We start from the raw sequence: 72,089 nt of genomic DNA on the forward strand, positions 1-72,089 counted from the left end.
TATTTTTTCCTATTCTGCTATGTTATAGAAATGCTTATTTTATTTCTTAAGGTCCGAATAAAATAAATAAAAATTTTGAAATAATGTATATATTATTATTTTACATGATTACAATTAAGTCATCTTTCTCCTATGAAAATAAAGCAAATTAAAAGAGCTAATAGTGAATTGATGTACTATATTTAAAACATTATATAATTTTAGGCAAGACTAAAAGAAATACAAACACTTATTTAAAAAAAAAAGATATAGGGGGCAGCTAGGTGGTGCAGTGAATAGAGCACCAGCCCTGAAGTCAGGAGGACCTGAGTTCAAATCCAGCCTCAGACCAAACACTTGACACTTACTAGCTGTGTGACCCTGGGCAAGTCACTTAACCCCAGTTGCCTGAAAAAGAAAAATTAGGATAAAAAAAAGATATAATATTGCTACTTTGTAGAAGGGGAAATAGTTGGATCACACCAACTCTACACAGAAGAGACCTGATCTACTATACAGGAAGCATGCTTCTGAGGTCTTTGATGGATCAGATTTCAATATAAATGAAAGAAGGAATGATGTTGAATGACTAGAGAGGGCAGGAGGATCACAGATGATACTCTTAAAATATTTTTAAATAAAAAATTAATAACTTCTTAATATGCCCTTTTTTATCCCTACCAAACCTTGATAGCATAATCTATACATTTAGAAAGACATTTGACTTAAATAAATAACAATAACTGGAAATTATTAAATAACAGTAAACAGCAAAGAATAAATAGCAATATTCTACAACAAATTCCAGTGTCACAGTCATTGAGAATTGTAGCAATTCCACAGTTTCTTTCTCAATGTGTGTGTGAGTGTGTGTGTGTGTGTGTGTGTGTGTGTATTTGATTCAGTAGACAGAATTTGGTTTTAGAAGTGCTCCTCCAATAAAGTGCTTTTTTTTTTAATGGATATGTCCTCCATATTGTGAGGGTTATGGGGCATGGCACCAACCTCTCCCCCAGTGATCTGGAAAATCCGTGTAAAACTTTTTGTCCCCCCTTTCACACCAGTGGTATTAAAAGATAAAATATGTTGATATTATACAAATGTTTTATTTATTTCTGAGTTAATAAACTTTTTCTATGTTATCTGCTGGCCTTTGTGTGTCATCTACAGACTCTGCAAAACTCCCAGAAGATTCCCATTTAATTTCTTATGCTAACCTAATATATATCGAAATTGTGATGGGGAAAGTCACAACGTGGAAGGGATAACTGCAGTATAGTAAGATAATACATGACTCCTTGGCAAACAATAGCAAAGATATTCTTCACAAATTAGTGACAATGAAGGCACAAAATAGGGAGATAAAAGCTTCCCAATAACACTTTCATTGATAATGTAGCATGCTTAAGTCAGGGTCTCAATAGAGGGTCAATTCCCTATAGACAGTGAGGTTCTTCAGGTGCTCTTGTTTGTGGATGACATTATGTGGATTGCGCCAAGCCCAAGAATACCAGATAGCCTCCTAAATGTGAATGGTGAACAATAATCAGCATTCAGCATCACTATTCACACAGGAACAATCAAGAGGATGACATACAAGTAAATGGAAAGGCCATTGTCTGTACATATACACTGGACAAATGCTACAGACGGACCATGAACAACTGCCTAAAATTAAACAGGTGAAAGAGAAAATGCATAATGCTTTCAGTGACTGTAATCTTCTCCAGTGATCCCAACCTTCTACCGGGAACAGACATACCTTCCCCCAGTCTCTATTTAACATCATTTTTTCCAGATCAAGAACATAGAATAATAATAGTAAGCTGACCTCAGAACCAGTAGGTACTGACATGTAATAACTATGTGACTATGGATTAGTGAATTAACTTTCTTTTTCACTTCCTTCCTTCCTTCCTTCCCTCCTTCCTTCCTTTCTTTTTTTCTGGAAAGCATTCTTCCTGATTTATTTTCTGGACTGGGACTTTATATTAGGGTCAGATTCTGCACACTTCTGAAGGGAAAGTCATGGCCTTATATGATGAATAGAGTGTTATATCTGGAGTCAGGAAAATCTGAGTTCAAATCTGGCATCAGACAATTACTAGCTGTGTGACCCTGGGCAAGTCACTTAAGCTCTGTTTACCTTACTTTCCTCATCTGCGAAATGGGAATCATAATAGCACCTACCTCCAAGTGTTGTTGTGAGGATCAAATGAGATAATAATTTTAAAGCATTTAGCACAATGCCTGGTATAAATTATATATATGTATGTATATTATACATACATATATATATATATTACTATATAATATTAAATAGTAAGTGCTACATAAATGTTAGCTTTTATCTTATTATTGTTGTTTTGGGTTGTTCTTATTGTCACAGTCTGCGTTATCTTCAGTTCTACTACTAAGGTCTCAATATTAAGAGCTGTGTTCTCAAGAAACCAGAAGGGAGGCTCAGACCAGGGAGCTGCAAAATTTCAGCAGACTCTAAGCAGTCACATTTAAGCTCTCCTTAAATTTCTAGTCTCCAGTGCTGCTGGATCACAAAGTGCATAAATAAGTAAGGAAGGGTATTAATCTATTAAAGAAATTATAAAGTCTACACCCTGCTGCCCTTTATGAAATCTGAAGATGTTTTTTCTGATAGAAAAGAAGTTACCCTGATGGGAATTTGTCATTGACTCTGTCACATCCCCAGTACATGACAAACCTAAGGACTGTCAAAGAAAGAGAGTTTTGTGAAGGTTGGTCCCTGAAAATCTAGAGGAAAAGCAGCTATGGAGGAATAATCCAGTTCTTGGGAGGAAATAACTCACTGCATTTCTTCTTGCCCCTCTACTAGAAGGCAGTAAGCTAGAGGAGGTGATTTATCTCCTCTTACCCTCACTATCCACCATGTGCTTTGAAATAGGGCTACTTACGCCACAGTTATATAGCATACTTAAGTCAGTAATGGGTCCCAAGAATCAAGAAGATAGTTGGTAGAGGCAGTGACTCTAGGCATCAGGGAAGAGAGTCGGCTATACATTCAATAGAATACTAGCCTTTTCAGTTAATAGTCAGGGCAGGGAAGAGCAATGTGAGGACAGGAAAAAAGAAAAGGCATTGGCCCTTGTAGTGCTAGAGGCATGAGTTGCCTCAGCCACATGCATTCGCCTCTTCTTTACTACCTGTATAATCTAAACGTGTGCTAGTCTTCCTTTTGATATTTTGTATATTTTGTGGAAGAGTATACCTCAGCTTTATAGAAAGGATATTTCATAGCTATTGTTCTTATCATGCCATCTTAGTATATGCCTTCTTTTTGAGTTAATTTCTCCTACTGGTTCATTATTAAAATTAAAAACTCCATTGGGACCTCATGAATTCTAATTTTAGGAATGTGGACCCAAACAGTATGTACAGACCTGAAGTAGTAGGCTCTTTCTGGGACATGCAGCCTAGATGTGTGAGGATAAGTGTGAATCAAAGTAGTAGCACCCAGAGGCAGCTCATAGGTACATTTCTATTGCTACCTATTCTATGGTTTAATAAATAAAGACTTTTCACTTCCAATGAACTATCCACATTGTTAGATGATTTAATCAATCTGCCTTTTCTTGTTGTGAAGTGTTATTCTCATGCATCTGCTCCTGGGCTACTAAACACAATACACCTGTTTTAGAATGTGTTACTCTTTATGTTTTCCCAACTGTTGGCAATCACCTGTCTTATTCAGGAGAGAATATGAAAAGCCCAAATGATCTCATTTCTTAGAGTGCTGCCTGAAGGTTATATAATATGCAAGTTGCAGCTCTGAGACCTCATTTCTCCTGGGTTCTTCATGCTGCTCAAGCATTTTGGTCCACTTCCAACTTTTCTCCTGGGGAACGATTCCAGCCCTTTACTAATAGTGCCCCATTGAAGACTTAGTCAATCTATGTATGACTTGGGAGCTGCAACCAATTGTTCAAAATTTGCTAGCAGCGTTGTTAAGGAATACCAATGATACCACCTATTTTTCAGCACTGATCTCCCCAGTTTTGTTTCACAGGGCTCATGCTCCTTGATCATGAAAACTACCTCCATTTTTATTCCCTCTCAGAGCCACAGAGTTTTGAACTATGTAGGGACAATAAGAGTTTCCCAGCAATCACCTATTATAACTCAAATGTTTGGGACCCAAGCTTCAGTGGCTGTTTGGCTGTACTAAGGTTTTTTCAGCAACCGGGAGATCTCATCTGGCACAGCTCTCTATGATGCCACATCTGAGCAGCGAGGGATCACCCTTATATGGAGGGAAGATCCTTGGAACATATGCCCCTCACCTTCCCCATAATAGAAATGGAATCAAGGTTTCAGAGATTCCCCAGGGGTGGAGATGGGCAGATGGATGTGGTGTTGAATGTCTCTCTGTCACCCAGTATTGAAAGTATTTGCTAACTATTTGAATGGCAATTGAGAGCAAACCACTGCCATTTTACATTAATTCACTATATAATTCAACTAACCAAACATCCTTTCTTATTAGAGGAGTCATTTAAATATAGCTCAATTTAAGAAGTTACATCTGGATCTTCAGAACAAAAAAAACAGCATCTATAGATCAGTTGCCTCTTAATATGTGCCAAAGATATTTTTTAAGGACTGATTCAGCCTTTGTGATTTAATTTTTGCAAACATGTGGTTTGCATTTGGGCTAATCTGCTCATCCATCTGCCCTTGAAAAATGGATACATTTTATAGTCAAGTTCCTGAATTTTACTTGGAAAGGTATCTTTATTCTGGAGCATCTCTAGTTAAAATGCAACAAGAAGTGTCCCACCATTAGTCAAAAGAAACTGCTGGGAAACAAAAGAACATAGACTATCAGACAGTGCCCATTAAAAATTACTTTCAACTCTACTTACCCTAGGCTTCTGTCTCCTCAAATTGGCTGCTGCATGACACCATCACTAGGGATAACAACCATGAAACTAACTGGTTTGACAGTAGAAAGATAAAGATTAGAAATTATCATCACCATTGCATGCAGGATCCTGTGCTAACTCTACCAAGTCAAATAGATATGATCCTTTCACTCAGAAGGTTCAAATTCAGGTTCAGATCCTTAAATGTGGCTAACACAGACATATATGCATACATACATACATCTATGTAGGAAATGTGTATTTATATGTATGTAAACATGCATATTGCACACATAGATCACATGCATAAGTCACTTGTGCTTATTCAATGCCATTTATCACATTATAATAAGGCATTAACCACACATGTGAAAAATCATTCATTGCACATGTGATGTTAATGCACATGTTATTTATTAGGTATTGTGAAAATGATACATGTTATTCGTAATTAATTTATTATGCATGTGCAATAAATGGCACATAGCACATGTGTAATAAGTCACTCAATGCATGCATTATATGCCATTTGTTACACATATATTGTTTGCATGTTGTATGATAGAATTATATAACATAGTAACTATATCAGCATAAACTATATGATATGATCATAACATAATCAATAATATTTTATATTGATAATATATCATATTGGTATGTAATATTATCACTTCTAGGTTCTCTCACAATGACTACCAATCAGTTACTACTTATTTTTTGAGGTTCATACAATCCATATCTACTACCTAATCAAAATCCTGGTAGCTGTCATTAATTTGCCTAGAGGGATACTTATGTGAGTGAGTGGATACTCACCCAGCCCTCTAGTTGGCCTCATACCAGCTAGACCATACTTCCCATCCCATCCAGATATCCATCCTGAACTGCTTACCATCTACCCTGCTGTAACCATCTACCTACTTTCCAATTTCTTCCCAGGATATAATGAATTACAGCCATATTTGCTTCTGGAAATGACATATAAAGTGGCTGTCCTGTGGATTAACTCACTATCCTTATTGACTCTTCTCATCAAAACTTTCTAAAGTAAGTTCCTTCAAAGCAGACCATCCCACTCTTGCTTCCATATTCCCAGATATTATAAGAGTTTTTAATGAATGGGTTTTTTTTCATTCATTCAAGTGTAAATGGTGTGATCTGAATCCAGGTCCTCTTGGCTGTAGGTTTGACATTCCATCCATTATGCCATGCTGCCTCCTACTTCAAATTCCTGTGACTTCCTTGGCATAAATAAGTCTTCTACCAGCAGAGATTTTACCAGCACCTATTCCCTTGCCTCCCTCCTCACTATTCTGTGTTTTGGTAGATGGTCTTTAGGAGTTGCTGAAGCCAAGTATGCATTGACCTATAGTCAACCTGGTAAGGATTCTCTCTGAAATGAGCAGGCTGATCATGTGGAAAAAAAAAGATAGAGTCCATCATTGGAGCTGGACTCAAAATCTTCCCAACTAATTGTATCTACTAGGAACTTGTGATCTACAGCCTTCAGAAGCCCAAGATCTCTTCCAAACAACAAGGAAGCATCAAAGTAGGACTGTACTGGAGGAATCAGTGACTTTAGAATTTCAAGGTGTCTTTGCTTAGTTTCCATACCAAGATTTAAGAGGTGTCACCATGGAAACCATGCATTTGCCAAAAAGAAGCAAAGGGCAAGGAAAAAAAAAGAATATTACCTGGAAGGTGAAAAAATACATATAGTGAAAATTTAACATTCCAAAAAAGTAACCTGGAAGGAGTGCACAGTATAAATTCCCAGGCTTGCAAATGATGTTCTGCTTTTTTGTGTAGTAAAATATTGTTAGAATAGCCAAGACATGATACACAAAGAATCTGTAATTGAATTTTGGTTGTAGGAACTGAATACTCAACTTATGACTTAGGGCTGTTGATATGTCCTAATGAGGCATCTGGGGTGCAGAGACACTAAAGGACTTGCCGAGGGTCATACTAATAGCAAGTATTAAAGGCAGAATATAAAACCAGGTCTTTCTCCTTTTAAGCCTAGCACAAGTGTGCCACTATATAAGACCATCTTTCAAGTAGTGCAACTAATTCCATTCCATTCAGCAGCAATTTATTAGGTGCCAACTAGATATAAGACACTGTGTCACTGGGAATACAAATACACAAAAAGGAAATGATTCCTGCCCTCATGGAGCTTACATTATGTCAGGAAAATTGACTTCATGCAGATAAATAAACACAAAATAATTTCAGGAAGGTGAGAGCACTAACAACCAAGCTGGTAGGTTAAAAATTGGGCTACCTAGCATGGCTATGTCAAATACCATTGAGAAGCCTTCTGTACCCTGGCATTCCTAAGCAGAGGTTTATTTAGGCTTCCTCAGTGATATTTGCTATAACCTGGCTTGCTTTATTTCTAAAATATGTTATTATCAGCATGCTATTGAAAGATCCTAGGGGAAGACAAAATGAGGAGATACAGGGTCCTTGGGGTTGAGACAGGCGATTCCCCAGGCACTAACAGGAAGGATCACAAGCACAAGAAGACCATAGGAATACAGATCAAGTGAAATGGATTCCAAGAAATCGACAGGATTGACCAAGTCATTGAGAAGCCAGCACAACAAGACCATTATCAGGATCACAAAGGAAAGCCCTTTTTCTCAGTTGGAGCTTAGACTGTACATATAGAGGATTATGGCAGGCATTAACCTGCCAATGAAGTAAACAACTATATGAGGTGATTGTCTAAGACTGATGCCGGAGTGACTTTTTGGAAAGTACAAGAGAGGAGCAAAGTTTTTCAGCCTCGTGAGTATGGAAAGAGAGTGGGATGTGGCTCACTAAATATGAAATTTTGTATCCAAAAAGAAAGTTGGACTCAGATCATTCTTGTACAAGTTCATTCTACGTACCTTTAGTTAGAACTATACAGGCTCCATAATGTACTTGGATAAATCCTCTGTATATTTTCCAGCCCAGGTGGCCATGAGCTAAAGAGGGTTGAAGCAACAAATACCACTGAGTGATCTGGCTTGCATCAATTTATTGGGAAACTTGTTGTGTATGGGGGAAAATAATAACTAGATAGCTAAAATTCAGTGTGAGAAAAAAGTAATCCAATCTCTGCTTATAGGATAGCAGACCACAGGCCAGCTATCTGGACTCACAGCAAGAGTCTAAGAATTACAGTAACTTTTCTCAAGAAGGCATGGTCTGAAATGCTGATATGGTAAAAAAAAATTATATCACACTATTATTATTATTATGTAATATTGCATATTATCAGAAAGGATGTTTAAAACAACAACAAAAAAAGGTATCAACCTTTGTGCAAAGCCTCAATGCATTCATATCTGGAATAAACCTTATACTTCTTAATTCTACACCTAAAAATCAAAACCAAGACAAACCAAACCAAGTAAACAAAAAAATAATAGAGCTTAAATGGGTCCATAGGAAGACAAGTAAAATTATCTGAGGTATGGAATCAGGCAGTGCTGTTGTGTGTTGTGTATTTAACCTCAATAGATTAGTAACTTTCAGTCTGGGAAATGAAGGTGAGGGGAACAAAATGTATAAAATCAGAGTGCAAAGCCATAGGACAAATACTGGGCCCCCAGATATCAGGGCAACTTTTAGAGCCTGAAAGAGTTCATGTTAGGGCTAAAACTACTTGACAAAGTGAGTAATAGATTTTTGCAACTTGTTATCCTAGATGATACATCATAGAGAGGAAGTTTTATAGATATGATATATATATGTATGTATGCACATATAGATACACACACATATATATAAGGGTTTATATATATACATACATGTGTATATGTATGTATGTATATAAAGGTTCAGATAAATTCATGGATGATCAATCTATAATGAAATTCTAAAAAAAGTTAAAGGTATATCCCTAACCTTTTGAGATTATGAAAGTTTAGGATAGTTGTTAACCTGCACATTGTCCCATGTTGCTGCATTAAGAGACAGAACACAGTGGGTCATTGATCCTTCCCACATATATAATTTCTTATGGTCTTATAGGCAGTGTTATATAGAGGAAACGGCATTGAAAAAGGAATGAGAAGGCTTTGTTCCATTTCTCATCTAACTGCATATATTACTTTTGAGATTTATCTGACTGACTTCTCCAAGATTCAGGAAGTTCACTATTGGGATAATCTCATCATCTTGTAAGTATTGGTATTCTACCTTATCACCACCTACTGGCTTTCTGATTAGAGGGTGGAGCTGGGAACTCCAAGCAACCCATCTCCCTCTGTAACACTGTATATGTTTCAAAAATTCAAAATTAATCCAGATAAAGATCTATGAAATCATGAAAAGCCCCCCTCATCCACTATTCTAAGATGATACAAAGATAATAATGTTCATAATATAATTTTGGCAAGATCACCTGGAACTAGGCATAGACAAGGTTGGAAGCTCATTAACATATAATTTAGGATAGCTGAATCAAGGGACACTTTTAAATATCACTCTATGAAAAAGTAAAATTTGATTAAAATATGCACATATTTATAACAACAAAAAACCCGATAGTTTCCATGTCAAGTATTTATTTTGTGATGTTTTTATCTGTGTTAGGATGAAGTGTCAAACCTTCACTGCACAGTAATACACAGAGGAGCAGGTTGGGAGGGAAAGACATACTTTTAAACTCTTACCTAAGAATCCCATATGTCACAGCAGTAGCTGTCAGTCTTGTATGTGAGACACTAAAACACACTACTTATATACTGCTGTTGCTGTACTTTGGGTTTGCATAACAATTGGAAAGTACTTGCAGTGTTGAAGAGGGCATCTGAAAAAAAAATTAAAACATCTTCGGTCTCTAAGGTCACCTCCTGCTCTAGATCTATGATCTTATGGACTTTCTCTATCCCTGAAAACTCATACGCTCTCACACTCCCACTGGTTTCAGGAGATGAATGTCTTTTTTTCCCTCTTCCATTTGTCATAGAATGAAAGAGTCCAGTAAGTCTCCTTTTTAGTGCAAGGTTTCAATCACTTAGGAGAAAGCACCACCCACAGCTGTAATATCCTTTCAATATCAGCAAACTCACAACATGTTGCTGTGTGAAACTAAAAAAAAAAATTACCATAAACTGAAACTTTATTAGTGTGTGTGTGTGTGTGTGTGTGTGTGTGTGTTGGTAAGAGAAATTTTGTGAGATGAATCACCAACTGAGTGGTAAGTTTCCTTTAGTATAGAAATACTGAAGATTCACATTGATTTTAAGATAATCTAGCATACTTTCAGACAACTAGGTGGCACAGTGAATAGAGCACCAGACCCAGAATCAGGAATATCTGAGTTCAAATCTGGCCTTAGATATTTATTAATTATGTGATGATGGACGAGTCACTTAACACTGTTTGCCTGACTTTCCTCTTCTGCAAAATAAATTGGAGAAGAAAATGGCAAACCACTCCAATATCTTTGCCAAGAAAACCTCAGATGGGTTCAGGAAGAGTCAGATACAACTGAGGAGACTGAACCACAACAAGGATACTTTCATTCCATTCCCACATAAATTGAATTAATCAACATCTGAAGCCAGGCATTACCTTTAGATAAACCTTCTTTATTTTATTTGGCCTTCCTCTTTTGTTTTTGTAATGTTTTCTCTTGCCGGTAAAAAGACATATTAAGAATAGGGAGATTTCCAGTCAAGAATTTCTAAGATCACTCTATAAGAATGGACTTAAAGACCCTAAAAATCTGATTGTTCACACACTTGTAATGAGGATGACTCATGCCTGTTAATGGTGCTTTGAAAATCCACAGATCTTTCTGTACTTAAAAAATTTAAATGACTTTTTTTGCCCATGGGGAGATTAATAAATTCACTAAGGTGAAAAAAATGCATATCTTTTTTTCCCCAGTAAGAAAATTGTTCAAAGATTAATTTAGCCTGTTTAATTTAGCTCTCACATGTTTCTCAAAGCTCTAAAATATTTTTCCACCTTTGGTGCACCTGGGGCACCAATTTGATTACTTTTACTCATGATTTTAATGTTTCTCTTTTTCAATATCAAGGTATTTTAATTTTCATTCACTTTATTTGCTCCTTAGTGTTTCTCTTTTGTAAAAAATTAAACCTTTACAGATTTTCTCCTCTTGCCCTAGTTTAGGTTCAAGGATCAGGCCACCCTAACACAAATCCTTCTTCCCATTCTTCCTTTCACCTTCTTGTTTTCACAGAATCACAAAATGTAAGAGTTGATAAGGACTTGATAGGGAGCACCTGGTAAAACTCGTAGTTGAAAAAGAATTCCAATTCCAAGGTCCTTGATAAGTGGTCATCTAGCTTCTGCTTACAGACCACCTCTACACACACACACACACACACACACACACACACACACACACACACACACACACACACACACACACACACAAACCAGAGAAATGCATCAGGACTTAAACTGACTAGTTTGGTCAATTTTTGACACTGTTTTTTCTGGCAGATAATCTAACATTCCAACCAAAAATAGCTAATTAACCACTTAATTAACGAAGATTTATTAAGAACCTGGCACTCCTTTAGGGGCTGAAAATAAAAAAGGAAAGAAAGAAAACAAGGAGGGAGGGAGGCAGGGAGGGAGGAAGAGAGGGAGGGAGAAAGGAAGGAAGGAAGAAAGAAAGGAAGAAAGGAGGGAGGAAGGAAAGAACATTGCCTGATGCAATGAAACTCCTCTGGAACCAATACCAAACCTGAGACAGTACAGTGGTGTGTTAAGACTCCTAGAGGAAAAATTATGTTGCCATGAACACAAAGAAAGTTACAAAACATACTTCAATGGTAATAAACACCTGTAGATGTTTCAAAATGTGAAAACAAGAAGCAAAATCCTAGAAATCTTTGTTAGCACATGTTCACTCTCCTTCCTTTTCACCACTCCCCTTCTCTCTCTCTGCTCCCTACTATCACCATTTAAAACAGAAACAATAAGTAGGTAAGAGTCTTACAGATTGACATTACACAGTGAAGAGTTGGAAGGGATCTCAAGAACCATCATTTTTCAACTCCTTAATTTTACAGAGGAGACACAGCTTAGCAAGGTTAGGTGACTCACCCACAGTCAGCTTTTATGAAACAGAGCCAGAAATCAAACCCAGGTTCCCTAATTCCAAATATAGTATTGTTTCCAGAATATCACCCCCTTCTTTATCCCCCTCCTCAAACTCATGAAGCTAAGGGAGAACTTTGTGGATACAATTGCCCTTCAGTTCTGGGCAACCAACTTCATTTTTAAGATACCAAGGAATTTTCTATGAGGCGAAGGCTGTCACCTCTCGAATCTTAGCCCAAGCCCAAACTGGTTATTTATATTACCACAAAATGTTATCCATGATTATGAGACCCTTCTTTACTTCCTGTCCTAAACAGTCTTCAGTGTTGCTATGCAGCTGTTATTGCATGGTTACTGTATTTCACCCCAGAGGTCACAGCTGGATGATTTATTTCTAATATAACCATCTCCACACTACAAAATGCAATGGGCTATATAAATGTAAGATGATACTGATATTATTTATTACTCTCTCTGTCCTTTTCCTGATATTACTGACCAGATTTTCTTATAAAATATCCCAGATTTCATAGTACACTTTATACTTTCCTGTCCCAATTCATTTCCTTTCTTTATGTCTTTCTTTATTACACTTATGCTTTATAAATTATGAATAATTTAATTTTAAAATAATTCAATTTTTTTAAACCACAAGAATGAGGCCTTTTTTTGCTTATACTGAATGAGTCTAATGAAAGATGTGCATTTTGCAGAGGCTTATGCTGCAACAAGCTTTTTTGATTAAGAAAAGGAGCAGAGTGACAGAGTGAAAGAAATATTGATTGGGCTTGGAGTCAGAAGGCCCAGCTTTGATCAACAACTCTGCCACTTACTAGTTATGTGATTCTAGGCAAGCCACTTCATCTCTGGGCCTGCCTCAGTTTCCTCACCTTGGAAATAGGGATAATAATATCTAATGTACCTATTTCATAGGGTTATCATGAAAATAATTCCATATTTTAAGGCTCTGTGACCTCCTACATAGGTGTTTCCCTACCAGTGCACAACACAATTCATTCATGCCTTCTGAGCTATCATGACTCTTGTCCTTGTCTTTTCACAAATTTTTTTTCGAGAATCAAAGTATTTTGCTGGAATCTTCACCTATTTCTTTAAATATGTCATAGATATCATTGTAGAACCCAGTCTCTCTAGCTAATTCCCTTTCTTTTTGTTATACACCCTCTAATTCTGGTCACAAATATTCATGATGCTGTCTTTAATGATCCCCAGGAGCAAAGATTTAGAAGAGATCATTTATATCATTTAAAGATCATTTAGTAAAACCCCTTCATTTTAAAGAGGTGAAAATGAGGCTCAGAGAAGTGAATTAACTTGTCCCAGGTCACAGAGTTAGTAAGTAGTAGAATTTTGTTGCAAAACCTGGCCTTCTGATTACAAGACTAAAACCTATTCTCTTTGTATTGTGCCATTCTGTTTCTTTTCTTAATAGCATATAGCAATGTCAAGATTCAAACTCAGATCCCCAGATTCTAAACAAGAGACTCTTGTCATTACGACTACCAGTTCACTGACAAAATCAGTTCATTTAATATGCTACAATTTACTTGGCATTTGTCATTTGTCAGTTCACTGCCTGTGGATTATCTGTAATTCAGCCCATGATTTTTCAGCAATATCATATGAAGAAATATCGGCATTAAAAATGGACTTTTGTAATAGGCTGCTCCTTGAGATCTTGGAAAATGCTGCATAATTTGCTAGTCACAATTCTGCTTGCTTTCTATTTATTAAATTGGCTCAACAATAAATAAAATGAGGTAAAGTATGAGGAAGTGCTTTGTAAACTATAATGTTTTATCTGAATATAATTTATAAGGTTTCCTAAAAGTCCCTCATAACTACCTATCCTAGAGTCTTGCTATTTTGTTTTCACTTATAGTGTCTAGATTTTTTTTCTTTTTAATTAAAAAAAATCCCACCTTGAATAGTTTAAATAACTGATTAAAAATAAATATCTAATCCAGTCTATTTGAGGTTAAAGATGCTTCATTTTACACCTCTGACTCTCTGCTCAGCATCCCACCCATTAAAATACATCCAATGAGGCATTTAGCATCATATTTGTGGGCTTGTCAAACACGCTGTCAAAAAGATACTGACCAAGTTATAGTCTAGGGGAAACATCACCTCTAGTTGTTGCTGCTCTGTGTATTTACATGCTTTATCAACTCCTTGGGGGGGTGGATAAGGAGTGGAATCAATGATGATTGTGATGGGCCATGCAAGGGAGGCATGGTAAACAGCGTCTTCACCTCTTTAATTGGTATACAACTGTTGCTTTGGTTCCATTCCCCAATTATTAGAGGTGATCCCTCAAAAAAGTCAGCATTGATGACAAGTCTTTAAGCCAGGTTCTGCCACTTATCAGGCATAAGATCTGCTTTTGCTTTTCCTAATGAAAAATGAATTCAAACAGCAAGAAGATATTGTTTCAATAAGGCTGGGGAAAAGATGTAACCTATAAGCTGTCTGCAGACTCAGGAATAAGTGAAATGTTATGACAGGGGAAAATATGTGTTGGCAACACTGCTTGACTCATATTTCAAGAGTAAAATTGAAACCATACTTTGAGACGGTACAGACACTGACAACTGGAGAGATGTTCTGAAATGCCTGCTATTTCTGAGGATGCCATCCAGTTCCCCTTATTCCTGATTTCTTTCATACATAGGACAAATATAATCTGAGGGGAATTTGGGGGTGAAAGTAGAGTTATGAATGGGGAGAGGGGGTTGGAGGGAAGGGGATTGTTAAAATGCAAGAACAAAACACAGCAAAACAAAAACAAAGCCCAGATTCTGTATCATTATAAATAGCCCAGCAGACAGGTGAAAAAAAAAAAAACAATGTAAAACTAAATTTATATAGCCAAAGTTAAATATGCCAGTGAAAATATGGGAATTGTGAAGGTCCTGCCATCAACCCACAGGTCATGATTGTTACTTTTCATTTTGATTTTAAATCTCAAAGTAACTTTTTAAAAGGAAAACATAATTGAAAATTGTATTTTAAAAGCTTCAATATGAAATATGTTGCTTTTTAAGCCACCTGGTTTTTAATATTGTTTTTAAAAAGGCAAATCATTTTCATATAATTCAATCCTATAGTCAAACCTTAACCTCCAGCTGAAATGAGCTTCCAAACATCCCCCCATCAAGCTTTCAGAACAAATCTTTGTTTAGATTGTTTGGCTGGGTTTATTTTTTTTTTTTCATTTTTAGATTCACCTTTTCATTTCTTATTTTTTATTAGAGTAAGAAGTGGTGCACTGATGGACAATGAGAATCATTTTTAGAGCCAAATAGTCTCATATAAATGGTTGCCATTTTTGATGAGAGAGTCTGCAAGACAAGAACTTTGGGATAAACATATGTCTATTTTCTTAGGTGATGAGTGAACTTCAAGAAGCTCAAGAATCCAGTTCCTATAATCACCCATGAATTTGATGTTTGTGCTAAGTGGGCATTAACAGCATCAAATAATTTTTTAAAGGAATACTGGAGATCTTCTGTTGTTTCAGATAAACCAGAAAATCTTAATATATACTTTGTTCTGAGTCAGTGGTGCTATGGGCCAAATGCTAAAGAACCTATATTAAACCTAAATCTAAAATTGGGAAGATATAAATTTAATATCTTGAATTACAATCATAACTTCATTAGGTAATGTCATCTTTACTTTTGTTTTCTCCCCCAAGTATTTAGCACAATTTATTGCACAAGTTGGGTTCTTAATTAATTTTGAATCAGTCAATAGGCATTTATTAAGCAGCTACTATGTATCTGGAGTTATGGTAGAGTCTGGGAAAATGAAGGGAAAAAAGTGAAAAAATATGTAAGTCAATGAATGGTGAGTTTAATATAACACTGGCAACCTTGTTCTGATCCTTTGTGACTTAAAAAAATCAGTGTTAAGATTTTTTAGAGGGGGAAACAATGAGGGAATGATGGTAAAATAGGGTGATAGATTTTAATTTTACTTTCTATCTTCAATGATTGTTTTCATGAAACTTTGTCCTTTGCTTTGGGTTTCAAATTTATGTGATGTTTGTCCCAATCTGAGCTGTCTAAGTTTCATTATGAAACCAGAGCACCATCTGCTCATATGAAAACCTCAGTTTAAAGCTCAGTGGTTTTATTGAAATGTCAAGTTTTGCATTTTTGGAATTTAGTGACAGTCAAAAGTTTTAACAGAAAATTGGGATAAAAGTCATTGAACTTGGAGAAATCAGTACTTGCCACAATTGAGTGACAGAATAAGCCCAAATGCACAAGTCTAAAAATAAACTTTGTTATGCTAGTTTGTATTTGAGATACATAATGATAATTACAGTGAGGTAGTCCACATAAATAGGGGGGCTGACCAAATTTTAAGGAAAAAGGGAAATGGACATGTATTAAGTGCCTACTATATGCCAAGTACTATGCTAAGCACTTTATATATATATTATCTCAATTGATACTAGCAACAACCGTGAAAAGTAGGTGCTATTATTATCTCTACAGCTGAGGAAACTGAGGTAGATAGAGGTTAAGTGACTTGTCCAGGGTCACATAGTTAGTAAATGTCTGAGGCTGGATTTCAAGTTGTGTTCCTGATTTCAGACCCAGCCTGCTAGCCACTTAGTCATCTAGCTGCCTAAAGAACCAGTTCCTTAAATCTCCTGTAGTCTTGATGCCAAATCCATGTAACATTCTCTTTTTCCCCTTTAACTCCAAAGTCTTATAATTTTTTCCTCTTAAAAAGAAATTCACATGAAATTATTTGAATTATATTTACTATGGATTTCTTAACTATAACAGGTACTTTAAAATAGTAAGAGGTAATAAGAAATACTAAAGAAGGAATAGAATATATGCTTGGGAAAAATGGGATGATCACTCAGTCCCGGATTTAGAACTGGAAGGGATCTTAGAGATCATCTAGTTAAACATGAGGCATCATTTTACAGTTGAAATTACAGTTGATGTTTGTGCTAAGTGGGCATTAATAGCATCAAACAATTTTTTAAAGGGATACTGGAGATCTTCTGTTGTTTTAGATAAACCAGAAAATCTTAATATATACTTTGTTCTGAGTCAGTGGTGCTATGGGCCAAATGCTAAAGAACCTATATTAAATCTAAATCTAAAATTGGGAAGATATAAATTACAATCATGACTTGGTTAAGTAATGTCATCTTTATTTTTGTTTTTTCCCCCAAGTATTTAGCACAATTTGTTGCACACGTTGGGTGCTTAATTAATTTGCTCAAGTTCACACAAGTAGTGACAGAGACAGGATTTAAACTTAGGTCCTATGGCTCCCAAGCATAGCATTTTCCCCACTGTTCCATGGGGTCCTTCAGAGTAATGAATAATGCAAAGATAGTTATACTAGACAACTCCTATTTTATTTCCATTTTTCCTTTGAAAAAAAATGATTATCAGACTGAAAAAGCATAGACCAAAAAGAGAGTTGAAGCCCCATGTAAGTGAAAAAATTCACTGTTGTTGCTGAATAGTTTTAAGCGCTTTGTGACTCCTTTGGGGTTTTCTTGGCAAAGATACTGAAGTGGTTTGTCATTTCCTTCTTCATCTTGATTTGTAGATACCCAAAAGGAGTTAAATGACTTGCCCAGGGTCATGTAACTAGTAAGTGTCTGAGTCTGGATTTGACCTTAGGTCGATCTTAACTCTAGGTCTGGAGCTCTACCTACTGTGCCACTCAGCTGCCCCTAATGTATTGAAGTCATCAGGCCCAAATAACACCTAAAGAGACTGAAGGGATTTGAAGAAATAATTGTTAAGTAACTGTTAGTGATCCTTGAAAAATAATGGAAAATGGGAGCAGTGATTTAGTTCTACTTTTCTTATCAGGGAAAACATAGTTTCTCTGAACTTCTTACACAAAAGGCAGTTTTATTTGACTTCTATTGCCTGGAAATTTTCTAGAATGCATTGGTGGGGTGAGCACTTAGTTTGTGAACATTTAAAAAGTGGCAATCAGTATGAGGCAGCATGGGTTTATCAAGTGGAAGGCATGCTAGGCTTTCCTTACTTCCTTTTCTGACAGGATTAAATAACAGGTAGATCAAAGCAGAGCTGCAGACGTAGCATCCCTGACTTTAAGAAAGGCATTTGCCGAAGAATGTCATGATATTTTGTGGACAAGATAGACAAGTACAGGCTGGATACAGAAAAGACTGACTGTTTGGGCTGACAGAGACATTACTCTTGATCTGCATGGTTCCAGAAAGTGGAGGACATATTGCATTTTTAGGTTCACCTTTTTTTCGTTACCTGAAAAAATACTAGATTTGGAATTTAAAAGCCTGGACTTGAATTCTGGCTGAGCTACTTATTGGCCATGTGACTTTGGGCAAATTCCTAAACATCTCTGGGCCTCAGTTTCCCCCCCTCATTTATAAACTAAAACATCTCTAAGTACTGAAACCAGCTCCATTCAGCTGCTTAAGCTGGATTGGAGATGAGCCCATTGTTAAATTTTCATTGTGAGTATTCATACCTCATAAATAAGCAAATGCTATAAATCTTGGATTGATTTTGTTGTTGATCTAGTTGATTGTTTAGCCTTAAGAAAGTGATGGAGATAAAACTCATAATGCAGATTAAACTCAAAAATGTGTGCTTGCAGCTCTACTTTTTTTTTTGGGGGGGAGCCAGTTATTAAACATTGACCAGTATACCTCTGCTCCTTCAAGTTCTAAATCATGTGGTTCAGTGACCAAGGAGTTAAGGGTGTGTGTGTGTGTGTGTGTATGTGTAATGTATATAGATGTATGTATATATGTAGGTATATATATGTATATGTATGTGTCTGTATATATATATATGTGTATATATATATATATATATATATATATATATATACACACACACAGACACACATATATTGAAGAAAGACAGATTTTGGTTCTATGTAAAAGGGGAAGAAAAAAAACCCCTTCCTAGCAATTACAGTTGTCCCCAAAATAGAATGGATTTCCTCAGGATGGATATGGTAAGTTTTGCCTTATTGAAGTACTTCAAATGTCAGCCAGTCAGTCGTTAAACATTTATTAATCATCTATTATGTGCCAGGCACTGTATTAAGCACTGATGATACAAAAAGAGGTGAAAGATAGCTCTGGCCCTCAAAGAAGTGACCTAAAAACCACTTATTTGGGATAGTGCGAAGTTTTCCTGTGCAGAGTGTGGAGAAGATGGCCAATGAAGTCCCTTCTGACTCAGAGATTTTACAAGCCTATATTTGCTGGGTGAATGAATGAATAAATGAATGAGCCTCTTGGTAGCTCACTTTTTCTTCTGTAAAACTGAAGGAAGAGAGTTTACTGTGCCTCAGGGGCCATTTTGTGGAGATTACTTTGTAAAGTGCATTGACTATGCAATGTAATCTATAAATGCTAAACACAATGTCTCTGTTCTATTCAAAACCTAAGGCTGGGAGGGTTTTGCTTCCCCCCCCCCCTTTATTTCATTGTGATTTTTTTTTTTTACTATGAAGTTCTTTGAGATCTATCTTTAGAAAATGACTGTAGGTCTTCTATTACTTGCAAAGCATCTGTTACCAGAAGTCATTAATTAACATTCAAGTGAAAAGACTTAAATGAAATTAATTTTCTCTTTTTGAGTGGTTCCAGCATATTCTATCATTTTGTTTCTTGTGCCCCCACCCTATCCCCTTTAACCTGTGGCAAGAGTGTACGATTTAATTTAAGGTCAATTTCCTCTAGGGATATGTTCTACAATCTTTTTGTAACATTAGCTGTTCTCATTTATTAACTTCCTGCCAACACCTGAAGCAGTGTTTGCAAGGCAGTTAACAGAAGAAAGAAGATGAAATCTGAATGCTTTGAAAGGGTTATTTAGTAGGTTATACATACACATCCAATCAGGAGCTTGGATGAAGCCATAAGTATTGAAGAAAGCCAAGAAGTGAGGAATCAACTAAACTGAATAAAGAAAGGAAAAGTACTTTCACTGAATGACAGTTTTATGGGGTTAAACCATGTTCTCTGTTGAAGAACTTTTCATGAGGGATCTGGGTGCTTGCCACACTACTTTATTTCTTAAAGGGGTACTGCTCTCAACTAACCAGACCCATCCAAGAGTAAGGCCACAATATCCCTGTCTGTGTGTATATGTGCCAATGCATGCATTCATATTCATAGAATAAATTCACATTATATATAATGTAAATTATATATCTCTGTATCTTTGATTATATATTATATATGTTATGGTTAATAGCTGCAGCTGCAAAGAATAATTAGTAAATCCATGAATTAGAATTCTGTTTAGACTTCTATTATGAAGTATAATCATGTGTCAGCTTAAATAAGAGCCCATGCCCTGATTACAGGTGTCACTAAGTGAAAGTATTGATTGAATCTGAGTTTCTACTTGGGAATGCAAAGTGCAGGAAATCCAAACATAATCACTTATTGACAAGCACTAATGACCTTAATGAGGGCAGAAGATCTTGTTTAAAACAAAGAAATGACCAGATTTGACAATAAAAGTTTAGTTATTCCTTGCTCCGGACTTTGGCCAATATTCAGTCCTCACTTGTTAAGGATATGTGAAATTGACTACTTGGGGGAGCAAGTGGGTGTGGCTGGGTTCAAAACAATGATTTCATTCCCATTGGAAAATCCCAGTTCAGAATTTTCCTTCACTAATGAGATTGACAACTCATCTGTATTTTTTACTTTTAGAAAATTGCTTGGGGCCACTGAGAGGTTAAAAGTCTCATCCCTCACCACAGAACTTGAGTCCAAGGCTTCTAGATTAAAAGATCTGACCACTATGCTCTTTACTACACTGCATCTTTATGGTTAATATTATAAATTCTTTGGAGTTTTTATAATAAAGTTCCCACCTTCTCTGATGGCATGGTTTAGGGTAGGAAAGAATTAACCATTAACAAGTCACTGAACATCTCTGAGCCTCAGTTTACTCATTCATAAAACTCAATTGCTTCATTCCTTGCAATTGTATTTTCAGTACCTTGGGCAATGTCTAATACAGAGTAAGCATTTAATAAGGGACTAACTGATTGCTCAGACTGAGTGGTTGCTGTGAGGACCAGAAGAAATAATGCATACAGGACTTAAATAGTTTTAAAGCACTATAGAAATATAAGGAATTACTATGTGAAAGATGGCATAGCCTAGTACAAAGACTATTTGAATTTGAGTCAGAAAGCTTGACTTTGAATCTTGGCTTTGCTAATTATTAGCTGTGAAACCTTGGGCAAGTCATTTCAACTCCATGAGCACCAATTTTCTCCTCTGTAAAAGAGGTATGATAATTACCCTGCTCTTTCCACTCCACAGAGTTATTGTGAGGAACACATTGAGTTATGTATTTTAAAAGACATGATGGCTGTGTGACCCTGGGCAAGTCACTTAACCCCATTGCCTAGCCAAAAAAAAAAAGACATGATAAATTATTTTAGAAAAAAAAAACCATACAGAGGTTTGCTAGGAGGAAGAGAAGGCCAAGGCCTAACAGAAAGGGAAAGAGGAAAGGAGGAGATAGATTAGATATTAACCAACCTTAAAGCTGACGGACTTTTGTTGTTGTTGTTGTTGCTGTTGTTCCAAAAAACCTACTCTTTATAAAGAGTCATGCCAGGACTTTACAAGTACAGGCACCCAAAGGAGGCACCAACCTACAGAAAAGCCCAAGGAATACAAATATTAATATTATATCGCAGAAGCTCCTATATACCAATGGTAGTAGCTACTGTAGAAGAATCTGGGCTATGAAATTAATTTTAAAGACGAAATCTTTCAAACAAACCTTAAAAAAATAACAATTGGCCTCCAGTTTTACTATCAACTTACCAATGAGTGTTAGGGAAGAGAATGAGATCCTGGTAGACATTCATGCCCACAGCTTATACATAATAAGCTCAATAGCACAATGCTCTGCATACAGTATATTTTAATAAATGCTTGTTGAAATGAATGAGAAAGATCAAAAAGGAAGGAGTGAGGAGTATGAAGTATTGAACTGAAAGAGAAGAGAAAATATAGCAAGTAACTGATCCAAATGGTGAGAAAAACAAGAAGAAGAAGAGTTTTGTAACCTTTCAGTTTTTAAAAGGTCACTTTTTTCCCCTTGTAGGTTTTTTCAAACATTTACACCAGCTGAGTTTCTAACTTTATTTTTTTTTCTTGTAAGAAGAAAGAAAAATGGAAATCCCTTGTTTAAAAAATGATACAACTAAAGAGAAAATAGAGTGAAAATTAAAAATTATCTTTGCCCCTCATCTTTCCATAAAAGGCTGCCATGAGGTTAGACATGCAAAGTGGAAAACTTTGACTTTCCATTTCTTTCTGGGTACAACTTTCAAAGACTGTTAGTACCATATTGAAAATCATTTCAGGTTCTCTGTGCTTTATTGAAGAATATTCCCTGAGGCCAAGTAAAACAAAAGTAGGTCTATAGGCTGTGATGTGAGAAGTCTACACCTGGTCCTGAATTTCTTGTATTCTGATCATGGTTAAAAGAAATGGATTTAAAATATTAGTGCTTTATGGCTAAAAGGCTTCCAAATAAATAAGCTTTTCTCCCTTCATTTTAATTAATCCTTAATGGGACTCAGAAACATGCACAATTCAATGCACCAAGAAGTCCCTACTGAGTATCCATGGGTCTACCTCCAAATAATATTGTCCCAAATAGTTTTGCAGTGATGACACTAATGCCATCTAATGTCATAAACCCTACTTTAACATGGAATATCAATAAATTAATATAGCATATAAGGTAGAAGTTAATAGAGATAAACATAAAATCTTAGAACTGGGTTAAAAAAACCTAACTTCCCAAGATCAAGATGGGTGAAGGATGGTTTTTCTGAAAATAATGATAGCTGCCATTTATATAGCACTTTAAGTTTTACAAAGAGTCTTACAAATTATTTCATTTTATTTTTACAGTAACCCTGGGATGTAGGTGCTATTGTCTCCATTTGACAGATGAGGAAACTGAAGAAGACATAGGTCAAGTGACTTGCCCAGCTTCACACAGCTCGTAAGTACCTAAGGCCAAATTTGAACTCAGATCTTTCTGACTGCAGGGCTAGTACTCTTTCTACTGTGCTACCTACCTGCCTAAAATACCAGGTTCTTGTATTGGAATTCAAGCTTGATATGGGTAAACGGTGTGTCATGGTAGCCAAAGAAAGCTAATGCTATCTGAAGTTAATAAAGAGGAGATAGCTTCTAGGAATAAGGAAGTGATTGTCCCATTTTGCTTTGTTGCTGTTCAGTAGCGTAAGATATCTTGTAACCAGGTTTTGGTTTTCTTGGCAAGGATACTGGAGTGATTTGCCATTTCCTTCTCCAGCTCATTTTACAGATAAGGAACTAAGGCAAAGAGGGTCAAGTGACTTGTCAAGGGTCATATAGTTAGTATCTGAGGCCAGACTTAAACTCATGAAGATGAGTCTGCTCTGTCCACTGCTGACCACACTTTGCTGTAGTTAAATCATTATCCTGAATATTGTGTTCAGTTCTGGGTGCCACAGTTTAGGAAGAACTACCCTCAAAGAGTACCAGGAGGACAATGGTAACACTTAAGGGCCTTTAGTTCATGTACCATTAAGATTACTGATAACATATTACTTGCCTTCTCATGCTCTCAATTCCAGTCAAACTGGTCAACTTGTTTGTAGAGTGCTGTACCTTCTCTGATGTGTAGCAAAGTTGGCTTAGTGATAAGAGTATGATCCAAGATCAATATGCCTTAGCACAAAGTGAATTCAGACTACCTAATATCTTCTCCCCAATATCTTGGATCAAAACAGCCCCAACTGGTGTCGTGGGAGCCTCTCCACTTCTGCCACTGTCTGCCAGTGGCCGGTAACAATTGGATTAGGTGGCTGCTGTGATCACTTCCAACTCTGACATCCTGTGACTCTGCTAAAGAGCAAGACACCCTAAAGGAAATATGAGAGGTGGCATGGGCCAGTAAATCAAACTGTTATCACTGTTTGAATCACTAACTCACATCTTGATGGCCCAGAACCATGAAACCAAGATCCCTGGAAATAGAAATGCCCCCTCCCCTCACCAAACAACCAGGCTTTTTTCCAGCCTGAGCACACAGTCATCACTGTGGGGAACACCACGGAGAAGGAGGCCCACCTTCCTCACCACCATCAAAACCAACTGCTGACCAACTTCCATTGACTTGAATGTAAACAGTCCTAGAGCCTAGTGAGTGACCACATCTCCCCCCTCCATTGGCTGTGCTTCCACTCCGGCCCCTGTAGCCATCATCCAGGAAAACCACCTCTGTAGAGATGTGGTCTGGCAACTGCTTTGTGGGTGCTTCAGCCACTCCTACTGAAGGCCCAGAAGAGAAAGTTCTTGACATCAAATCCTTGGCACTGTCACATAGTTCAACATCAGAAACTGATAAGATTTTTTGGTAGAAATTAAACTGAAGATATGTTACCATAGACTTTGCTGCTGAACCCTGAAGACCATGAGACTTCTCTATCAGATTTGAAGCTGATGTATTCTGTATGTTGTCTTCCCCATTAGTATGGGAGTTCCCTGAAAGCAGGGGCCATCTTGCTTTTCTATTTGTATCTCCAGTGCTTAGCCAGTGCTCTTTGTACATAATAAGCACTTAACAAACACTTTTTCATTCATTTTTTCATCCATCCATTCAGTATTAAGTAGATCACTCAAGAAACAAGTTTGATTATCAATTTACCTCACTACTGCACATAACATTAGTTCAATGTTTTCATATCACCAATTAATATCATTTGGTCAGATATGCATATACTTTGCAACCTACATTATTTGGGGTATTGTAGGAAATACAAATGAAATAAATGACAATCAAGGAACTTTAAAATTTGAGACAATTAGAGAAAACTAGGGGATAAATTACATGATTTTGACAATACAATCAGTAGTACATTGAGGGAGCTATCAGAATATGCTGGAGCAGTTCAAGAATGTTTTATAAAATATTTGGGTTCTGAAGGATAGGCATGTAGGCCTAAAGTGTTAAGAAGGGCAAAGGACATTCCAGAAGCAAAAGCAAGGAGGCAGAAATGGACATGACATTTTTAAGTAAAATAAAATGATACCTCCCTCATCAGAGTATGGGTTGTATGCCATGCTCAAAAAAGAAATATAATTTAAGGATTTGGATTAATTTGTGTTATAGAACAGCCTCAAAATCAAAGCAGAGGAGTTGAAATTTAAAATAACAGGCAATGAAGCGAGATAACATGGTAGATAGGGTGCTATCAGGAAGACTTGGGTTCCAATTTTGCATCTGACACTTAGTAGCTGTGTGACATGGTTGATATAGCTTCTCTGAGACTCAGTCAACTACCTCACATCCAGCTGACAAGTTATATACCCAGTACCACTGCAAAATCATAGATTTTTACAACAAGAAGAGACTTTAGAATGTATAGCTTAGTAGAGGCAGAAGATCTGGGTTCAGATTCTGATTCTTCTATTTATTACCTGTACTACTTTGGATGTTTAACTTAACAGATCTCAGTTTTTTCATCTGTAAAATTAGATAATTATTTTAAATTATTTCTAATGTCCCATTTAGCACCCTCATTTACATACATATACATCATATATTTTAATTTATAAAAGAAAACAAATATTTTCAAAACAGTAGAATTTTAAGATAATTGCACATGAAACTGCTTGTACATGCATGAAACAATTATGTTCAAATCACTATTCCTTTAAAGTATATAATAAAGTTATCATGTAACTTTTTTCCCTTTTATTTCTTCTCTCCCCACCCCAGATGGCTACAATTAGGCAAAAACATGTATATGTTCTATACATACCTCTATTTATCAATCCTTTCTCTGTATCCAGATAGCATCTTTCTTCATAGGTCCTCTGTAATTAATTTGGGTATTTATAGTAGTCAAAATGACTTCATTGCTCAAAGTTGTTCTTAAAACAATATTGCTGTTACTATATACAGCATTCTCCTGGTTCTTCTTGTTTCTCTCTTCAATATTTCATGTAAATATATCCTTGTTTTTTCTAAAACCATTGAGCTCATCATGTCTTATAGCATAGTAATATTCCATCATGATTATGTGCCACAATTTGTTCAGCAATTCCTGAGTTGATGGTCATCCCCACAATTTCCAATTCTTTGCCATTACAAGGAGAGCTGCTGTAAATATTTTTAGAACATATAGGTTCTTTTCCTTTTCCCTAATCATCTTGAGAAACAGACCTAGTAGTGCTATTGCTGGGTCAAAGGGTATATAGACAGTTTAATGACTCTTTGAGCATAATTCCAGATTGCTCTCCAAAATGGTTGGATCAGTTCACAGTTCCATGAACAGTGAATTAGTGTCCCAATTTTTCCACATCTCCTCCAACATTTGTCACTTTCCCCTTCAATCATTTTAGCCAATCTGATAGGTATAAAATGATATCTCAAGGTTGTTTTAATTTGCATTTCTCTAATCAATAATAATTCAGAGTGTTTTTATATATCTATAAATTGTTATGTTTCCTTCCCCAGAAAACTGCTTATTCATATCCTTTAATCATTTATCAATTGAGGAATGACTTGTATTCTTATGGATTTGACAATGTTCTTTATCTATTTGAGATATGAGACCTTTATCTGAGAAATCACCTATAAAAACGTTTTTCCAGTTTTCTGCTTTCCTTCCTTCTCATCTTGGCTACTTTTGTTTTATTTGTTCAGAACCTTTTTAATTTACTGTAATCAAAATTATCCATTTTACACCTCACACTGCTCTCTATCTCCTGTTTATTCATAAATTATTGGTCTATCCATAAGTGTGATAGTTAATCTGTTCGATGTTCTTCGAATTTTCTTGTAATATTTTTCTCTTTATATCTAGGTCATGTATCCATTTTGACCTTATCTTGGTAAACAGAGTAAAATATTGGTCTATGTCCAATTTCTGCCAGGTTCCTTTCCAGTTTACCCAAATTTTTTTTTTATCAAGTAATGAATTCTCATCCCCAAAATTTGTCTTTATACTTGTCAAATACAAGGTTATTATATGTATTTGCATCTGTAAATTTTGTATCTAATCTCTTTCACTGATCTGCCATCTGTTTCTTAGCCAGTACTAGATAGTTTTAATAATTACTGCCTTATAATATAATTTAAGATCTGGTACTTCTAAACCTCCTTTCTTTAACTTTTTTTTTATTAGTTCCTTTGATATTCTTGACTTTTTGTTTTTCTAAATATATTTTATTATTAGTTTTTCTAATTCAGTAAATTTTTTTGTAATTCAATTGGGATGGCATGGAATACATATGTTAATTTAAGCAAAATTATCCTTTTTATTATATTCATCCTGCTTATCCATGAACAATTAATATTTCTCCAATTATTTAAATCTGATTTTACTTGCATGAAAAAGGGTTTTTCAAAAATAATTTTGTTTATATTGTTTCTGGGTTTGTTTTGGCAGGTGTACTCCCAGGAATTTTATACTATCTGGAGTTATTTTAAATGGGGTATCTCTTACAATCTCTTCTTACAGAGTTTGTTGGTTATTTATAGAAATGCTGATGATTTATGTGGGTTTATTTTGTGTGCTGCTACTTTGCCAAAATTATTAATTGTTTCAACTAACTTTTTAGTTGAGTCTTTGGGATTTTATAAGTATTTTATGATATCATCTGCAAAAAGAGATAGTTTTATTACCTCATTCCCTATTCTGATTCCTTCTATTTCTTTTCTTCTCTTATTGCTGTTGCTAAGATTTCCAATTCAATATTGAATACTATTGTTGACAGTGGGCATCCTTGTTTCATGCCTGATCTTACTAGAAAGGCTTCTAACTTATCCCCATTACAAATAATGTTTGCTGAGCATTTTAAGTAAATGCTTTTTATGAATTTAAGATAAAACCCATTTGTACTTATACTTTTAAGTGTTTTTTTTTAATACCACCCTCATTTTAAGGATAAAGCTAAGTCCTAGAAAGGATAAATGACTTGATTAGGCCTCAGAATTAATGGCAGAGCTGGAACCAAAATCATAGACACAAATTCAGTGTTCTTTCCATGACCTCAAACCACCTTATTGATTCATTTGAAGTGAGATTTTTCTTACTTTCTTTATGCTTATGAGACACATATATGACTGTCTACTAAAATAGGTGAGAATTCATAATAGCTAAATCAGAAATAAAATCAACTTATGTTATTCTGTCCACTTTTGCAAATTATAGGGATTTAAGTTGATGTTAAAAAACAAGCAAACATGTATTTATTGTAGTTTCTAATCGGGTAGGTGTGAACATTTTCTGGAGAATCAAATTCCAAGAGTAGTAGGCAAAGACGTTAAGCTGAAGAGCACAGTCTTGGGCCAAGTGTTTTACATTTTTATCATTGATGTGTTTGATGGGGAAACAGTTAACTGAAAATGTTTGCCCTTGCTTAATTAAAGAAATGGTAAGAAACTAACAGGAGTAACAGAGTAAACTAACAGGTGCTTACTGCTGCACCAGGTAAACATGTCTGGGGAGAAAAAAATTTCACAAACATAAGATGGCTACATACCAAATGCCATGGAAAAAATATTTGCTACATTCTCCAGAAATGTTTATTATGTGTCTTATTGTTAAAGGGGAGGATTTCTTTCAAAAGTGATATGCAAAGTTGGTGACAGAATGCCGTGACTCTGAGAAATCAGGTAGGAGAGTGGGAGGAACAGTGTTCTGGGTTTTCTGTTTCTTTGTTTTTGTTCGTTTTTAACTCCCAGTTTGGGTTTGCAAAATTTATGTCTTCGGAAATAAAGGATTAAATTCTTCAAATTATGTAGAAAGAACTTTCTGAATAGTAGAAATAAGGTTTTATGTTTAGCTTTTTATCTCTAGTACCTATCACATAGTAGGCATGTTATAAATATCTCTTGAATTGAAATAAGGAACACAATAATAAGTAAAAAGTAGATAGGTGACAACAAAGAGCTAAGCACATGTCAGCCTGAGATAAGGATATTAAATTAGAGCTGGTAGACAGCATTTATTTGTTCCTCCACTGAAGCAATATGGATTTAATGCCCACTGTGTATAAAAAGAGTGGAGAGTGAAACAAAGATAACTAAGATACGAATCCTACCCTCAAGGAGTTTACAGTTTAGAGAGAGGTAAGGCAATAATACAATTGATACTCTGTTATCAATTGGAGAAGTCTAAACAAAGTGCTCTGAGAAAGTAATAAAGTGAACAACCATTTTTAACAAAATTTCACTTGGCAATGCACTTTGCCTTAATTCTGTGCAAGCTCTGATTGGAAAACATTAAGATAACCTAGAAGAAAGGAAATGACTCAAGGAATAGAAAATACAGTCAATCCTCCACATTTAACTTTCAGGACTTGAAGCAATCCTATGATTTTATCAGTAATCACGTCTGCAGCTCAGCACATTCAATGGCTATGCACAACAGAGATGGCCAATGTGCACTAGTTGGTGGTGTGGCTGGTGTCCTACTAGGCTCTTCTCTGGTCTTGTTCACCCTACCATTGTAAAGAGCTCCCAGTACATTCATCACATAGTTTCATTGTTTGCCTTTAAAACTCATGCTTTGTGCTGCAATTATGCTTCCAAAGCTTAGTGCAAGTGCTTTGGGCTCTAAGCCCAAGTGTACAAATCAATCATGTAGCTTAATGAGAAAATAAAGATGTTAAGTAAACTTTGTGCCAGAATGTCTGCAGTTGCTGTCAGCTAAGAGACCCTTAAGGATCTCAAATGGCTCAGGATGCAGCCCTGCTGACAATGTGTCCTCCACAATCTCCAACCCCATCCACCAGCTGGGAAGCATGGGGTGTCCAAGATAATGTTGAGATCTACTCTTGGTGACTTCTGAAATCAGCAACTAAAGTCCCAGCAACCTCTTCCTTGGTTTTCAGAGGATGCCCAAGGTAGACAATTTTACAATAGCATAGTATCCAGTATGACACCCTCAGACCACTCAGACCATCATCTGACACAGTGGAAGGTAAAATTCAGGTTAAAATATGTTTTCATTTTAATGCTTTTATTTTCTGTACAGTATTTATGGCACTGTAGATTTCATGTGTTATAAAAAGTGAACATTATCCAAAATATTAGCACAAAATATCACCGAATTCTAGGGAATTACTAGCAAGGAAACATGTTTAGTGTGTTACCAATTTGTATATGTGTGTGTGTACTGCATTTTATGGGTTATTTAATGGCTACTGTGTTAGGAAAAGTGCATATTATCAGCATTAATATTTTGTTATAAATAATTGTCTGTAGAAAACAGTATTTTCAACAGTCTCTAAGGGAAAAATTACAGCTTTTGGTGTAACCTAATATCCTATTTCCCATAGGTTCAGTATTATCACCATTGGGGTTTTTTACTTTCTTACCATTTTCTATGAACATCACCCCAGCAAAAGTTAAGGATTGACTGTACAAACTATTTCAAATTAAAGAAGCCAGTATTAGGCAAGCTGGAGGAGAGGTAGGAGAATTGGAGAGAAGAGTGGCAACAGAATTAACCCTCAGTGTCCTCCTTTCTAATGTCCCTCAAATGTTAGTGCCCAAATAGTGAGTTAACTATGTAACAGCAATGATAAACAATTTTAAAGGGAGGTGTTTAAAAATTTCAATTCTATTTTTCTATATAAACACACTTTAAATTAATCAGTCAACAAGCATTTATTAAGTGCCTACTATGTGACAGGCACAGACTATACAAATATAGAAACTAGAACAATCTCTACTTGCATTCTAATGGAGGATGCAATATATACACATATATAAATATATACAGTATAAATATGAAGAGAATAAAAACAAATATAAAGTAAATAAAAGATGGTTTGAAAGGGTAGACTAGTAAGATCAGGAAAGACTTCATATAGAAGGTGGTGCTTTTGCAGTTTAAGGTTCTTGGGAAACCCCAAAATGCCAGGGGAAAAGGACATGAGTCTGCCTTGAAAGAATTCCACCACTCAAACCTTCTTTCAGTCTGAGTAGTTTATTAGAACACTGGTTGGGGTAGGCAAGTTTCCCAGTGAGTCTGTGCTATTATGATGCCAATAAAAGTGGGCCAGATTTTAAGAATCTGAGCAATTTAATGGGGGGGGGAAAGATGGACACTTTTATACAGAAAGACTGTGGGAAGTTCTGGATGAGATCTAGGGGTGGTCCTGGTGAAGACAATGAGAGTCAAAATGAAAGGGCAGTTAAAAGGATTATTGACTGGGATGGATTATGCCTCAGGAAATACCAGGGACTGGGTCATGTGGGAAAGTCCAGAGCCTTTTAGGAGCCCATCATTAGCACTCCATCAGTGCCTGAGCTGAGATGGGAAAGTAGAGTTTCTATGAGACAGAGGTGAGGAGGGAGTATATCCTAGCCATAGAGGATGGTTGATGTGGAAGCACTACAGGTAAGAGTTGGAATGGTGTGTATGAGGAATGGAAAAGGTAAGTTTCTGTTTGTTTCTTTTCTGGATTACACAGTCATACAGGAAAAGTAAAACACAATGAAATCTGAAAGATAAGTTGAGACCAGATTTTGGAGGGCTTTAAAAAGGTATATATTTGGTCTTAAAGACAGTAGGCAGCCATTAGAGTTGAAAGAGCAGGAGACAAGTATGCTTCAATCTGTGATTAAGGAAAAATCACTTTGACAGCACTTTGTGGAGGATGTATATATTTGTGTGTGTATGTGTATAAAATATTTAATATACACATATAAGGATATATGTGTACATGTATATACATACATACAAATACATGCATTTGTATATATACTTAAATATATATATATATACATACACATACTGTGTGAGTATATATACATATATATGTACTCATAAATGTAAAAATGTACCTATTTGTGTGCATTTCTGCTGTTCATCCTGTTTTTGAAGAGAACTAATAAAATCACAGGGTGATGTCTTGATGTATATGAATTGGATTTAAGTGAGGCAGAGTTGGGCAAAGTCATCAGCCTCACTTTCTCTTCCAGAGCAATAAAGGTCTAGTGGCAAGAAAACAGCCAAGATGACTGGTAATGGCTCAGGATTCAGTGGATGACCTTGACATCTTTGATGCCTGACCAATCTTTAAATGCTTCACAGCACCTGCTTCAGCCATCTTCATGGTCATTGGAACAAATTGTTCTCATCTGCCCATTTTGCCAGGGAATTCTTCATACTCTTAGGGTGGATATCTCCCTAACTCACCAACAAGTTTGAGGCCTATTGGTTAACTTCCACCTGGTTTAGCCCACCTGCAGAGATGGCTTTACTGGGATGTGGCCTCTGCCCATGCTACAACTTCTTGGAGCCATAGGTGAGAGCTGGGTGAATCAGGTGGACACCAAAGGTAGATGAGCAGCCCTGAAAAGGGCTCAGTAAGCCCTCACATGAGAGGTGCTATAGTCCTCCCTGAACACTCCATAATATTTTAGTCAACAAATTGTAGTCCCTTTTCTCATATAAGAATTCAGCACACTTTTATGTTAAAGGAAATATCCATTAGCATGAATTTCTTAGAGAGGCTGTGCGATGCAGTTGACAGAAGGACTCAGGTAGTCTTGGGTTCCAGTCCTGCCTCTGAAATATGTTATCCATGGCAACTGGCAAGTCACAAAATATCAAAGTGCTTAAGGCAGTTCTCTAAGATTATGAGTCAGAGGAAGTTGCCCATGTATGTCAGTGAAGGGAGTTTCCTAAATGGATAAAATCATATGGTCAAATCAAAACAAAACAAAATAAAATATTTTAGTAGATGAAATTGCATGTCTGGTCCCGCCCTATTCCTTGCCTCTTCCCCCAGATAATAGTTACACTGAATACCATTTATGGGAAATGTGAAAACATGCCCAAGAATTGCACAATGATGATGAAGTGTGGATCAGTTGAAATCTTTATCAAAGGATGGGGGTCCCCACAGTGGTGAAAGCAAAGATCCAACAAATATCAAAATAAAAAATCATTATGTAATATATGCTTAATCCTTATTTACTTATTAACTGGCAGATTGATTAAATTCATCAAATTTTCCCAGAGGTAAATTGCAAATCACTTTATAGAATAAAGTAACATTGGCTAACGAAATTGTAGCTCTGTGACTTCAAGGGATACCAGAGGCTATCTATCTAGTCCAACTTTCCCATTTTGTAGATGAGAACAACCAGGCCTGAGAGGTTAAGGGACTTGCCCAAGGTCACACAAGTACTAAATGTCTGAGGAAGGATTTGAACTGAAATCTTCCATATTAAGTCAGTACTCTTTCTAATATACTACACTGCTTTCCTTTTTGTCACCTGCTTAAGATTTCAAAATCATTAATACTGGGAATTTGTCCAGGAATGCTACTCCATTATCCTTGCTATTAAAATCATACATCATTTTCACAATGTATAACTAAAAGATTAAACTGAATTTAAAATATTTAATAATTATACATGTATGTGTTTGTTTGTTGTAAAATGGTCCTACCCAATTATTAAGGAAGTGTGGGAGAATGATGAGGATATGTTATTGTGTGATTCATATTTGAAAGACTTTTGTAATTTGATAAAATTATTAGTCTCAGATCTATAGTAGAGGAGGAGTCTAGAAAAAGAGCCCAGCCTAAGGGCAGAATGAAGAGGCTAGACTTAAAGAAGAGGTAGGAGGGCTATGTTTGGGATCCAGGAGAGAGGGTGTCTATAGGAGATGGAAAGATTAATAAGATGTAGCCCCTGTCCTCAAAGAGCTTACTGATTAGAAGTTATATAAAAATAATGATCATATAAGGTAGAATAGGATAGACCTCAGAATTCCCATTAGCTTTAAAATCTATGATCTTATAATTCAGTGCTCTAAGAGAGGTATAGGACAAGATGCAGTGCTCCTCCAGAAGCAGAACACATTAAGAGAGTCTGTGTGGGCATGGCACACACAGGAACACACACACTGAAGCAACAGTGAGATGATTTCCCCAGCTGGAATGCCAGGAACTTGACTGCCTCACATTAACAGCTTACCTTCCTAAATATCAGATTAATGGATTGATCCTGGTGTTTATAATCTGTGTATTTCTCCTCTGGAAATCATTGCCTTATTCCTCTCTAGACTGCTCCAGATAATGCCTTTTGCTTTGAATGGGCCCTACACTCTTGCATCCTCCACCTAGTAAATTTGTGTGACAGCTACTCACTCTCTTGATTTAGATGAGTATGGAGTCTTCTCCTACCCCACTCAAATTGCTTTTTTTTTTTTACAGGACAGTCTGCCCTTACTATAATCCCCTTATTATCTAAGAGATAGTTCTGTAAACCTATCAATCATGTTTTCACTAGAGTTTAACTGTTGTAAGAGAGATGGTTATCATTGGCAAGAAGCATGAATGAATACCAAGAATCAAAGGGAAGAAAAGAGAATCTTTTTGTGCTTGAGCCCCCTTGATTATAAATTCCTCCAAAGTAAAGGCCATGTCTTTTTTTGTTGTTGTTCAGTACATAGAGCATAGTTGATACTCCATAAATATTGGATGAGTTTAATGTAATATATAATATCACCTCTCATGAGGGTAACTACCTCAGGATCCAGAGGCAACTGATTTTGGGGTTCAAGTTCACTTTTATATTGAAAATTTGCCATCTTCTCCTTCTTCATCTTCTCCTCTTCCTCCTCCTCCTCCTCCTCCCTCTTCTTCTTCTTCTATTTCTTCTCCTTATTCTCCTTCTCCCCCTCCTCTTCTCCTCCTCTTCCACCTCTTACTCCTCTTCTTTTTCCTTCTCTTCCTTTCTTCTTCCTCTTTCTATCTTATTAGGTAGAGAGGGATTCTGTTCAGTGCTGATCCAAACAACACCAACACTGTTAAATTTGTGGAGAATCATTTTTGTTTGTTTTTCTTTTCAACAGCCCTGTTAGGTAGATAAGGGTAGGCATTGTTATTTATTTTCTAAATGTGGGAAAACTTAAGGTTGGGGTAATTGGTTATTTAACCTATGTAACTAATTAGTGATACTGCTGAATTCCTGGCCCAATGTTCTTTATAATAGGTCACAAAAATCTTCACAACTAAAGACATGTTAGTGTAAATTCATTTTCTCCAGAAGTAATTTTGAAATGTCCTTAGAACATATTCTCTTCCATAATAATTATTGAACTTCTGTACCTTTGTTTTCCAGAGCTCATCTTACAAGCCAACCAAGGACAGGCTAGATATATTTGGCCTAGTATAGACTGAAGCTGACTGCTTCATACCTATGTCTGTCCTAGATCCCTATGTGCCCAAGGATGATTAAGCAATAGAACATTTTGGGATTGGTGGGAGAGAGTAATGTGCAACTGTCTAAATATACCTATCACCATGTTGTACCTTGCCTGGTTTTGGACAGAGCCAGTCATTCATCTTGGATTTTTGTGTAGCTGATTAGCTTAGTTTGAAATTTATCTGCAATTATCCCATCACAATGTTAGAGGGGGGAAAATGAAGTGATCAATACACAAAATATATGCAAGGAAATCTACTGAATCTTAAAAATTCTTTAAAATATTAAAGCAATTAAATTAAAAAATTTAAAAACTTAAAGTAATCCTAAAAGATAAGTTCTTGTTGTTGTTCAGTTGTTTCAATCATTTCTGACTCTTCATGACTCCATTTAGTGTTTTCTTCACAAATATACTGTTGAAGTTTAGGTTTTATGGGGTGCTGTGACCCCAAAATCACAACACACTGGTCCTGCCCAAAAGAGTTAGAACACAAGCCTTCTTTCAGCCAAAGACAAGGTTTATTAGAACATCTGTCATATTGAGCAGACTCTTAAGGAGTCTGAACATTAGTGAGCTATTGGCTAGATTGTAAGAATCTGAGCAGTGACTAGATTTTAAGAATCTGAGCTATGGCTAGATTGTGAGAATCTAAGCATTGGCTAGATTATAAGAATCTGAGCACCTTAATGGAGACAAGATGGACCTTATTTACAGAAAGACTGTGGGAGGGATCTAGGAGTGGCCAAGTAGTTTAGGGTAACTGAAGAAGGAGTCTAAGGAGGATCTGGATGGAAGTGGCCAGAAAGCTGGGGTGAACAGAACTCCTAGGACCTGGACCACAGTGGCCAAGGAGAATGGAGTCTAGCTAGGATTAAGGGTGGGAAATGGCCAGGGGGCCTTAGGTAGGTGAGACAATGCAGGGGTAGGCTAGGTTAAGGGTAACAGAGAATTGGAGATTGGGTGTAACCACAATGAAAGGCTAGTTAATGGGATTATAGCCTCAGGCGACTGCCAGAGACTTGGCCATCTAGGAAAGTCCAGGGTTTTTGCTTTCTGGGGTCCAGATCCCAACCACGTCAATATTGGAGTGATTTGTCATTTCCTTCTCTAGCTCATTTTACATATGACAAAACTGAGGCAAACAGAGTTAAGCGACTTGTTCGAGGTCCCATGGCTAGTAAGTGTTTGAGGTCCAATTAGAACTCAGAAAGATGAGTTTTCCTGCCTCCAGGCCCAGCATTCTAACCAATGTGCCACCTAGCTTCCCCATTCATTCAAGAGTTCATATTTGAAGTTATGGGAAAAATATATATGCTTATGTTAGAGATTATGGTTTTGCTGTATTTAATAATGTGTGTATGAGGGGAATAATTCTAAATCAGATGTATTTACCAAATGCCATTTCTACACAGCAAAAATTTTGACCGGAACTATGTGTTGCTTTTGAAGAACATTTACAATTTAGCTATCCTTTAAGTCTTCTAATTTATGACTTTCCTAATGATGGGGTTGGGATCTCCACCCCAAAAAGGAAAAACCCTGGGCTTTCCTACATGGCCAAATCTCTGGCTTTCACCAGAGGCTATATTAGCTGGCCTTTCATTGTGGCTATGCACAATCTCCCAATTCTTTGTTACACATAACATAGCCTTAATTACCTCCATATGGCCCCTCCAGGCCATTTCCTACCCTTAATCCTAGCTAGGCTCCATTCTCCCTTGGCCATGTGATCCAGGTCCCAGGAATTCTGTTCACCCCAGCTTACTGGCCACTCCTATCCAGTGGCCTTCCTTAGACCCTTCCTCCAATCACTCTAAACTACTTGGCCACTCCTAGATCCTTCCCACAGTCTTTCTGTATATAAGGTCCATCGTGTCCCTATTAACATGCTTAGATTCTTAAAATCTAGTCAGTGCTCAGATTCTTATAATCTAACCAATAGCTTGCTAGCGTTCAGACTCCTTAAGAGTCTGCCCCATATGACCGATGTTCTAATAAACCTTGTCTTTGGCTGAAAGAAGACTTGGGTCGAATTCTTTTGGGCAGGACCTGCATTTTGTGATTTTGGGTCCCCGCACCCCTATACTCCTAAACCTTATCACTAGGTTCAGCAGAAATTCTATAGTAAGAACTATTCATTGGTCATACTACTAATGAATGCTGTTAGTAATATGTTGCTCTAAGTATTATGAGGGCTAAGATGAAGAACAACAAATTACTATGTTATGAACTGGATTCACTCTAGGTGGTCCACTTATCTTAACTGTTCACATTGGTTTACATCTTTCTTAAACTTTCTGTTAACCTTTTGTTCATAGTTTTTGCTTAGTGTTATAGTGCATGCTTTGAGGTTAAGGGTTATGAATGAATCAGTTGTTGTCCTTTGTTCTTGAGGAAGACCAAAATGACATCAGTATTTTGGGATCAAAGCACAGTGTGTCACATTGTGGCCCAAAAGGCTCTATCACAGGTCAGGCACAAATAGTCCATATGAACTTTTGGAGCAGTGATAACGATGGGGTGTGGCCCAAGCCTAGGTCTTCGCCCCTTGCCCCAAAGGGAATCTGGCTCCGCTTTGTCTACAGCCCCTCATCTCCCTTTGAAAGCCTTAGCTTACCTTTTACTCTCATTCAGATGCCTTTCAGTTCCTTCATTATCTATTCTCATCGTCTATTCAATCTCTTAGACATTCCAATCTCTGGGAATTCTCACCCAGACCCTTTTCCCAGACTCTTTTCCCAGACCATTTTCCCAGACCCTTCCCTGGTCACCCAAAGTATATAAGATTTACCCTGGCCCTCAGTGAGGCAGAGAATCTCCTGCCCAAAAGGCTGAGACCTTCTCATGCCCGCTCATCCTTACGGGTGTCACCTGGCCTATGTGTTTTATCACTAATAAACTTTTCCTCTGCTTGAAGAAGATTTGAGTTGAATTCTTTCAGGCAGGGCCCGACACCATGATCTTGGGTTTCCAGCAGCACTCCAAAAGTCCTAGACCTCTTCATATGGTTCCCTGACCAGGAAATGACTGCCAAATCTCAAACTCTTCTTCAGCCACGACTGGTAAGCCTCCCCTTCCCCAATTCCACCTGATGTTCTCAGGCTCTCAGTCCAGTGCCTCTGATTGAGCACTTGGACCTGGATTTCTAAGCAGCTAGCTAGGCTTGCCTTGGAAGTTTTTTCAGGCCTGACCTCTCAGGTCCCTTTAGGTCAGACAGCTATGTGGCTATCTTGAACTCTGCCTGATGCTCTCATGCTTTTGGTCCAGTTCCTATGCTTGAGCACTTGGACCTGGGTATACCTTCCTTAGCATAGAGGATGTACTCCCTATCAGGAAGCTTGGGTTCAAACTTCTCAGTTCTCTCAGCGCTAGAGAATTGGGAAACTGTTGGATGTATATTTTTTTTCTTTCTTTTCTTTTTTTTCCTTTTCCCTAAGCCCACAATGGGTCAATCCTTTTCATTTCCCAAGAATTTGCCTTTGGGCTGTCTTTTACTAAATTGGAAAAATCTTAGCTTCCGTAAAGAACTTAAAAAGAAAAAGCTGGTGTATTTTTGTAACATCGTTCGGCCTCAGTATCACCTGGAAAATTATGAGGTATGGCCCCTTTTTGGGACGTTACGGGTAAAGATCCTCTCAGAGTTAGAAAAATGTTGTTGCAGAGAAAGAAAATGGGTGGAGATTTCTTACTTAATGGCTTTTGTTGAGCTTTCTAGAGATCCCATTCTCAGAAAGAATTGTAAGATGCTTGTAGCTACAGACACCCCACTAGTGGTAAGTGGGGACCAAAGGGACCTTTTGGACGATCCTCTCATGGTTCCTAGGGTTATGGCATCCCCCTGTTCCCAATCTCCATCAGCACCACCTCCCCAGCACTTATCATCACCCCATTCTCCTCTGGCCTCTCTGGCTGTCCTCCATTCTCCCCAGACCCCCCCCTTCTGCTCATCTGGTCCCTCCATTTCCTCCCCAGGCCCCTTCTCTAGAGGCTACTTTAACTCAGGCCTTGAGCAAGGGCCTCGCCCCAGCCTCTACTTCCAGAGAGACCCCAGCTCAAGCTCCGGACGGGGTTCTCAACTTGGTGCCTCCTTCCCAGACCTCTACTTCTATCCAGACCCCTACTCAGGTTCCAGACAAGGGTCTCACCATGGTGTCTTCTACCCTATCCCTTCCCCTCCTCCAGTGTCAGGTAATCTTCTCCCTTGCCTTTTGAAAGCAGGTAAATTTTCAGAAGATTAAAGAAATTACTCAGGGAGAAAAGGAAAACCCTGCCCAAGATAGGCTAGTAGAAGGCATTAAAAAGTATTTGAATTTAGATCCTGACTCTACAGAAGGGGCAGCTATCCTTAGCATGTATTTCATTAACCAATCTGCCTCAGATATCAGGAGGAAACTACAGAAATTGGAAATGGGACCCCAAACACCTCAGGCCCAGTTACTGGAGATTGTCTTCGGAGTCTTTAACAGCAGGGACCTAGCTGCAGCAGAGGAGAAAGAACTCAGGCAGAGGGCTAGAGACAAAGAACATGCTCAATTCCTGGCTGCTGCCACAGTCAGGAAAAGACCGAAGGGTATTCCTGGCAACTTGGGCAGTGGGAAAACCTGCTTTTGATGCCACTGTGAGGGTCACTGGTCCAAGGAGTTTCCCTCCAGGGCACCCTCTTGGAGGAAGCCCAGAGACTTGGGCAGGGGAGGCCAATGGGAGGCTCACTGGTCCAAGGAGTGCCCCCCCCAGGGTGCCCCCTTGGAGGAAGCCTCCAAGATGGACACCTCCAGGACCTTGCCCAAGATGTGACCAGGAGGGACAATGGAGGAAGGATTGTCCCCGAGGTAGGAGAAGTGGTAGAGCAGCACCCCAGTACCCTGTCCTCCAGTCTTCTCAAGACTGGGGAAGACAAAGGAACCTGGATCCAGGCAATGCTCCCACTTTCTTCATCTCTCTCACTAAGCCCTGGTTGAGGCTGAAGGCAAGGTTACCCTCTTTATCATGGCTATGTTCTTTGCTTTAACCAATTACTCTAGCCCTATTCACCCCCTGACCCATCCCTTTGAAAGCTTTAGCTTACCTTTTAATCTCATTCAGATGCTTTTCAGTTCCTTCATTATCTATTCCCATTGTCTATTCAATCTCTTAGACATTCCAATCTCTGGGAATTCTCACCCAGACCAACTTCCCAGACCCTTCCCTGGTCACCCAAAGTATATAAGATCTACACTGGCCCTCATTTGGGGCTGAGAATCTCATGCCCAAAAAGCTAAGACCTTCCCATGCCCGCTCATCCTTATAGGCATCACCTGGTCTATATGTTTTATCACTAATTAACTTTTCCTCTGGCTGAAAGAAGATTTGAGTTGAATTCTTTCAGGCAGGGCCCAATACCATTATCTTGGGATGTCCCCCAGGAGCACCCCAAAGTCCTAGATCTCTTCAATATCTCTAAATTTGTGTATCTCCTTTTTCTTTTGAATGAATCACTGAATGACTGAATGAATGTGAGAAAAAAGTGCTTATTAAGTTCTTACTATGTGCCAAGCAATGTGCTAAATGCAGGATACAAATACAAAAAAGAATGGGAGTAGGGGTAGGGAATAGCATATATAGGGGAATGGTAGCCTGGGAGGTATATTTTGGTTTGGAAAGTTACAGAGTAGTGGATAACAGTGCAGATAGTGAGTAGGGTTTGGGTATGCCATTAGAATTGCAGTAGAAATCATTTTATTTCTTTTTAGTTCATTTAAGAGCTGCTTGTTGCCACCCAATTTGCCACATAGCATATTCCCATTCTTGGTAAGAACCCTCAAAGGTTTTCTGTGACTTTAATCAGATTGCTATGATGCTGCTGCTGATAACCAATGCCATGCTTTCCCCCAACTAGCCACCTTTACCTTTTTCTACATTTTCCCATATTAGATTAATTTACTCATAGCAAATACACCTAAAACTACAAATTCTCCTGTAATAGAGACAGAGACAATCTGAGAGGCAGACAGACACAGAGACAGAATGAGAGAGAGTGAGTGTGAAAGAGAGAGTAAAAAGGAGAAGGAAGTACTTTAAATTTCTCATTAGTCATGAATCTCATTATACTTGCCTTAACTTCTTTTTAGGCCCTGGGGGACATGGGCTAATGCAAAAAACTACAGCTTCCTTAAAGTCATGTTCTTACTAAGTCCCTTCTTTCCTATTTTCTAAAGGAAAGATAACCTAGAGAACAAATATTTGAACCCTGGAGAAATTTACTAAAATGTTCAAAGAATCAGTTAACTTATTCCTGTGCTTGGGCTGGTTGCTTAGATATTCTCCCTGATATTACTTTTTTTTTTAATCACAGTCTCTCAGCAATAGCAAATTTTTATTCATGCCCATGATGACTGTGATTTTCTAGATAGAGTTTTGTGCTTTGGAATTTGAATTGAAATGCAATTATCTTTTCTTTTTTCCCTTTCTTTCTAGGGAGATAACCCTACAAATTTTGATTTTCCATACATAGCCTCGTCTTCTTTGAATTGCAAATTTTCTTTTCCTGTCTTTTTTTGGGGGCAAGATTTATATTTGTCAAAATTTATGATTTACTGATATAAAGCGTATCTCTAGATACATATATGTATATGTTCAAAACATACTGTATTTAATGTTACACCATTGTCTAAAGGCTAATATTATCCTAAAGACTTGTTTAATGTACAGTAATTAATATGCACCAAAACAGGAAAAAAAAAAGCCCAACAGCTATTGTGTTCACTTCCTGGCATCACATTTTAGGAAGGATAAGAACATACAGAGGAGATTGACCAAGGTGAAAGGCCTTGAGTTCATGCTATATGAAAACCTATCAAAAGAACCAGGAACATTTAGCATAGAGAGAACACAATGGCTTTGTTTAAGAATCTGAAATTCTGGTATGGGGAAGAGGGATTACTTGTTCTTTTGGGGAGAGGCAGCTGTGGCATAGTGTATAGAAAGCTGATCTTGAAAACAGGATACCCTGTCTCTGACACATGCTGTTCGTACAGCTCTGGACAAGTCATTTGACCTCTTAGTGTTTCTTCCTGTATTCTAGGCTAAATTCAAAGTTGCAGAGAGGGTGGCAACCTGCACTAGTAGAGAGAATGTCCTTACCTAGGAGTTCTCTTCATCAGTAAAACCAGAGTTCAATGCCTAACCTGTTTGATTTCAGAAGGAAGTACTAAGAAAAATGAACAGAGGACATTTCAAGGAGGAAAATTTAAGGCTTGATGTCAAAAAAGGAAAAAAAGTACTTCCTTTAGAAGCAGAATGAGTTGCCTTAAGATGCCTTCTCCTCTAAGGTCTTTAAGAGCAAGTTATATACCCATTTGCCTATATGGTAAAGGGGAATTCCTTTTTTTTTTTTAGAACTGTATTAGATTAGATGACCGCTGAAGTCCCTTTCAACTCTGAAATTTGGTAATTTTGGCAAAATTGCAACCACTTCCCTCTTTTCAGCTCCATTCTTTTTGAGATGTGATCAATAAATTCATCACGTCAAATAGGGTCTTTTGCAATCATGAAATTAAACATACCCACACTTCTTGTTAGTCTATTCTAGGCTTCTGGTTTATATTGAGCCTTGGATATTAGCTCTTCTGGCAGATTTTCAAGCATAGCCCTGTGTTGAACACTAGCTGGAAATACATAATTGTAGAATCTTTGCCTTACAAGGGACCTTTGAAGGCTAGCTTATCTCCCCTCCCTCTAATGATGGAATCTGTTCTAAGGCAGATAGTCATCTAGATTACTTTTGAACATTTCCATTGATGTACAGTACTTTGTGAGGCAAACTATTTCATTATAGAACACCTCTGATTGAACAGTTAAAAAAAATCTACAACCCACTGATTTCTACTTGGCCCTGATTCTGTCCTCTAGAACAAAGAGAATAAATCTAATGCTTCCATTTACCAGTTTTTCAAATATTTTAAGTCAGTGATAAAAGAATTCAAATTAATTAAACCAAAGGTATCAAAAGATAGAAAAACCTTATAAATTACAATAACTTTACTTCATCTTCTCTACATATTAAAATCAATGAAATTAGTATTAAACTGGAAAACTACTTGTCAGGTTTATTTTAAGGTAATTCTTGCTCAGGTATAGGTTGGGCTCTATATGGCCTCTGAAGTTTCTTTCAACTGTAAGCTTTTGTGATTTTGTAAAATAGTTAAAACATTGTCTCCTTGTCCAAAAATATACTACCATATTCTTCTGGAGAGATACGTCACAGGGAGACCAGCTCTGGCGATATGACCTTACTCAAGTATTAGAGTAAACAAGAATGTGTTGAAACCTCTATGCCAAATTGTTTTTTAACTTTAGAGATTGTAAAATATATGTGCTATTTGAACTCAATGAGACCAATTACTGACTACCCCAAAGGAGTTATGGATGAAGAGGTTATACATGAGAAATGAAATTTGTAGCATTACCTCCCTGGGAAGAAGAGATGGAAAGAGATGAAAATTTTATTTCAACTCATGTTCCAAAACACAGAACTTGATCTAGAACATCATAATAGATGGATGCCTATCTTTTGTAAAGAAAAAAATCCAATTTCTTTTGGCTTTAGGATATCTTTCAGTATTTGAAGGGTAGGTGCACATGGAGGGAAAGTTCAAATACTGAATTTAAGTTAATTTGGGGTAAGGTATCACATGGTTGAATTTTACCTTGATCTTGAAAGGCTGAAATGTCTTAAAGAATCTGCCATAGAAAATTTGATTTGGGAGATCAGCTAGAGGCTGAAAGTTTGGGAAAGACAAAAGAGAGACTATGGTTTCTAAAGAGGCCAGATAATGACCCCTTTAGGTAACAGACTGACCCCAAGGTGAATAGGAAATAGATTAGAGCTCCCAATAGGGAAGCTCCCTTCCTTTATTGGAGTTTATGGAGGAGGCCAGCAAGAGGTAATAATTATTCTGCACCTAACTATTATATCAAAATGATAGAGAGTAGGAAAAATTGTGTAGGAGCCCTAGACTCCTATACTACATAAATGAAGCAGATTCAGAAAAGTTGTGATGTTTTAAGATGTCTGATTAAACTGACAAGGGATTCAAAAATGATTGGTTTGGGGAGAAGGAAATTGTATAAGTAGGAAGAACATATGTGAACATAAATAGCAAAGCCAACATCTAAAAACTAAGATTTTGGTCCTACATTGAGTTTCGAAGATCATAAGAATCTTGGAAAGTTGGGAATTGGGGAGAGTTTGGGAGAAAGGAGCAATAAGTTCTGTTTCATACATTTTGAGTTAGAGATGCCTAAGTAACATCCCATTCTCAATGTCCTAAAGGTGGTGCAGAACAGTAGCTCAGAAGAGAGAGTAAGACATATATAGATGAAGTAATTGTTTGCAAAGTTGATAATTAAACTGGAGGGAGTTGATGAGGTCACTAACTAAGATAACATCAAGTGGAAAGCTAGTGCTGGATATAGCTCTGCATTGTATCCATGGTTAATAAATATGACAAAGATGAAGAATTAGTGAGGGATTTAAAGACATAAACAGGAGAACCAAGAAAGATCAGAGAAGTTAAGAAGGATTTGGCTTAAGAAAGCATTACTAGATTTATCAATTAAGAGATCATTGGTAATTCTGGAAAGATTAGTTTCAGCTGAATCAGAAAGTTAGGAATCAGAATATAGAGGATTTAGAAGTGAGTAAGAGGAAATGGAGGTACCAATTGTAGGTGTTTTTTTCAAGGACTTTAGCAAGAAGTGGAGATAAGGTATAGGCCAACAGCTAGCAGAGACTGTTGAATTAAGTGAGGATTTTTGTGTTCAGTTTTCGGTTCTTCATTTTTTTCATTTTTATTTTTTTACTAGGAGACATGGATGGGTTCATTGACAAGAGGGAAGGGAAGTCAACACATTGGGAGAGGCTGAAAGTAAGGAAAGTGAGTGTGATAGTGGTGGTAATCTGCTAAAGAAGACAGGAGACGATGTAATCAAGGCTATCCATAGAAGAGTGGGCCATTGCAATGAAAAAGTCTCCCTTCTTCATCCAGGACTGCAGTGAAAGAAAAGATATTGATGGAACATGACTGGGTAATATGAGATGAAGAAAGGAAATATGAGAACCCTTAACAAATAGTCTCGTTTTCTTTTTCAAGGAAGTATTAAGCAAAACCATCAGCTGGAAATGTGAGAGGAAGGTATTTTTGTGGAAGAGGATAAGAAGTTGTGAAACATAGAGTGAAATAATTGATCAGTTAGGGAGGAATGGAATAATTCTCTTGACAGGACCCATTTTGGATTAGATAATATAGATTAGTAGTAGACTCAATAGTTTCTTGATTTCCCCCTGCTCTTATCAGCATCTTGCAAATAGGAACAAAGGAGGAGCATGAAGGGAATAACACATGATTGGTGTTTGGCAAGGCATGATCAAGACACAATAAAGGGTCAAAGGATATAGATTTCAATTTGAAAGATTTCAGTTCATTATAAACACAAACTTAATAACAATCAGAGTTTTGTAGAAGTAAAATGGGTTGTCTTGGGGAAATGATTTTCTCCAGCACTGAAAATTTTCATGTAATGACTAGATAGTTGATTTCTGAGTATGTAGTAGAAGGGATTCAAGTTTAGACTGGATGATTGATCTCTAAGGTGACTTCTTATTTGAAAATTCTGTTTTTTAATTTTTTCTGTCATTACTTACATAATCCTTCTTTTGCACCAAATTTGGGACTAGAGGATAGTGGGATAGTATGTTTGACTCACTTCCAATAGATTAATAGAGCCAAGACGTGGATAGTCATAAAGTTGAGTAACAACCGTTGGGCAGAGATGTTTTCAAATTTATCAGGAATGAAAAAGAACTTTGCTTTCCTTTTCCTTTGGGATCCAATTATATATTCTCAACCCTTTTTGCTCTCTTCCTATTCACCTTCTCCCCTTCCTATTGAAGAGATTCAAAGGTTAGGGGTCCTGGAACCCCAAGATTATGACACGCGGGTCCTGCCCAAAAGAATTTGACCTAAGCCTTCTTTCAGCCCAAAACAAGGTTTATTGAAGATTCACCATATTAGCTAAACTAGGTTATAAAAATCTGCGCATCTTAATGGAGACAAGATGGACCTTATATACAGAAAGACTGTGGGAGGGATCCAGGAGTGGTCAAGTAGTCTATGAGGTAATATCTAGGAGTGTTCAAGTAGTCTATGAGGTAATAGAATTCCAGGGAAATGGAGCCTAGGTGGGACCAAGGGTGGGAAGTGGCCTGGGGCCATAGGGAGGCAAGACAATGGAGGGCCAGGCTAAGTAATTGGGGGACTTCCAGTAGCCAAAACAAAGGGCCAGGCTAGGTCAAGGCTAACAGAATAAGGGTATTGGGTGTAGCCAAAACAATGGAATCATGGCCTCAGGGGAGCGCCAGAGATCTTGATCTAGTGGGAGAATTCAAGGATAGTCCAAAGGTTTTCTAGGGCCCATAGACAAATGGAGCCCAAATTGGGACAAAGGTCACACTTTGGGCCCATACCCCATCACCACCATCCCTGATTTGGAATACACTAATGTGTCTCTTTCAACTCTGGATGTCCTTATTTATTTCTCCATGACCTTGGATATTCAGACTTATAAATTGACTCAGTGATTCCCTCCACCAGAACAAAGGAGTGGGAAGGCACAGCCTCACTGTTGAGGCCTGGTGTCTCTGCATGTAATGATTGAACACATATTCCCAAGGATTCCTTTGGTGTGACCCATCCCACCTAGAGTCTGATTAATTACATCTATTGGCAAAGTGAGAGATGAGATTAGGTGGCTGTGGGGGTGGGGAGGACAGAAGTACTATTACCTTACTGAAAGAACTAATGCCTTTATTTTGTAGATGAGGGAATCCAGGCTCAAAGAAGTTCAGTGATTTGCCCAAGGTCACAGAGATGTTTAATGGGATAGCCAAACCTAAACCTACATCTCCTACCTTCTAGTCTAATGGCATTTTGGTTGTGCCAGGTTTCCTCTCCATAAATATATGAAAGTCTGTTTATTGTTTAAAAAAAATTACTATTGACTATGTGTGCGTGTTTGTGTGTGTGTGTGTGTGTGTGCACGCACACGTAGTGTGTCTGCCTGAAAAGACCATACACATGGCAAAATTGATTTTTGGCTTTTAGCTACAGCTACTCCTGTATTTTAAAAATAAATGAATCTTCTCATAATCCTTTGTTTTTATATCATCAGAATTTTTATGATATCCTCCCCTCTCCCCTTTCCCAGAGATCTATCTGTGTGGGACAGTGACCCTAACCCAAATTAAACTCAGAGACTTCTCAAGGTGGAAAGCAAAGGTTACCTTTATTACAATCTCTCCAGGTGGCTGTCTGCTCCTTCGATATACACATGAAGAGAGAGAGACTGGTCATGGTATAAGGGATGCCCCCCCCACCATGAAAACAAGTCTCCTCCCACCACTATCCCTTATTCCCCTTAATTGGGGCTGGGCTTACATTCTAACTGGGAAGTGGGGCTTACATTCCAGGCAAGAAATTCAAAGACAGGGAAAGAGGTGGGAAGCCAAGGGCAAAGGGCTCAGGTTGGGGGTGGGACAGGGCTTATTCTTTCTGTTAAGTGCTTAAAAACAGGGTCTGAGCTGAGGGGGATTTTGAAAATAATAATCAAAAATTATTGACCTTTTAAGGAGGCTTCACCTTTAAAAGTTCATCTCTCACATATCCCATATAACAAATAATATGAAAAGAAAAAAAGAAAACAGCAGCAAAACCAATAGATGAATCAAAAAAAATCTGAAAAATATCAGTGTTTCACAACCTTGAATGTCCCTGCTCTTTAAAAGGATGGGTTACAAGTGCTTTTTCATTTTTCTTATTTAGGACCAAACTTGTTCTTTTTAATTCTGCAACATTCTCTTTTGATTTTTGTTGCTTTTGATTTTCTTTTGTGTGTGGGAGCGTGGCTGATTTTTCTTTCATGGTAGTTCTTTCTATTTATATGTTTTGGTCATTGTATTGTTTTCTTGGCTCTGCCTGCTTCACTCTGTATTGGATCTTCATCGATCTCTCCAGTGTTCCTCTGAATCTATCATATTTGCCTTTTCTTACAGCATAGTAATATTCCATTACATTCATAGATAAGATATACATTCAATTTGTTTACAGCCACTTCATCTACAACTTGCTATTTTTTCTACTTTTAGTAAAGGAGCTTCTCCTTTTCAGGTTGATTGGTCATGAGGTTGGTTGCTCTTTTGTTAGTAGTGAACCTAATGTGCCACAGTGATCTCATATCATGTGTCCTTAACATTTTCCCAACTTTTCTTGTAGAGACACCATGCTACTACTTACTCAAGAAGCTGCTCACTGTGACCTCTACATGTAGATAGCCCCATTTTTTTAAAAAAAGGTATTTTACTGATATCTTTTGCTTTTATATTGCCTAGATTTTTCTTGCTATCCCTTTTCCTCCATAACAAAGAACTGAAAAGAATAGCAGAAAACAAGGGAAAAAAAGAACAATTCAACAAAACTGAATAACACATTGAAAAATATAACTTTATACCTATGACATTATAACCTTATGCTCAACACTTGTGCACCCCAACTTCTTCAAAAGAGCAGGTGGAAGTGTCTTCTCCCTTTCTCTCCATTTCTCTCTCTCTCTCTCTCTCTCTCTCTCTCTCTCTCTCTCTCTCTCTCCCCCTCCCTCTTCCTCTATCTCTTTCTCTGGATCTGTCTCTGTGTCTCTCTCTCTCAGCCAAGCCCATTCTTTATAATCAGCTTTATAATTCTTTTGCAATATTCAGATTAGAGTATTTTGAGTTTTTTCCTACTTAAATTGTTAAAGTATTGTATGTATAATAATATATGGCTCTGTTTACTTTTCTTTGTATTAGTTCATGCAAGCTTTTCCTCTGTATTCATCATGCCTTTTGATTCTTATAGCATAAGACTATGCTATTATATTCATGTTACAATTTATTGAGTTATTCCCAAATATAGGCATCTACTTTGTTTTAATTTCTTTGTTACCTTAAAAGTCTTGGCATAAATATTTTGATACACACGGAGATTAGATAAGTAGGTAGGTAGATAGAGATATTTATATACATGTGTTTCTATATACATACATATGTGCCCATATATGAATTATGCATATATGTATGTATTTTCTTCTTGTCTCTGACCTCCCAAAGTACATGCCTACTAGCAGAAACTCTTGGTCAGAGGAAATGAACATTTTAGTCACCTTATCTTCATAATTTCAAATTGCTAATTGGTATGACTATACTAATTCATGACTCTACCATAATACACTAGTGTGCCTATCTCTCCACAAACCCTCCAATCATGACTAGTCTGTTCTGTCATCTTTACCAATTTGCTAGATGTGAAATGAAATTTCAGAGTGCATTGATTTCCCTTATTATTCTGACTTGGATAATTCTTTCACATAGTTGCTAATAGTTTGAAATTTTTCTTTTAAAGAGTACTTGCCATTTTTGACCACTTGTGCAATAGGGAATGACTTTTCAAAACTTATTTTTTTAAAACCAATTTCAGCATTAGCAAGCTAGCAATCTTTCTAATTTCCATAGTTAGCAGCAGCAGACTTTTTTTTTTTTGCAAAGCAGGCTAGAGAAAATGTCTGGTTGGTTAGGTCATGATGTTGACCACCTAAAGTATTTTTACAAGAGTTACCACTTACTCCTAGACAGTCAGTGGTAACAATCCACATGATATCATTAGGAAATCATTTTATATATATATATATATATATATATATATATATATATATATATATAGTTGGAAGGTGCCTACTGAAGCCTGATGGTCTAGCTGACAACTTTTAACCTTTGGTCCCACAGACTCCCAAGGGGTCCATGGATAGGTTTTATGGAGTCCGTGAAATTCTACGGGAAAATATTACATTTCTATTTTCACTAACCTCCAACTGAAATTTAGCATTAGCTTCAATTATTTAAAAAACATTATTCTGAAGAGCCCATAAGGTTCACTAGATTGTCAAAGGAGTCCACTACTCAAAACTATTAGGATTGCCTGGTGTATTCCAGTACTGGCTGTTGATAACCCGTGTCAAACTAGATGACCCTATGCTCCCCAAACCCTTGCTGCCTTTACATGATTTGGTGCTTTTGTTCAAGCTGTTCTGAGTGTCTATTTTAATTTTCATACTCCCTTTTACCTTGTGAATTTCTACTCATTCTTTAAAACTCAACTCAAATTCCACCTCCTTGTCAAAGTCTTCCTTGATCCCTTTCCCTTCCCATCACTATATTTTGATTTTAGCCCTCTCATGCAGAGAATGTATCTTAAAATTGCCTCTTTGCCTGAGCCTGGTCACTAGGCCCTAGTGCCTTGCTCTATATCAAGTAGGAGAAGTTAGATAAATTTTGTTGTGTTTTTGTCATGTGTAATTCAAAAAGAAACTGGTAAAAAAAAATAAAGTGGGCATCTGTTTCAAGTAAAAGTCTAACAATCGCATTAGAGTTAGACAACAGCTGCTCTCGACCTGCTATTTGGTCTTAAGCCTGATGCCACATTAATATTATCTAGCATAATACAATATCTTCAGTACCTGTGTGATTATTGTGATTGAGTGATTTGAAGCAAGTTCTTGGAGGTTTCAAAGAGTTTGGGTTCCAGGAATGTCTCTTATAGCATCCTTAAGCATCACTGTGTAAAATCTATTGAATCCCAGTGGACTTACCCTCAGCTCCCATTATTTTCCAGTGATGTAGAAGCAGCAATCTGGTGATGTTCTTCCAGAGCCAAATGGGGTTGTTGCAATTAATGATGATAACCACTCATATTTGCATAGTGCTTCATAGTTTTAAAAAACATTTTCTTAAAATGACTCTGTACAATTATTATGCCCATTTTGTGGTTGAGTTAATGGAAGATTGAGAAGGTTCTTAGTTAAACAGTGTAATTGGCTGTAAATGGTTTGAATAGGTGGAAGTGGAGCTAAAACTCAGGTTTTAGAGCTCAAAGTTCAACATCTCCCTGTTTGTTTGTTTTTTCCCATTTATTTTTAAATGTAATCACATACTTTAAATCTAGAGGCTTTGCTTTAGTCCTCCAAATGTTGGAGGAAAGTCTATGTGAATGTTTAAGATTCCAAATATCAGTAGGTACATTACAGGGGCATTTATTTTTTCTAACTTTCCTAAACATTCAAGCAAACTCTTATTCTTATCCCATCTTTGCACTGGCTAGTTAGTGAAATTGGCTAGATAGAACATGGTGCTAATAAAAATGTCATAGGTTTAATCTTTTTGTAGGCTTATTATCATTTCTTTGTGTCATGACCATAAACCCTGCTCCTTATCCTAGTCAGCTGTCTTACAAAAGTGCATGGTGTTAGATGAGATAATGTGGCTATACCAGTGCAAATCTGTCACCGTTACCAAAACAGCTCCTCCAAGGACCCCTAACTGATGGTGAGTTTCAGTTTGTAGAGGTTTTGTGATAGCATGGGTGGTCTATTCTCATTAATTAGCATTCTTTGAGATGCATTTTAATATTATATATGTATATGTGTATGTATATACACATATGTATATTGTGCATGTATATACACACACACACACAGACACTGTCACAAACATTGATGGGTAAGTCAAAGAGAATCTTAATCAGAGTATGGGTTCTTATTGGGAAATGTAAGTGTTGGTTATAAGATAAAGCACAGATTTTTGAGTGCCATTTTTTGTCATTGTAGCATAATCCCTCATACAATTTAGCTAATAGAAAGGTACAAACATAATATTAGATTCCCACCACCACACCACTACTCCCTGCTGATGGGGCATATATTACTGGCCAGATTATCAGACTCTTCACCTGCCTCTACCAGTATCACCATTGCTTTTTTTTCCATTTTAGATTAAATACAATTCATTCTGAGAGAGGCAAATATTTTTCATGTGGTATGAACTGAATTTTCATGTGAGATATACAGAGAAACTTAATAAGTGATTATGGTCCCGGAATTACAACCGCCATTGTACTCTAATTTGCATGATAAACAAATACCTTTGTGAGTTCCCTCTGAAAAGGTAATCACATACTGTATTTAAATAGACTTGAATCTTTAGCTTAATTTAACTTTAAAAAGAAACATTTATGGTCTCTTTAAACCCTTGTTCTGTAGTTTTATTTCATTGATTTAAGGTTCCTTTTTTTAATGCACACATAATGACCCCACTACTAATTAACTTAATTTTAAAAATCAACACTCACAGTTCCATCATTAAGAAAAGAACCAGATCTTTAGTCCATTAGCAGTTGTTTGTAATAGCACATCTCAATTGATTAAACTGCAGATTTTTTTTATAGGTCTTGTTTTATAAATTGAGTCTAGTCAAGTAAACATAACATTTGGTAATAGTCTTCATAGCAACTGTCAAAATGACTTATTGTTTTTCCAGGCCTGCATTCTTTCAGAATTAATAATACATTTGTGCCCTTTATAACACTTATTATTGATGCCATAAAAGTTCTCTAGGTTTAATGAGTAGATGTTTCATTATATTATATGGTTCTGTTGACAGATAGAAAATTTTTCTAATCTGTTTCTCTTTTCCTCTTGATTGAAGGATTGTAAATATGCAATTAGCAGCTGAAGAAGTAAAAGAAAAAAAGTCAACTGTCAAGTATCTCTGTTGAAAGACATGTGATGCTTCAACATAAGAACAACAAGACAAAAAGCATCCTTTCCAACAAGCCCTAAAAGAAGTTGCATAACAGCTGTGTAAACATTTGGTTAATTTTTCTAGTGGAATAATGGTTTCTATTACCTTCAAAAATTTGGAAGTCCAAGCAAATAGACATATCTACAAATTTGTCTAAGGCAAGAGTACTCATGTACTATTGTTATCTTTCTCAATATCACGAATTTCAGGAAGCCATTGTTGAGTCAGGAAGAAGCTTTATTAAAGACCTGGGAAGGCCAGGCGATCCATGCATGTAAGAGCACACATGTGGGAGCACATGTAGCAATGCACACCTTTTTATTCCCTAGTCCCCATTCAGATTTCCTTTCCCTGTTTCCCCATTCATTGGGTACTAGAGAGATTACAGCCTATCTGAAGTGCCTAATTTCCCCACGTGAGTATCTGCCCCTAATTACAACTCCCACTTCCCACAATTCAGGAGACCCTGACCCTTACTTGGGAATACCCCTTTTTATGTTAACCTCAGAACTAGTTTTCCTGTCTGTTAGTCCATTCACCACCAAGAGTGTTTTCTTATTCTAATATAACTCCCCTTTGTTCAACTTCCACCTATCCCCTAGACTGCATTCCTTAAGGTTTCCACTTGGCTTTTTGTGGAAATAATAATAATAATAAAGTTAAAAAAAAACTATTTCTCTGACTCCAACCTTTGATTGAGTGATATGCAGAAGCAATATCTGTATATCCCACACTATCAATGAATGATACTCTGCCTGTGAGGTTTATGAAGTCATCTGCTCTTGATTCCATGGAATGATTATTCAATGTTGATAGGATCGTTTACTTTCCTAGAATAGAAAGACAGAATTGTTGAAGTGCTGGGACCCCAAAATCACAACAAGCAGGTCCTGCCCAAATGAATTTGACCCAAAGACAAGGTTTATTAGGACATCTGCCATATTGGCCAGACTCTTAAGGAATCTAAGTATTTGTACTATTCCTTCTTTTGACCCTGTCCCTCCTCAGAAGTATTTGCTTCTGATTATCCTCTTTCCCATTCTGCCCTCCTCTCTATCACCCCTCTGCTGTCTTGTCCCCTTTTCCCCCTATTTTCCTGTAGGGTAAGACATATTTCCATACCCAATTGAATGCATATGTTGTTCTCTCCTTAAGCCAAATCCTATGAGAATAAGATTCCCTCATTCCCTCTCACCTTCCCCTGTTTCCCCTCCACTGTGAGAGACTTTTCTTTTCTTTTCTGTTGTTGTTTTTTTTGTGAGATAATTTACCCCATTCTACCTCTCCCTTTCTTCTCCGAGTATCATCCTCTCTCATCCCTTAATTTTATTCTCCAGATATGACCCGTTAATCTTCAACTCACCCTGTGCCCTCTATCTATCTATATATACATACATACAATTTTTTTCCTTCAACTACCCTAATACTGACAAAGTTCTCATGAGTTACAAATATCATCTTTCCATGCAAGAATGTAAACAGTTCAATCTTAATAAGTCTCTTATGTTTTCTCTTTCCTATTTACCTCTTCATGTTCCACTGGAGTCCTGTATTTGAAAGTCAAATTTTCTGTTTAGCTCTGGTCTTTTCATCAGGAATGCTTGAAAGTCCTCTATTTCACTGAATGACCATTTTTTCCCCTGAAGGATTATACTCAGTTTTGCTGGGTAGGTGATTCTTGGTTGTAATCCTATCTCCTTTGCCCTCAGGAATATTATATTCCATGCCCTGGTCCTTTAATGGAGAAGCTGCTAAATCTTGTGTTATCCTGATTGTGTTTCCACAGTACTTGAATTGTTTCCTTCTGGCAGCTTGTAATATTTTCTCCTTGACCTGGGAACTCTGGAATTTGGCTACAATATTCCTAGTTTTCCTTTGGGGATCTCTTTCAGGAGAGATCTGTGGATTCTTTCAATTTCTATTTTGCCCTCTGGTTCTAATATATCAGGGCAGTTTTCCTTGATAATTTCTTGAAAGATGATGTCTAGGGTCTTTTTTTGATCATGGCTTTCAGATAGTCCAATAATTTTTAAATTCTCTCTCCTGGATCTATTTTCCAGGTCAGTTGTTTTTCCAATGAGATATTTCACATTGTTTTCTAATTTTTCATTCTTTTGGATTTGTTTTACAGTGTCTTGATTTCTCATAAAGTCACTAGCTTCCAATTGCTCTATTCTAATTTTTAAGGAAGTATTTTCTTCAGTAATCTTTTGGACTTCCTTTTCCATTTGGCCAATTTTTCTTTTTAGGGCATTTTTCTCCTCATTGGCTTTTTGGACCTCTTTTGCCATTTGGGTTAGGCTTTTTTAAGGTGTTATTTTCTTCAGTATTTTTTTGGGTCTCCTTTAGCAAGCTGTTGACTTGTTTTTCATGATTTTCTTGCATCACTCTCATTTCTCTTCCCAGTTTTTCCTCTACTTCCCTTACTTGCTTCTCAAAATCCCTTTTGAGCTCTTCCAAGGCCTGGGACTGATTCATATTTTTCTTGGAGGCTTTGGATGTAGGAGCTTTGATTTTGTTGTCTTCCTCTGGTTGTATGGTTTTGATCTTTTTCACCAAAGTTAGATAATATAGTCAGACTCTTTTTGCACTGCTTGCTTATGATCCCAGCCAATTACTTGAGTTTTAAACTCTTTGTTAAGATAAGAGTCTGCTTCCAATGTGGAGAGTGTACTGTCCCAAGCTTCAGGGGTTTGTGTAGCTGCTTTCAGAGTTCTTGTAGGGACCTGTAAATTTTCAGTTCTTCCAAGGTGGTATGATAAGGAGCGAGGGGTTTACTCCTTTCCTGGCCTGTGACCACAAGTATTCCTTTCTGTCCCATAACTATGAGGAGGGGTTTCTCTCCACAGCCACTACAAGCTAGACCACGACAGCACTCCTCCTCACCCCAGCACTGCCGCCCAGAACTGTGACCCAGATCCACACACAGGCAAAGCAAGAGATTCCTGCCTGAGCACTGGCAAAGAGATCCCTGCAGTCCCTCTCTGATCAGCCACTGGATTCCCCCTCAGTCTATGGGCCAGAAGCTCAGGAAGCAGCTGCCCCGCCCATTGCCGCTCTTGGGGAATGGAGCTGAAACCCCGCCTTCCTCTCTGCCCACCGACAGAAACAGACTTTTCCCACTGACCTTCTAAGTTGTCTTTGGCATTGGTGGATTGAGGAGTCTGGAGACCTCCACAGCTGCCCGCGATTCAGGCCTCTGAGGCCTGCTCCAGGTTTGCTGTGTCCTGCATGCCCATGCTGTGGCCTTTGCACCCACACCAGGCTGTGCTGTGCTCCCAGCCCTGCGCAATACACCTTTCTGATCAATCATCCAGGTTGTCTTGGGCTGGAAGTTTGTTTCACTCTGTCTTTTTGTGGGTTCTGCTGCTTCAGAATTTGTTTAGAGCCATTTTTTATGAGTATTTGGAGGGGGTTTGGGGGAGAGCTCAAGAAAGTCACTGCTTTCACTCCGCCATCTTGGCTCTGCCCCCGGAGACCCAAGATGAATCTTACATACAGAAAGACTGTGGGAAGGATCCAGTAGTGGCCAAGTAATCTGGATTTACTGGAGGAGGGGTCTAAGGAGGATCTGGATGGCAGTGGCCAGTAAGCTGAGTTGAACAGAATGCCAGGGACCTGAACCATGTGGCCAAGGGAGAATGAAGTCTAGACAGGATTAAAGGGTGGGAAGTGTTCAGGGGTAATTGAGAGGTAACAGAACAGATTTAAAGATTGGGCATAGCCACAGTGAAAGGCCAGCTGAGTGGAATACAGCCTCAGGAAGAGATTTCGGGAAAGTGCAGGGATTTTCTTTTTTGGTGTCCAGATCCCAAAGACATGGTCTTTTCCAGTTAGGGGTTCAGATCCCATCCCCAACAGAACCAATGCATTTAATAAATGTTATACTCTTTGCAAAACTCCACCACAATGCCACAGAAATAGTTAATACCAATCTCCAAGATTTGTTATCTCCTACTTAGGTGCTTCTGATTTCTGCTCATCTCAACTTTTAGAAATCTCCAGTATTCCTCAAGATACAGTTCAAGTGCTGTCTCCTACATAACACCTTTTGTGATCTCCCTACACTTGTTATTTATAATTCCACCCATTCAACAAATTTACTTTGTTTTCACTTTGCATATGTTTTATTTATGTAATAATAGCTAACATTTAAGAACAATTTAAGGTTTTGCAAAGTGTTTTACCAATACTATCTGATTATTTATATACGTTTGCCTTTCCCAGTAGAAGTTAAGTTCCTTGAGAACAAGGAAGATTTTATTTTTGCCTCTGTATTCCTAAGTGCCTAGCCTATAGTAGGCTTATTAAAATGAACCTCCTTTCTTTGTTTTACAAGCAGCAATTTTTTTTATCAGAAAGTCAGTCTCTTAATTTTTTAATCTACTATATAAAACACTGAATGCCAGTAAAGGAAGTTTCTACTTCTTAATCACATATCATGGTTCTCAATGTGACCTTGGACCAAAGTGATGAGCCAATGAGCCCTTGGTGAATATGACAGGAGTGCTGTTGGTTTAATTTACCCATTTTTTCCCCATAAGGTATGCCCCCTTCTTTGCATTTACACAGCCTCCACTCTGGTTCCTGACCTCATCATCTCTTATCTGGATTACTATATTGTATAGTAATATAAATAGAAGGTATATATATATATATATATATATATATATATATATATATATATATATATATATATATATACCTTCTATTTGGTCTCCTTGGTTCTGGCCTTTCTTTGCTGTATATTACACAAAGCTATAAAGTTGAAGCACAAGTCTATACCCCTCCCAAGATCCCCTGTTCAAAAAGATCCAATGGCTCCTTATTATTACTAGCATAAAATGTGAACATGCCTCTTGTTTAAAGCTCTTCATGACATGGCCCTTTACCATCTTTCCAACCTGCTTATTATTATCTACACCCCTCCACCCTACCCCATGCACACACACACATTCTATATAGGCTTACTTGCTGGTCCCCCCACATGAGTCTCCATGCATCCAGTCCTCTGCCTTCTGGGACCCCTGGCTGAAATTCTACCTACTGTAGGAAGCTTTTTCCATTGTTTGTTTTGTTTTGTTTTGTTTTGTTTTGTTTTCCAGCTGCTAAAACCTTCCCCAGTGAGGTTTCCCTTCATTTAATTTGTATATGTACTGTATATACCTATGTACAAGTGGTCTCCCCCATTAGAATATAAGATCCTTGATGGTAGGGACTGTTTAGCAAATGGCTTTGCATCCCCAGTACAAAGCATAGTGCCTGGTTCTGTGGTAACTATGATACATGGTAACTCCTTAACAATCACTGTTATTGATCAATTGATTATTTCCAAAGCATCATTTAATGTTTTGTATGTCAGATCAACTCCTTCAACTTACCACTATCATTTGAGGGATTCATTTTCTTCTCTTAAATGCCTCTTTCCCTCTGTAGTGGCTCCATTTCCTCAACAGGCAAACTGGATTGGGGAGTTAGGAGTGGGAATATCATATTAATGAAAGAACTGTGTAAATCTCTCTCTACTTAATTTGCACCTCCCCCCAAACCCCAGTTCATTGGAAAGGCATTTGTTCAAAAATAACATGGATTCTTTAAAGAGCTTCACAATTTTTTAAATGATCCCTTTGCTAAGTGAATATCTGTTGTTTCCCAAACCAGATATTTCTCCCAGATTAATTTACAATTAACAATCTGGCTTGCCAGTTTGTGGCATCACAGGCCACCTGTTTGTTTAGGTTATACAAACCCAGCATTGAAAGCAATAGCTTAGTGATACAAAACAAAACTAGGGGACTGAATAGTCCTGGGAATTAAGAACCTGAATAGGATACAGACTGTTTACTTCCATTGCATTTATTGGAATGAAACTAGTATCCAGTAACTGAAAGTTATGACCATCTGGCAGCTATTCACTGGCCTACTACAGAGTACATGCAAAATGGCTCGATGATATAGCTCTGTTTTATAACGGACAGGTGCCAGTCTACACAGTACAATTAGGCCCTTTGTTAGTGAAGCTGAAGAAGGCTCCACTCTTACCTCTAGGGTCTCTCCAATCAGGTTAGCCCTGAGGCCCACAGGCCAGAGGGAAAGAAAAAAGCCCTTTATCATTTTTTTTCCTTGCTTTGATTGAGAAAAATCAGACAGTGATTCCTAATAATGTTTAGGCTTTTTAGAAAAGGATGAAGTGATTAGGCAAAGGAGAAAGGGACTAGGAAAAATGCTTGTGTCTGTTCTGCTGTGTTCTGGAGAAGAAACTCAGCTGGCCACAGGGAGAGGGAAGGAGAACAGAGATGAAGTGGAGGGAGCCTCTTCTGTTTGAGCTCATCTTAAAAAAAAAGAATAAGAAAAGAGTGCAAGATGTAAAGCACAGGAAGGAAGACAGCAGGGGACAAAAGAGCTTTTATTTTAAAAGTTCTATTCAAAGACATAGTCCAGCCAGGCCCTATGCAAGAAGTCTCTTCTTCCACCCCTCCAGCTCGTCTTTATCCAACTTCTCACATTGTCATTTAAGAGCATCCAAATTTTAAAGGGGCATCCTCATTTTCTGATAACACTATGCAAAAAGAAAAGGAAGAGAGGAGGAGGAGGAGGAGAAAGAAGAGAGCAAAAGTTTATCTTGGTCAGACTAATATTTTCTTATTCAACTAAACTGTTGTCCTCAAGTCCAGCTATTGTTTTTTTTTAAGAATCTTTTCTCATTTCATTTTTTATTTTTCATTAATCTATTAGTGTGCTTTTAAAGTAATTTAAAAACCACAAAGCCTATATAAGCATGAGTTACTACTACTAGTAATTTATTATTTAATTGCACATAGAATATTGGTGATTCAACTGTAACTTATAAGCTTTAGAGAATTGTTTGAGCTTCCAAGAAGTTAAATGACTTTTCTGGAGTTACACGGATCATTCATATCAGAGGCAAGTCCTAAGTGTCCTGACTCCATTCCTTCATCAATTATCCCACATTCTCCTTAACTGTCAACCCCCTTATTACTTCATTATGTTTCTAGCTCTAAATTCTCACTTTTTAAAGTTAGTAACCTCATTTACTTATGTATTCCCAACCCACCTCCTACTATATTAAGCAATGTATAGCTCTCTCTTTCTGGTGGTGGTAAGCAGTGTTTCCCCACAACATGTATTAAGCCTATCTTTTCTTCTACACTCCTACAACATGGATTAACTTTCTATAAAAGGAGATAGAGTGGTCCCAGGTCCTGATGGCTACCTGTTTTTTAGACCTAGCTTCCTGGTCACTTCAGGGCATAAAAGTCCCAATTAGGTTGGAGTGCTCCTCTGACTTGGTGAATTTCTGAAGACCACATGAGTTACCATATCCTTCATCATATTCTAACCTGATGACCAGATGCAATTCCATATAGAGAAAAGGGTGGCCAGATCCAGAGAAGCTATACTCTTATAAGTCAGCATATCCTTATTGCATGCCCTTAACGTATTAGGGCAATGTAAACCTTTTGCTAAATGATCAATGACCTGTGAGAGCCTCATTTTATCCCATCATCGTACTTGAACCTAGAGCACACTGGCATTAGAGTTCTGGCTGAATTATTTTTGGGTGTTCAGATGATTCCAGGCATATCTCAAGCATGGTTCAGACCATGTCACCCCCCTACCCAATCAGTTCCAGTAGCTCCCCATTCTCTCAAAGTCCAAATATAAATCTTCTACTCCTTTCTAAAAATTCCTTCACCATCTGACATGGAGCTACCTCTCTAGCCTTATTATAAATTACTCCCCTTTATGTATTTTGTGGTCCACATTGATCTTTATATTCCTCATATATGATTCTTCATCCTTTGTCTCTGTGTCTTAGAACCTACTCCCTCCTCACTTCTATCTCGAAGAATCCCTAGTTTCTTTCAAAGTCCAGCTAAAGCTCTACCTTGTATGTTAAGTATTTCCTGATATTGACAGCTGCTATTGCCTCCCTCTAACTCAAATCCCTTGTATATATTTGATATACGTTCTGTATACACTTGAATGAAAGAACAAACCAATGAATAAATTAATAAGTTAACAAATGAGTGAATTAATTAATATAAGCATTTCTATTTACTACATATAAAGCACTGTGCTAAGAATTGGGGGGGGGTCTGAAAGTCCTTCTTGTTGAAGAGTTGACATTCTAATGGTGAAAGACAATATCTACACATAGAAGTACAAATTGTCTCTCCTTGTTAAACCATTCCTATCTATATATGTTCTCTTCCTTAATAGAATATAAGATGTTTAAGGGCATAAACTGTTTCTTTTTTTGTTTGTTTGTTTGTTTGTTTGTATCTCCAATATCTACCAAAATCCCTTCCTCATAGTAGACACTTAATAAGACTCACTGATAGAGCAAGAAGATTTGTGACATCTCAACTCTAAAGCATTGTCTGTACTTGGCTTAGTTTTTATGCCTTTGCTTTTCTTTCTCTTCATCTGTACAGTACAATGAACACAGAAGATTTTTTTCCCCCTCTTTTTCCTTGTCTGGCAATCATTAGTTACTACGTATTTGTGTGTGTTAAAATAGGATAGTGATTATCAATCAATAAATATTTATTAAGTGCTTACCATATGCTGGGCACTGTGCTAAGTCAGCTGGTCAGTAGTTAAACATTTGTTAACAGCTTAGTATGTGCCTGTGCTGGGAATTACACTGTGCTAAGTGCTGGGAATACAAAGAAAGGCAAAAACAGTCTCTACTCTCAGAGGAGCTCACAGTCTAATAGGGGAGACAAGAGACAAACAACTGAGTACAAATAAGAAATATGCAAGGTAAATTGGAGATAACCAGCAGAGAGAAGGCACTAGCCTTAAGAGGGGGTAGGTCAAGAGCAGCTTCTTATAGATAGTGGGATTTTAGCTGGGACTTGAAGAAATCCAGGGAAACCAGAAGGCAGAAATGAGGAGAAAGAAGGGATAGGGGATAGTCAGTGAAAATTCAGAGTGAGGAGATGAAGTGTCTTGTGTAAGGAATAGCTAGAAGGCCAGTGTCACTAGATCACAGAGTACATGGGGGTGAACAAGATATAAGAACCCTGGAAAGGAGAAATGGAACAAAGTTATGAAGGATTTTGAAAGCTAGATTGGTTTATATTTGATCTAGAGGTGATAGAGAGCCACTGAAGTTTATTGAAAAGGGAGGGGAATGAGAGGGCTGGTGACATACTTAAACCTGTGCTTTAGGAAGATCAATTTGAGAGCTGAGATGTGGATAGAATGGAGTAGGCAGACTTGAGGCAGAGAGACTAATCAAAAGGCTATTGGAATAGTCCAGGCCTGAGGTTATGAAGATCTAGACCAAGGTAGTATGAGTGTTAGAGAAAAGAGGGGGTAGATAGAAGAAACTCTCATTTTTTTTTTTGCCAAATCTTGTCATTTTTACCTTTGCAATATGTCACATTTATGTTCAATTTTCTTTGCTCATACAGCTTTAATCTTAGTACAACCTCTCATCATCTCTCAATTAGATGTGCTACAATCACTTTCTAACATGTCTCCCTGTCCTCAAGTCTCTCTTCCACTCAGCTGCCAAGGTGATTTTTCCAAAGCATAAGTATGACTATTTCACTCTCCTACCCAGGGAACTCCAGTGCTTCCATGTTACCTCAAGGATCAAATACACCATTCTTTTTTGCAATCAAAGCTCTTAATTTCCTCACTCATAAATTTCCAGTCTTCCTGTACCTCAATGCCCTCTACCTACTTTATGATCCACCTTCAATGACCTATTTGCTGTTCCTCAAAACAACACTCCATATCTTACCTCTATATCTTTGCACTGACTATCTCACATGTCCTCCTTCAATTCTATCTCCTAATTTCCTAGACTTACTTCAAGAATCAGATTAAAGTCTACCTTTTGTTGGAGACTTTTCTTAGTCCCTCCATCTGATAATGTGGCCCCCCCTTCCAGATCACTTTCATGTATCTTATATTCACATGCTTAAATATATAGTCTCTCTTATTACAAAGTGAACTCCTTGAGGGCACAGATCGAGTTTCTTTGTATCTCTAGATCTTAGCACTTTGCTTGAAACAAAGTAAGTGCTCAGTAAATACTTGCTGACTGACTGATTGCTAATAATGTTAGAGTAATAGTATCAATATTGCTCTACTTGGGTGTAGCACCTTCCGAACTTACTTCTACTGTCTCCATGTAGAATTGACACTTTTCCACTTTTTTCCTTCCTTCCTTCCTTCCTTCCTTCCTTCCTTCCTTCCTTCCTTCCTTCCTTCCTTCCTTCCTTTCTTTTTTCTTTCTATTCTCTTTCTTTCTTTCTTTCTTTCTTTCTTTCTTTCTTTCTTTCTTTCTTTCTCTCTCTCTCTTTCTCTCTCTCTTTCTCTCTCTCTTTCTCTCTTTCTCTCTCTTTTTCTCTCTCTCTTTCTCTCTTTCTTTCTCTTTCTTTCTTTCTTTCTTTCTTTCTTTCTTTCTTTCTTTCTTTCTTTCTTTCTTTCTTTCTTTCTTTCTTTCTTTCTCCCTTACCAACATTACTCACTCATTCCTCCTCTACAATTCTCCTCTTCTTCCCCACAAAAATTAAAGACTTCCCTTGTAAGAAGTAAGCTTTATGAAGTACAACAAACCTATATATTGGCCATAACTAAAAATATCTCATTCTGCACCTTTTGAATCCTTACCTTATCCACTCAGAACTATGTTTCTGTGAGTAATCACTTTTATCTTTCAACTAGATTTAATACTGAGACATATAAACTATTCTCCTGAAGACTACCAGGGTGTTTGTTGAAATACATTCATCTTCCCTTTTCACCCACTCCCCTATTGATTCTGTGGGATTCACCTCATGCTTCTGTTAGATGATTCCTTTTCTGCTGGCTAAATCCAAGTCTATTTCTTGTCTTGGATCTATCCTTAGTCTCCCACTACTCCAGACACTGGGGGGAAAATTGAAAGAGCCTCTTCCAGCTCTCCTCTTGAATACTGACCTATCATTAACTGGACTCAACCCCATCTCACCCTCTTTGTTCCCCATTTCTTCTGGTAGAGTTGTATTTGGGGCCAACAGTTTCAAAAATAATTTGGAATTAATGTGAGAAAAGTCACTAAATCACTTACTCTTTTTATCCACTGCTACTACCAATGAGTTTATGATTCATGGAGGATGACAGAAAAAATGTCACATCTACCAAAATATTCATAACTGAAACACTTATAATTGCAAAAAAATATTGGAAACAAATTATATATTCAAAAAGTGGAGGAACTGAACAAGGTAGGGAGCAGTGTGGAACGATGGAAATAATATTGGCTTTGGAGTCAAAGGATGTGAATTCAAATCCCACTTGTTTTGCTTACTACTTGTAAGAAGTTAGGCATATTACTTAACCTCCCTAGGACTCAACTGCCTCATCTGGAAGCCAGGGGTTTGGAATAGATGACCCCTGATGTTATTTCTAGTTCTAGATTTAGGATTCTGTGACCCTATAAATGTAATAGTGGTATTGTATGGTTTTAAAATGGTATTGTGATATTAGGAACAACAAATATGAACAATTCAGGAAAATAAAGGGAGTTCTTTGAACTGATTCTGATGGAAGAGAGCATACCTGAAGAACAATGTATATATCTACAATAATGTAAATGAAGACAATAGTAAAACACAACAAAAGCCATGTCAAATATAATGTACAATAATGGTCCCACATTAATAAAGTTAGAGGTATATCTTTCCTTTCTGTTAACATTTGGAAAACTGTGGGAAAATTTTTTATTTTATAAAATACAAAAAGGAAAAAAAAAGACCATCATTCTCAATCGTTGTAATAAGCAGTTTTGCTTTACGTTTTTTAAGTGAAGGGTTTGTTTATTGGGAATTACAAAGTAACTGATAATTTTAAATACTGAATATTAATAAAAAAAAAAGATAATCAGAACAACTCTAAGGATAGAGGAGAAATAAAGGGATTGGTTGTTGATGAGGAGAAGGGAATGGAATAATTATTTATATTCCATCTACTACATACCAGGCACTGTGCTAAGTGTTTTACAAATATTGTCTCATTTAATCCTCACAACAACCCTGTGAGGTGTTACTATCTCTATTTAAATCTGAGAAAACTAAGGCAAATAGAGGCTGACAGGAAGAAAATACCCAAGGTCACATTCAAATTCAAGTCTTCTTTACTCCAGGCCCAGAACTCTATTCACTCATTGTACCACCCTGCTGCATTCAAATGATGGGTATAGACACTGTTTAAAAAATAGTGTATGTGGGGAGCAGGAAGAAGAATGACAAGATAAGAACCTGATTAAAATTCATTATTATCACACAGCAGGAAATAGATAGGCAATTGAAAGGGTAAGTGAAAGGTAGTGCCAAAATTTATCAGAAGATTTCGCTCATCATTTATTGTTTCTATCATTTATTCTTTAATCCCATTATTTAGGATTTTTTTTGGTTGTTGTTTGACTGTTTCAGTCATGTCTGACTCTTCATGACCCATTTGGGGTTTTCTTGGAAAAGATACTGAAGTGGTTTGCCATTTCCTTCTCCAGCTCATTTTATAGATGAGGAAACTGAGGCAAACAGGGTTAAGTGACTTGCCCAGGGTCACATAGTTAGAAAGTATCTGAGGCCAGATTTGAACTCAGGAAGATGAGTCATTTTGACTCCAAGCCTGTCACTCTATCCATTGTACCCCTTAGCTGCCCTATTATTTAGGATATTGTTACTTATTCCTCATTTAGTCTATATTTCTTTTTTGTATTTCCTTCTTTTTTTCAATTGTATCAAGGTTGGTAAAATATGTTTAGATTTTTTTCCTTTCTACTTTTACGTGTTATTTTTGGCCTAGCTCATGACAAGTTATTGGAAAAGTATCATGTGATACTTAAAAATAAGTACCACTTTTAATATTCTCATTAAATAATCTTTTAATAGGTCTAGCAAGTCTATTTTCTCCCAAGATTCTCTCCAGATTTTTCCTTCATGTTTATGTTCAGTTTTGTTTATCAAGTTCTTAAAGCAGAATGTTGATGTTACATACAATTATTGTTAGCAGTGCCTCTTCACATATTAGAGCTTCATTAAAGAACTTTGATAATAATGATCTCATATATGTGTATGTATACAAGTATTTGTTTATATATGTGTACACAAACATATATATGTGTATATGTATGCATATATATATATATATATATATGTATATATATATATATATAAAATTACTATTTTTTTATCTCAGATGCTTTTAGGTTATTTTTTACTCTACACCTTGGGGCATTAGTACCCCATCCAGAAAATGAGGGAGTCACACTAACTTATTTCCAAGGTTCCTTACTGGCATGATCTTCTCATCTTATTCTACCTCCTTACTCTTGGCCTTTTTAGATATTTCTTAATTATACTTCATAGACTTCACCCATTAATGTATTTTCTTCTTTTAATGACACTCAGAATAGATGAAATGTCTAAATGATTCCATATCCTTGAAATTCAGTTTGCTCATCTATAACACAGTGGAACCAGATAAAATGACCTCTAAGGTCCCTTTCATCTTTAAATCTATCATTCCAAATTTGCTTTTTTAAAGGAAGCAGATTCAGGGATTTTGCTTTCTAATCCATTGAGCCATCAGACAGCTTTTATCCAGCCTATAACTGAGATTGAGATTCCTCCCAAACTCTTTCCAACTTACGATCCCTTTGTTCAAATGAATGTTACTTATAACACTCCATTACAAGAAATATTAATTGGATTCTCTTTCTACTGTCCCCTGACTCTTTTCCATACATGTATTTGATCCATTTTCATGAACTTCACTCATGAGTGTCTACTCAAAAATTTTCAAATAAGTTGAGATTCCTAAAAAATGACCTCTTCCTTAAAGCACATAAATATAGATTTATGCTTATTTTTATAGTTTCTTTTGCTCAGTGAATTCACGTGTCAAATGTACAGCTTAGCTCTAGCTTCTAAGAATTAAAATTCTTCTTTTTTGCTGAAAGTCCATATTCTGGTTAAACTCAGCTTTTCAGGATATGTTATTTTGAGGTAAAAATGGATTTCCTTTGATTTTCAGAATATTGTATTATTACTTGTTCTTTCATTTCTCGTGGACAAGTGAGAGTCAATTACGATTTGTACTGTTTTCCTTTGATATATGAGGGCTTCCACCTACTGCTTACAAAAAGTGTTTCTTTAATATTGAAGCTCTGTAACTTAGAGGTGATGTCTATGGCTAAGTAGAACTTGGGTTTCCTCTCTGCCAACTTTGTTTGGATTCTCTTGATCTTTACTTTGCTCTCTGTTTCCAAGATTTCTGTGAAAATTTGTCTGATTTCCTGAAATATGGTATTCAGGTTTTTGTTTCAGTATATTTTGGGGGGTAATAATCATTTTTAGATCACCTCAGTGCATCTTCTCTTCAAAGTTAATCACTTTGGTTTGTACAAATCACAAGTAGTCTTCCAGTTTCCCTGTTCTGGTTTTCCCCTGACAATTTTTATTCTATCTCTATATTTTTAAGTTTCCAAATCTACTAATCTCCTTTTCAGATTGTTTCCTACCATTATCTTAATCAATTTTATTGTTTACATTTTTGTATTTTCCTTTGAGAGCTCTAGTTTTTTTTCTAATTTTTATTCTGCCTTCTTCCTAAAGCAGCATTTATTCAGCACTTATTATGTGACAGGCACTATGCTAAGCACTGGGGTTACAAATCCAGTTAAAAATAATATAGTCCCTACCTCTAAAGTGCTTACATTCTAATGGCAGAAGACAACACATAAAAGGGGAGCCAAACTGGGGGAGGGGGCAGGTGGGAAGAAATACAGGAAGGGAGATTGTGGCTACTAGGGCTCAAAGTGGAAATTCTAGGAAGAATTTACCAATTATAAAAGGGGCCTGCAGGACCAGAAGGAGGAGGAACCTAAGGCATGATTGTCAAGGCCTGACCAGATAGATCACTTGCAATTCAATAAACTCTAGTGGCTCCCTATTATCTCATGTTATCCCCCCTAAAAACACTAGGGGCTCTCTATTACCTCCGGATATAAAATCCCTTCTTTGATTTTAAGGCATTTCATAACCTGTCCCTTTTCCATTTTTTCACTCTTCTTACATACTACTCCCCTTGACATGATGTGACACTGAGTGCTGTGCTCTTCTTCATGCGTGACACTCCATCTCTCAATTCTGCAAATATCCAGTGGCTGACTGCCATTCCTAGAATTCTCTTTTCTCCTTGTCTCTATCTCCTTGATTCTCTGGCTTTCTTCAAGTCTCAGCTAAATCCCCATCTTCTTCAAAAAGTCTTTCCTGGTACATCTTAGCTCCATGATTATCTCCAATTTATCCTGTATATATCTTTTTTGTACAGAGTTGTTTGCATGCTGCAGCCCCATTAGAATATGAGCTCCTTGAGGACAGGGACTGCTTTTTATCTCTGTATTCCCCACTTTTAGCACAGTGCTTAGCACACAGTAGGTCCTTACTAAATGATTAATGACTTCACTTTTTGGAAACAGTCATGGAATAGTTGCATCAGCTGACCTACTTGGTTTGGACTCCACAAACATCATCTCCCAAAAATCATGTACCTGCAGCAAGAACACCCTTGGGTAACCACTCCTCTCTTCTCTTCAACTTTCTTTTGGATATTATTTTCACCTATTAGATTGTAAGCTCCTTGATGGCAGGGCCATTTTTCATTTCCTTATTTATATCCTCAGTGTTTAGCACAGCTCCTGGCACATAGTAGGTGCTTAACAAATGATTATTGATTGATTGACTAGAGAACTGATTTTGGAGTCAGGGAGCACTGTCTTCAATGCCTACATCTGATACTTATTAGATACTTGACCTAGGGAAGGTATCTAGCTTCTAAATGCCCTAGGAAACTTTCTGACCATAAATGCTATATTAGGCACTTATCTGCATCTGCAGAGAGATTTCCTCAAAAGAAATTCACCACATGGATGAAATGTGAGAATTGACCTAACTCTTTCTTTAATTCTGCTATTGCTCTTTAAACCATTTGTGGAGGTGCTATGGTTGTTTCATTATCATTTTGGGAAGGGGCATACTCTAGTTTTTTTTTTCTTACAGTATTTTTTCTGTCTTCTGGGAGTTTTGCCTCACTTCCTTTAACCCTGTAATATTCATTCATTATACAGGCCTCTTTTATGTGTTTATTCATTTTTTTTCAATCTTTCTTTCTAGGTTTTTTTTCTAAGTTTTTTTTTCTTATGATGAATTCTTTCCTTTCCCTTTTTTTGGAGGGGTGGGTGGGAAGCAGAAATTATTTTTCTTTTTTTGGTGGATTTCTTGCTTTTGTTTTATTTTGTTTGAGGTGATGAGTGGGGAACTTGGCTTATGTACAACTAGTCAGTCATCTTTCAACAAGTCCTCCCAGTCCACAATTCCTGCTTTGCATTGCTTTATTTTTTAATGTCTGTAAAGAGCTACAGAATAGGAGAAAGGTAATATCATCCTCAATGCTGTTGTCCAAGGCTGATGCTTACTGCCCCAACACTTAAACTGGGATAGCTTCCTTAGCATGCAGTTTCTCTGTAACACATGCAATTTGACTTACCAGAATAAATCTCTATGTGCCATGGAACAAATGTGCCTCGCAATGGCAGAACTATCTCTGTTCTGTGAATGATTTCCTGAAAATGTTTGCTTCAAATATTTGTGATTTAGCACATTGAAGGAAAAGTGCCCCATCAAACCTATCCAAACTCTATCTTTGAATTTGCCTTTTGATTGGTTTCTAATAGATCATATAAAAATTATAAAGAAAGTAGTAGAATTAAAAAAAACCTGTCAGCCACTGAGCCACATACCTACACCTCCACACCTGGTTTCCAAATGAGGAATCAAATATGTGTTACGAATTAGCACTGAAGATAGGACAATGTAAAAGCCTATACTCGGCTGCCAGCAAAGGCTTCTCTTTTACACCTATTCCTATTATATTTCCTCTTTCATACCATTTCCCTGATTATGTATATGTATTTTCTATAATCAAGTACCAGAGAGAAAGAGAAAAAAGCTTTGGGCCAAATAATAGAGCATGATTGAAAAAAGACTTGTCTCATGAAGAAATGATTTAAATTAAATGTTTCTCCTGTCTGGACTTATCCTAACAAAAATGATTGGGATGGAGCTGAGTGCTACAACCAAAGTTCAAATTAGGAATATAAGAAATACAAATCTCATGCCTGTGGTTACTTTTCCTGTCACTGTATGTTATGAATTTCTAAAATTGAAACCATGGGTCTTACACCATAAAAACTAGCGGTTAGAAATTTGACTCTAGGAAAATTGTTAACTGCTACAGTTGATGGTGTTTTCCCCAGAGGTGATACTTATGTCATAATGAAAATAGAGTGGAAGACCTGTAAATGTCATCAGAGGTAGATAAAAGTCATATATTTACACTGGTGAATGAGTTGTTTTGCTTCTCCTATATAACATTTCATATAAATTCATTTTCAATCATGACCTACTATAAACTCAAAATGATTTTCAAAGCTAAATCTAATGAAAACATGAATATTTTTCTTGAGGTAATTATGTTAAAAACAAATGCTAACACATTACAGTCTTCTTTTGCTTATTCACCTGTGAATTATCCACTTTGTTGATTATTCACAGAAAATGTTAAATCCTCAGCTGACTTTTCTTGATACCTAGCAGGATTCAGCAGGGATTCAGGGTCTCTTCTCTTCTGTTCTTTCTATTTGATTTTACTTATTTTAATTTTGAATTCATAGTGCTGATCCTTTCATCTTCTCATCACAGCCATCTCTAGGAAAAGAATCTTCTTCCTCCTCTCTGCAGTGAACTCTTCCTTGCAACAAAGAAAAGCAATTATGCGAGAAGACCTGATATAGGGGATGAATCTGACAAAAGACCTGATATAGGGGATGAATCTGACAATATATACAACATTTTGCCTGAATACTCCTCAGCCTCTGAGATGAGGATGGAGGTATATTTTATTATCTGTCCTCCGAGACCATCATTGGTTTTTCAATTATTCAGAGTTAGGCTTCCTTTTCATTTATATTGTTACAGTTAATATTTGTGCATATGTGTGTATGGGTATATAGATTCTATTTTTTTTTCTCCTGATCAGTACATATACATTTCCCCATGTTTCTTTGAATTCCTCATATTCATGGTTTCTTAAGGGACAATGATGTTCTGTTACATTCATATGCTAGACTTTTTTCTCTTCATTTTAATGGGCATCTATCTTGTTTACAGATTTTATTATTGTAAAGGGAACTTCTATGAATATTTTGTTATATATTGGATCCTTTTGGCTTTGTCTTTTGCTTCTTTAGTGGTATAAATCTACCAGTAAAATTACTATGTTAAAAGACATGCACAGTTTACTTTTCCATTCCAGAATTATAAAAATATAATTAGAATTATAGAAACATAAATTGATATCCAGTTTTGTAAAACTGAATTCACAGCTCCACAACCAATATATTAGCCTGCCTGCATTCCCATAGCCTCTCTGGCATTTGGCTATTACTGGGTTTGTTTTTTTTTTTAAATTATATTTGTCAATTCATAGGTTAATGATGAGCTAACATTCACAAGTAAAAACTCAGTATTCCTTTAATTTGTATTTTTATTATTTTTTCTGATTTTAAGCATGCTTTCATGTGAATATAATTTGCAATTCTTCCTTTGAAAACCATTAATATCCCTTAGCTATTTTTTCTTATGATATCCTTTGGAATTATGGATTTGTGACAATTTTTGGTATATCTTGGACATTATATTTTTATCAGTGGTATTTTGAGAGGTGACTAGGTAGCATAGTAGATAGAATATTGGAACTCGATCACAAAGACCTGAGTTCAAATAGGGCCTCAGACACTAGCTGTGATATCCTAGGCAAGTCACCTAATCTATATCAACCTCACTTTTTTCAATGATAAAATGAGAGATAATAATAGCACATACCTCTCAGATTTGTTGTGAAGATTGAAAGATAATGTTTATAAAGCTCTTAGAACCGTGCATGGCATTTAATAGACACTTGATAAATGCTGTTTCCTTCCTTGTTTCAAATACCTTTTCCCATTTAACAGTTTTCACATGATTTTAATTTAT

General features: G+C 37.0%; 1 long non-coding RNA gene across 1 annotated transcript; it reads left to right on the top strand.

Annotated features, from left to right (window-relative positions):
* Positions 1-31,278: 31,278 nt before the first annotated feature.
* On the top strand, positions 31,279-53,588 carry LOC144456702 (uncharacterized). Its single transcript, XR_013485720.1, has 4 exons — positions 31,279-31,442; positions 48,575-48,653; positions 51,605-51,711; positions 52,870-53,588. It is a non-coding gene; the product is annotated as an uncharacterized LOC144456702 (long non-coding RNA).
* Positions 53,589-72,089: the final 18,501 nt, after the last annotated feature.

The sequence above is a fragment of the Phascolarctos cinereus genome, unplaced genomic scaffold (assembly GCF_003287225.1).
Source record: "Phascolarctos cinereus isolate Bilbo 61053 unplaced genomic scaffold, phaCin_HiC Scaffold_4;HRSCAF=312, whole genome shotgun sequence".
Lineage (NCBI taxonomy): Eukaryota > Metazoa > Chordata > Mammalia > Diprotodontia > Phascolarctidae > Phascolarctos > Phascolarctos cinereus.